The sequence below is a fragment of the Hemitrygon akajei genome, chromosome 21 (assembly GCF_048418815.1).
Source record: "Hemitrygon akajei chromosome 21, sHemAka1.3, whole genome shotgun sequence".
NCBI lineage: Eukaryota > Metazoa > Chordata > Chondrichthyes > Myliobatiformes > Dasyatidae > Hemitrygon > Hemitrygon akajei.
In genome coordinates this window covers 15,348,824-15,420,912 of record NC_133144.1, presented here as the reverse complement: position 1 = coordinate 15,420,912, position 72,089 = coordinate 15,348,824, and the positions used below count along the sequence as shown (strand labels likewise).

Here is a 72,089-nt window from a genome sequence, read left to right as displayed (position 1 = left end):
AGAGAAAAGTTCCAGCTCTGCTAACCTTGCTTCATATGACTTGTTCTCCAAACCAGGCAACATCCTGGTAAATCTCCTCTGCACCCTCTCCATAGCTTCCACATCCTTCCTATAATGAGGTGACCAGAATTGAATACTCTAAGTGCGGTCTCATCAGAGATTTGTAGAGTTCCGTGCTCCTCTGCCATGATAATCATTTGGACCAATTATTACCTGTCCCTGGTGTTGCAAAAGATAGGTCTGGCCCTGTTGACATGCAATGTCTCAATCAGATAGATGTTGCTGCACTACTTGGTCTTTGTGGAAGAGTAGTTCCAAGGAAAGACCTTTGACCACAATTTCATCAGGCAATGGTCTCCAAAGAACATCCTACAGATACCAGATACTGTGGGTCAAGGAACTGATGAATACTGTTGGGTGGTTCCCTGAGCAAATTGCCCAAATCATCTGGCAGAATTCCTCATAGCCAGAATACACCAACAAGCACCAAGACCTCACTTGGCAGGTAGTGAGAGGTGCCTCCCAGTCAGAGCTGTCCTGTATTGATGACATATCACACACAACACATGCCTCCTTCAGGAAGACTGTGGTGGCGAAGAGATGGTCACCCCACGTCTTTGTAGACCATAGGTTTGCTGAGAAGGTGTGGAGAAGAACGTAAGAATTCTTGTCTCATTTCATCCCACTCGGCTATGTAAAAGAGGATTCTCTAGTCTACCAGTTGTTGCCAGGGTCACACAGTTGGACAGACATCAAGTGCTGCTGTTAGATCATGAACTTTTGTGAAAGATTCCCTTTGGTCTGCCCAAAATGCATCGGTCTTCCAGCACAGCTAGGTTTTTCTAAGGGAATGCTGTCGACCAGCATATTCCAGGCTTCAGGAGTACTTGCTAAAGGATGCACTGAAGCGTGATGCAGCCAAAGTCAAGTCTTTTTGGGGAAAGACCACAGTCTACAATCCTTTCACTACCACATATGGAGGGTCTGAGTTGGGTAGGGAAACTCCTCAAACATTGAAAGGTGTATCACTCCAGGGGCCAAAGTGAATATCAATAATGTTTTGACTTTTATGAAGTTTACACTATAGAACGTATTGACTGTGAATGTAAAAGTTTTGCTCTGCTTATTCTTCTGTATTATTTTTGAATAAATTTTATTTTAAAATTGCATAATGTCATAAATGGTCTTGATTTTGCTTCTTCATACAACTGTCCTGCAAATGTACCACAAACTTAACTGCACCTAATCATTAGTCATCTTCCCGATAATCCATCCTCTTGTGAGACAGTGCAGAATGATCAATTTCAAAGTAGTGATAAGGTCTTCAGGTGTCAACTTCCTTCTTTTGATTTGCTTGCTTGGGACACACAGAAGTGCCAAGCTCTGGTACCTCAAATTCAAGTGCATTCTGATATGTCTGGCCAGTAGTCCTATGTGTCCTGTAGCACATTTCCAGTAGAGGAATAAGGAACATGCAACTTTGGTCATGGTTTCACCTCTTGACATCTTCTTCAGTTCATCTCCCACAGGGTGAACTGCTCTAACACCAACCCAGATACGCTGGTCAGAAGGACAGGTAAATGGCAAATGGAATTTAATTCAGAAAAGGTGAGATTCTGCAGTGAGGTGATGAAAAGGAAAGGGAATGTATATTGTGATCAACATGGAAGAGGTGAGCTGAAAGGGTCAGCTCAGCTTCTGTGCTCTATGTTTCTATCATAATTGGGAGTGTGATGAGTGGTATAGAAGGATAGGGTGACCTTGGAGTGTACATCAAAATCTTTAAAGGTGAGATTGGTAGATAAATTGGATGAAAATTTACATGGGATGCTTACGTTCTTGTGACATTAGAGATAAAGTATAACTAAACTGGAAAGATTGCAAAGAATTAACAGACTGTACTGGAATGGAAGACTGCAGCTTAGAGGACCAATGAGATATGCTTTGTATAGAACCAGAGTATAAATTGTGGAGCCTAGTCTAGAACCCAAGAAAGGTTACAACACAAGAGGCCATTCACACATACACACGTCTCGTACTATGCTGTTTTTTTATGGTGACATCAGGCAGGAGATACAGGAACCTGGAGGTGCACACTTCTAAGTTCAACAACAGCTTCTTCCCCACTGGGTTCTTCAACCAACCAGAAACATCCAGCGTTACCCACGGTTATATTTATTTTTCTCTTCCCTCTACTTGGACCAATATTATTATGTTTGTTTCATCCATGTAGACTGTGTATAATTTACATTGTTTATTTTGACTTAAGTTTAAGATACCGTAGTGCACAGGTTGCTGTAAGGCAAGGGTTACTGTAATATCCAGGCAAGCATAGAGTGCAGACCGCCCAGCCAAGAAAGGTTTTTGAAGAGCATAGCTTTCTTTTGCACACCAGGGGTCTGGAAGAGATGTTGCTTTACTAACTTCAAAGTGTCATCAGTTGTCAGCTTGTAGTTTCTATTGACTTTTAACACCTGTATGGTCAAAGGTGATTGCTTTGGCAAGTAAGGAATTAAACATACAGTTTCCCAAGTACCCAATATCTGTAACTGATAAGCCAATTCCATATTAAAAAATAGCATTTCCTGTCCTGGCTTTATAGTGGTGTGGTGACAGGGGCCATGCTGCTCTCCCTGTGCACGAGTAAAATGAAGTGTGATTGAGTTGTAAGTGTGTGTGATTGGGTTATTCTATTTTATTATCAGCGACAACAGTTCCTTGGAGGTCTACTGAGATGGCTAAATCTTGACTTTGTTATACAGGAGAAAGGAATTCAGCTCTAGTAGCTGATCAGTCCTAAATCCTAATGCTGCTCATATTTGAGCAAGGACCTGAGTCTGCTGCTGGAACACAGATTTCCTCCTGTGTGGAATAGTCAAGGAATGCAAACACCTTAGTTGCTGACATAGGAAAACTACAGTTTAAAAAAAAAGGGGGTGCCCTGGTCCAGGTCAGGTCCGGCAGAAAGCAGAATAAAAAGTTGCCCTGGTCTGGGTTGGGTCCTGCAGGAAAGGAAGAAACTGCCACGGTCTAGGTCGGATACCATGCAAAGTTGCCCTGGTCTGGGTCAGGTCCCACAGGAAAGGAAGAAACTGCCATGGTCCAGGTCGGATACCATGCAAAGTTGCCCTGGTCTGGGTCAGGTCCGGCAGAAAGCAGAATAAAAAGTTGCCCTGGTCTGGGTCAGGTCCCACAGGAAAATGTTGCTCTGGTCCAAGTTGATCCTGCAGGAAGTACAGGAAAAGTTCAGCAATGTGTGGTAAAAAAAAAGAGAATCCTGAAATGTATGTGTTGGTGTGCATGTGTGTGAATGTCTCTTGTCCTGGACCTCTAAAGGACTCCGGTAATGTGCATGTTTGTACCCAAAAGTTTAGGTATGTTGAGAAGTATATTGTATGATAGAATGACCTGATTGTCTGTAGATGTGTTGTTAGAGAATGGAAAATGTGAGCACTGTAGAGTGGCCTACGATTGTTTAATGTAGATGTGAAATGCAAAATCAGTTCGATGAATCCTGTAAAAAAAAGCTGAGAATGTGAACAAAAGTTAGAGGAGAAGACCCAGAAAGAACAGGCAAAGAATAATAGTGTTTAAAAAAAGAAATAACTGGCACCAGAGTCTGAGGATGCTCCGCCCCTGCCTTCCCCAGGTACAGTTTCAACAAGGCCCACACCAAGTGGCGCCTATTGAGTACACAACGAGGCCAGTGTTAGCTGGTGGCCTGCCACAGGTGGTAGTTCCCAATAGCACCATGGGAGGCCGAGGGTGCACTGTGAATAAATGAAACGTTGATTTAAATGTACCTTGAATCTTCAAGTTTCTTTTTACAGTAAGATGGCAATGTGCTCAGACACAGCAGCCTCTCTGGGTCCAAAACAAAGATGCAATTTTTCATCCTTTATGTGTTTTTTATCATCACAATACATTGCTGAATATTAAGAACATCAAGTACAACAGGTGAACCCCTCGAGTGAGTCACTGGATAGTGTTGGATCTGGATTGTTGTGCAGTGTTGCCGCCTGTTTCAGTGTGTGACCCAACAAACAGTGCAAATGATTGGCTTGGATTTTGTTCTTGTGATCGCAAGACCCTGTTGTACATTGGTAATGTAGAATACTGAGAGTCTGATTTATTGGTTCATTGGCGAGACTGACGGCAGGAGAACTGCATTGCATGGATGAGGCCCTCATGCCTCAGAGCCCGCTGTAGTCTCTGGCAAAGGAGATGCTGGAGCTGGCTATGCGGCCACTGGATTCCATACTTCATTGGGAGCAGCCCCTCCAGTTGGTGCTGCCCTCCAGTGTTCGCTCCAGGGAAGATGAGCTGGATTGTGTTTGGCTGCAGCTACAATTATGCACAATAAGGAACTGCTGCGGCTTGTCCTGCAGACATTTAGGGACTTGGGCTGTATTATTATTACATTTAGATAGATATTTTTGAAACTGTTATATTTTTCTACTATCATATGCTGTGTGTGACTGTTGGTACTGCGTTTCGTTTGGTGTATTGCTGTTGGATAGTTAAATAACAATAACTTGAACTCTCGTTGGAGCTCTAAGAAAATGTTCCCTTCCACTGTAGATCTGCATTAAAAAAGTGTCGGACAGAAGACAATGATATTAAAGAATACATACACTGCGTGCCTAAATACTTTGAAAAGTATTCTGGATTACCTCTAGAAGCGGAGGTGCCCATTTTAATAAATAATATTGTAAATAAGTTGCAACCTAGGTTCATGTAAAACATAATTCTGTTACATGTGTGAGATGAGAAGAATTAAGTAAAATGACAAGTGTTTCACAATATTGCCCAAAGCAATTTCAACATCAAAGGATGAAGGCTGTTTTGGGGAATGGGGACAATATTTGTATGAGACTTCCCGGCTGATCCATTATAGCCTTTGGGCAATATTGTACAGTACGTTGTTTACAAAGTATTGCCATAACTGACCTATACAATTTGAATGTTATTTTAACTTCTCATTTTGTTTTATATTTAACCAAATTGACAATGAACAAATTTTGGCTAAACATTATCTTCTGCTTAAAATGTCACTGTAATCTTTGGTTTTAACATTATCTGTTTTATACACATATGGCTTGTGACCAGTAACTTTTGTTTTGAAGAGTGTATACATATTTTAGATAATGCTATCCTATATGTATGATTTTGTAGTTCTATGATTCACATCAATTAACATGGAAAGGGACAGTGGACATGCTCGGGATAAAACAAGGGAATGTCCATGAGGAATGTCTTTGTGTTTGCAGACAGTCTGCACTGGGCTTGAAGATGCTTTCAGGGCAAGGCAACTTTGGTAACAGTTTTCACCTCCACCGCCACCAGCACGATAGAATATGCATTTTACTTTAAATAATCCATTCCTTAAGAACTTGTACAATTTTAATTCTGCCCATTGTAAAATGCCACCTGAGGCAAGCTCGTGTCATTTTCTTTGGCTTTATATCTCATAGAGCAGCAGAAGCAGTGCGGCTACCATCCCTCCTGTTCTGCCCATGAACCTTTTTACCTGAACAAAAGCCGGCATCCTCGCAGCTGGTGCTGCTGTGAACATCTACAATGAATTCGTTATGCTTTAGGAGTAGCATATGACAATGGTCAATTGTGGAAAACGTGTGGGTTTCTCACCTCTTTGGAACTCCAATAAAACACACTGGATTAACTATTAACCTTTTCCTGCTTTACAACTATAAATAACAAGCTGACTCCTTTGCTAAGGCAGTAACAGCAGATCTTTATGGTCGCGTAGCACTCTAGTGTGATCAGGCTGCCAATACTTTTCAAATTCTTTGATGAACTGGTACAATTACAGTGTGATGTGTCATTGGCTAAACATACTTTCCGGAGTAAAGCACACTATGTGCAAGACCATAAGGGTGATGGGCTGAATCACAATGACAGATTCTCGACCATTGCAAGAAAAGAAGCAGCAACTGTAAAATATGCCAGAGGCATAATCCTGAAGTGCACTGCTGGTATTTGCTACTGCTGGGCCCTCCCTCTGGTGGTTATTTGTGCATCTCCAAATTGACTTTATTATGCAGTTACCTAAATGTTGTGATTATGCACTTGTAAATGTGTTAGTTATCTCCAAGGGTAAATACTTAGTCAACTCAGAGAAATGATGCCTTAACTTTTGGATACAGTGGAGAAAGAACTAAAAATGATAAAGAAATAGTTTGATACTAACAAATTATCACTGAATCTAAGTAAAACTAAATTCATAATATTTGGAAAACATGTACCGAACTCATATAGTAAACTCAGAATAAATGATGTTGAAATTGATAAGGTTTCTGAAACAAAATTTTTTAGGAGTGGTAATAGTAAATTAAGCTGGAAACCACAAATAAATTATATCAAAGCAAAAATGTCAAAATCTATCGTAATACTGTACAAAGCGCAAGATTTCTTAAATCAGGAATCTTTGTATACATTATCCTGTTCACTTATAATCCCATACATGACTTACTGTGTAGGGGTATGGGGAAATACATACAAAACAAATACAAATTCAATTTTTCTACTCCAAAAGAAAGTTATACGAAAGTTACACCGACTCAGGTGTTCAACCGGAGCGCAAAAGACAAACTGTGCAAATACAAAAAAAATGTTAATAAAGGTATAATCTAAATATCAAGAACATGAGATGAAGACTCCTTGAAAGTGAGTCCATAGGTTGTGGGAGCATTTCAGTGCTGGGCAAGTGAAGTTGAGCAAAGTTATCCCCTTTGGTTCAAGAGCCCGATGGCTGAGGGGTAATATCTGTTCCTGAAGCTGGTGCAGTGAGTCCTGAGGCTCCTGTACCTTACTTAAGACTATAAAATATAGGAGCAGAATTAGGTCATTTGGCCCATCGAGTATGCTCCACCATTTCATCATGGCTGATCCAATTTTTCTCTCAGCCCCAATTTCCAGCCTTCTCCTCATATCCCTTCATACCCTGAGCAATCAAGAATCTATCAAACTCTACTTTAAATGTACAGTGCCTATAAAAAGAATTCATCCCCCTTGGAAGTTTTCATGTATTATTGTGTTACAACACTGAATCACAGTGGCAACACCCAGGCAAAACGCTGGAGGAACTCAGCAGGCTAGGCAGTAGAAAAGGAGTCCTGCTGAATGGTCTTGGCCTGTCAACTGTAATCTTTTCCACAGATGCTGCCTGGCCGACTGAATTCCTTCAGCATTTTCTGTGTGTTGCTTAGATTTGCAGCATCTGCAGATTTTCTCTTATCTGTGATTGAATGACACTAGATTTAGTTTCTCTTTTTTGACACTGATCAACAGAAAAAGACTCTTTTGTGTCAAAGTGAAAACAGATCTCTACAAAGTGATCTAAATTAATTACAAGTATAAAACACAAAATAATTGATTGCAGAAGTATTCACCCCTTTTAATATGACACACCTGTGTCATATTAATATATCACTGGTGCAGCCAATTGGTTTTAGAGATCACATAATTAGTTAAATGGAGATCTGTTTTTGGAGACCTGTGTGCAGTTTGATTGTAGTGAAAATACACCTGTATCTGGAAGGTCCAACTGCTGGTGAGACAGTATCCTGGCAAAAAGTACACCATGAAGACAAAAGAACATTTCAAACAACTCTGCCAAAAGATTATTGAAAAGAACAAGTCAGGAGATGGATACAAGAAAATTTCTAAGTCACTGAATATCCCTTGGAGTACAGCTAGTCAATCATCAAGACGTGGAAAGAATATGGCACAGCTCTAAATCTGCCTAGCACAGGACATCCTCAAAAACTGAGTGACCATGCAAGAAAACGACAAGTCAGGGAGGCCACCAAGAGACGTATGACAACTCTGGAGGAGTTACAAGCTTCAGTGGCTGAGATGGAAGAGATTGTGCATACAATAACTGTTGTACAGGTGCTTTATGGGAGGGTAGCAAAGAAAAAGCCACTGTTGAAAAAAAATCACATGAAATCTCAGCTAGAGTTTGCCAAAAGGCATGTAGTCAGCTGGAAGAAGGCTCTATGACCTGATGAAACCAAAACTGAGATTTTGGCCATCAGACTAAACACATCATCATCATCAAAAACACACATCCCAACCGTGAAGCACGGTGGTGGCTACATCATGCTGTGGAGATGTTTCACTGCAGCAGGCCCTGGACAGCTTGTGAAGGTACAGGGGTAAAATGAAAGTATCAAAATACAGGGAAGTCCTGGAGGAAAATGAGATGCAGTCTACCAGAGAACTACGACTTGGGAGAAGATTTGTTTTCCAGCATGGCAATGGCCCCGAGTATAAAGCCAAAGCTACACAGGAATGGCTTAAAAACTACAAAGTTAATGTCCTGGAGTCACAGTCCAGAACTCAATCCAATTGAGAATTAGTGGCTGGACTTGAAAAGGGTTGTCCACTCATGATCCCCATACAATCTGACAGAACTTGAACTGTTTTGCAAAGAATGGGGGAAAATTGCAGTGTCCAGATGTGCGAAGTTGATAGAGACCTACCCACACAGACTCAAGGCCAAAGGTGCATCTACTAAATTCTGCTTGAAGGGGGTGAATACCTATGCAATCTTTTATTTTGTGCTTTATATTTGTAATTAATTTAGATCACTTTGTAGAGATCTGCTTTCATTTTGACATGAAAGAGTCTTTTACTGTTGATCAGCATCAAAAAAGTCAAATTAAATACGTGATTCAATGTTGTAAAACAATAAAACATGAAAAATCCCGGGGTGGGGGAGTGAATACATTTTACAGGCACTGTAATAAAGTCTTGGCCTCCACAGCTGCCTGTGGGAAAGAATTCCACAGAGTCACCACTCTCTGGCTAAAGAAATTCCTCCTCATCTCCATTGTAAGAGAACACCCCTTTATTCTGAGGCTGTGTCCTCTGGTCTTAGACTCTCCCACCTTGGGAAATATCCTCTCCACATCCACTCTATCAAGGCCTTGCACCAATCGATAGGCTTCAATGAGGTCACCTCTCATTCTTCTGAATTCTAGTGAATACAGGTCCAGAGCCATCAAACACTCTTCGTATGACAAGCCATATGTACTTACTGTAGTTACTCTACCTGTACTTTGATAACAAAACTAGAAATGTAAAGGGAGCATGGGAATGCGCTGCCCAGAGGAATGACTTACCAATGTACCGGTAATTGTTTTGAGGGATGCTACTGTATGTTACATCAAGCGACGGGACTGGACTTTTATGCAATACCTATACCACCGGTGATCTTCCAAATCCTGTTAATGGTACTTACTGGATGTGTAGCTGCCAGGAATACACCTTAAAAATGGGATCTTTGGCCTGAAGCAAATCCAGGAGGAGTTGTTGTTACCTGGTCTACGTAGTACCATACTGTACTGAACCACCTACCTTTTCTCTCTCTCTCTCAACATCATATTGTGTGGGACTGCCATTGAAGGACTACGGAAACTGATCATTTCTGGATTGTAGTGTTCCTGTTCTGGGGACCTGCCAGACTAAGCATCAAATACCTCAGTGCTGGAGAAAATTGCTACACGATATGAACGAGGACATCAGTGACATGACTGCCGAAATGCTGGCAATCTGCACTAATCGACCAGCACTAGACTTTCTGTTGTCTAAGAAAGATAGTACTTGTGCTATTATTAACTAGGAGTGTTGCACATATGTTCCTGATTCACCCGAGAACATCACTGATTTAGCTGTGTATTCCCAGCTAGAAGTTGATAAGGTTAGAAAATCTGGGCTGGAGTTATGCGGTACTCCTTCTTCATCATGTGGACCCTTAAGCTGGTTTCACACTTTAATTGTAGTTGTAATATTCCCTGCTATTGTAATATTTATTTTAATCTCTTGCCCGAGATTACTCTGTAGAGCGATGGCCCAGAGCAGCTGCCTCCATCATGATCAAATAGCTAACTGTCCCTGATGAAACTGTCTCAGAGTTTCAGAGACTCTATGGTATTGAAATTCAAAAGGTTTGTGCTGTTCTCTACAGGATAAAAAGGAGGCGGTGAGGATGTTGTGGTAAGGAAAGGGTTAATGTAATATCAGGCAAGGATAGACTGCAGATAGAATACAGACAGCCCAGCAAGAAAGGCCTTTGAAGCGCATAGACGAGGAAATCTGCAGATGCTGGAAATTCAAGCAACACATACAAAATGCTGGTGGAACATAGCAGGCCAGGCAGCATCTATAGGGAGAAGCACTGTCGACGTTTCGGGCTGAGACCCTTCATCAGGACTAACTGAAAGGAAAGATAGTAAGAGATTTGAAAGTAGGAGGGGGAGGGGGAAATGTAAAATGATAGGAGAAGACTGGAGGGGGTGGGGTGAAGCTGAGAGCTGGAAAGGTGATTGGCAAAAGGGATACAGAGTTAGAGAAGGGAAAGGATCATGGGATGGGAGGCCTAGGGAGAAAGAAAGGGGGAGGGGAGCACCAGGGAGAGATGGAGAACAGGCAGAGTGATGGGCAGAGAGAGAAAAAAAGGGGAAGGGGAAAAACTAAATATATCAGGGATGGGGTAAGAAGGGGAGGGGGGGCATTAACGGAAGTTAGAGAAGTCAATGTTCATGCCATCAGGTTGGAGGTTACCCAGACAGTATATAAGGTGTTGTTCCCCCAACCAGAGTGTGGCTTCATCTTGATAGTAGAGGAGGCCATGGATAGACATATCAGAATGGGAATGGGACATGGAATTAAAATGTGTGGCCACTGGGAGATCCTGCTTTCTCTGGCGGACAGAGCGTAGGTGTTCAGCGAAACGATTTCCCAGCCTGTGTCGGGTCTCACCAATATATAAAAGGCCACACCAGGAGCACCGGACGCAGTATACCACACCAGCTGACTCACAGGTGAAGTGTCGCCTCACCTGGAAGGACTGTCTGGGGCCCTGATTGGTGGTGAGGGAGAAAGTGTAAGGTAGTTGATCCCACTACCAAGCAGATCTTTCCCTCCCCCCACTTTCTGCTCTCCGCAGGGATCGCTCCCTACACGACTCCCTTGTCCATTCGTCCCCCCCAATCCCTTCCCACCAATCTCCCTCCTGACACTTATCCTTGTAAGCAGAACAAGTGCTACCCTTACACTTCCTCCCTCACCACCATTCAGGGCCCCAGACAGTCCTTCCAGGTGAGGTGACACTTCACCTGTGACTTGGCTGGTGTGGTATACTGTGTCCGGTGCTCCCAGTGTGGCCTTTTATATATTGCTGAGACCCGACGCAGACTGGGAGAGTGTTTCACTGAACACCTACGCTCTGTCCGCCACAGAAAGCAGGATCTCCCAGTGGCCATACATTTTAATTCCACGTCCCATTCTGATATGTCTATCCATGGCCTCCTCTACTGTCAAGATGAAGCCACACTCAGGTTGGAGGAATAACACCTTATATACCGTCAGGGTAGCCTCCCACCTGATGGCATGGACATTGACTTCTCTAACTTACGTTAATGCCCTCCCTCCCCTTCTTACCCCATCCCTGATATATTTAGTTTTCTCCCCCTCCCCTTTTTTCTCTCTCTCTCTGCCCATCACTCTGCCTGTTCTACATCTCCCTTTGGTGCTCCTCCCCTCCCCCTTTCTTTCTCCCTAGGCCTCCCATCCCATGATCCTTTCCCTTCTCTAGCTCTGTATCACTTTTGCCAATCACCTTTCCAGCACTTAGCTTCATCCCACCCCCTCCGGTCTTCTCCTATCATTTTACATTTCCCCCTCCCCCTTTCAAATCTCTTACTATCTTTCCTTTCAGTTAGTCCTGATGAAGGGTCTCGGCCCGAAACGTCGACAGTGCTTCTCCCTGTAGATGCTGCCTGGCCTGCTGTGTTCCACCAGCATTTTGTGTGTGTTGCTTGAAGTGCATAGCTTCCCTTTACATAGTTGGGGGGGGGGGGGTGGTCTGGAGATGAGCTAATCGATCCAAGGTACACACACTAAGAGACAAATGCTTTACTGACTTCAAAGTAACATTGGTTATCAGCTTGTAGTTTCTAATCACTTTTCACACCTCTAATGTGATTAGTGATTATTTATGGAGATACAGCACAGAATAGGCTCTTCCCAATCTGTGTAACCCAGCAATCCCCTGATTTAATCCTAGCCTAAACATGGGACAATTTACAATGACCAATTAACCTACCAGCCGGTACGTCTTTGGACTGGGGTTGAAAAACGGAGCACTCGGAGAAAAAACCACAGCATCACGGGGTGAACATACAATCTCCTTACAGGCAACAATGGGAATTGAACCCAGGTCACCAGCACTATAAAGCATTGTGCTAACCACTATGCTACCATGCCTTGCAAGGAAGGAATTCAAACATAGAGTTTACCAAGTGATCAATATCTGTAACTGATAAGCCAATACTGTATAAAAATAGTATTTTTCTGTCCTGCTTCAGAGCAATATGGTGACAGGGAGCATGCTGCTTTCCTTGTGCGCAAGTAAAATAACGTTTGATTGAGTTGTGTGATGAATTTCTCTCCTTGGTTGTTTGGTAATCTTGTTTTCTAGACACATCAGTTGCCACTTGTAAGATCACAAACAGGTGTAAGTACACTTCCAACTACTATTGCCTTGTTTAGTTTCTAGTTGTAAATCAGAGTCAGTCTTCAAATGTAAATGGAAAGCAGTAATCAGCTTGAAGTTAAAACACAGCTTTGCAAAGAAGCTCTACATGTAGATGTCTGTAGTAAGTCAGTGCACCTATTTATTGCTGCTCAGAGTTTCAGTATAAGACACTGGGCTGTTTCAGAACAGACAAGCTGACTCTAAGTTGCTTTGTTCAAGGATGTTTGCAGACCAGATGGATAATATCACTTAGCATAATCACATAACTGATGTGTTGGAACGGTCATGTACTCAGGAATTTAGCTTTACAGCATTGATTGTGAACTGTGAACATTAAGCTATCTACAATAAGAGGGGAATCATGGTTGAGAAAAGAGGGAGAGGGGAGAGAGTGGGAAACACCGGACATTCTATAATGATCAATAAACCAGTCTGGTATCAAATGACCTTGCTTGGTGTCTCAGGGCTGGTGTGACCCACACTGCCCCCCAGCCCTGGCACCCCTTCTCTGCCACCAGTCCCACATCCCTCCTGTGACGCTCCACCATCACCATTCGCAACATCCTTTGCTCCTGCCAAATTCGCAAACTTGCTCTCCACTCCACATTGACAAATACAGTATTATGCAAAAGCGTTAGACACATATATTTAGCTAGGGTGACCAAGACTTTTGCACACTTCTATGTGACTCTGAGATGCTGTGAGACCATTTGTGTTAAAAGGGCATCTGAGGAAATATATTCATGAGAAGTTATCCCAGTGTTAGAGAAAGTTTATAAATGTACAGAGCAGCTCAGGCTTATTAGAAATGGGGTAAAAACATCAAGAAACATAGGGTGAATTACAAATCCATTACTCTGGTTTCCATTTCTGTGATGGATGGTTTGTTCATCTACTCCTCTGGTATATTTCAGTTTACAGGAATTGTACCTATGTTTTGGAAAAACTTGGTGCTTTGTGACCTGGGAATATTGTTTAAGATAGATATCCTCCATGAGTTTCAAGTGTGTCTTAAAAAGTGTTGTTTGGTTGTAAATGTGTATCACTGAAAACGAATTGCATTTTAAACTATTTTGTTAGCTGGAAGTATCTTCTCCTTGGTAGGGAGAAGGGGCCCACTGCTCAGATAGTGGGTATTGGCAGCTAAACAGGGAAGTGAACTGATCTTTGAATATTGGGTAGTTAGAATATAATCTCCCTTTAATGAGAGTACTGGTAGCTACTTATATCTGATAGGCCTTAAGGTCTTAATTTGAGTTAGAACTTTGTGGTCAGCAAACCCAATATAATCACAGTTGTATGTGTGCATTCTAATCTTACTTTATTTTATCACTAGCGATAACAGTAGGTGTTGGAAAACTAGAAAGTGGAGTGAATCCAGATGAGGGGTCGATCCATTTCCTTCCTATAGATACTGCCTGACCTGCTGCGATCCTCCAGCATCTTGTGTGTTGCTCATTGATTTATGTTTGTAAGATGCTGCGCTGCTGATGCAAAAAGCTACAGTAATTTCCACGGCACTTGGCCCTGGTATGTATACCTGTGATAATAAACACAGGAGGAGTAACTCACTCATATCATCTATACATCACACACACACACACCCCACCACCCCCCCTTCGTCCCTGCATGTCAGTGCCTATATGTCCATCTCTATCAGGAAAGGAAGACCCCCTGCGGCTTCCACACTGACCTTGCTCGTAACCTCACCTCGGGATGCAAATGGAACCAGATCACAACCATCTCGCAAAACCACCTCAAGCAAACCGGGTAAAAGCACCTGCACAGTGCCGGGGCGGAGTTAGTCAGCGCACAACTCCGCCGCTGCTGTTGCCGGTGGAGACCGAGATGATCTGCGTGCGACTGCGCGGCGTTGCCGGGCGATTCTCTTCAGCGCGCGCATGCGCAGTGTCGAGGAGGAGCGAGTGCCGGCGTGACGCCGTGCGAGGGGCGGAGCGAGTGGGTACGCGCCTGCGCAGCGTTGCAGGGCGGGGCTGATCAGTACGCGCCTGCGCAGTGTTGCTGGGCAGCGGTGATGGCGTATCAGCTGTACCGGAACACGACGCTGGGAAATAGCCTGCAGGAGAGCCTGGACGAGCTGATTCAGGTACCGGCGGCGGCGTCGTCGTCCCCTTCCAGTGTGGGCCGTCAGCCTTCCGGGGATGCGGGGTCCCGAACCGCAGCAGCCTCGCGTCGCCGAGTCATCAGCCAGCAGACCGGCCCTGTGCCATCCCCGCAGCTCCCCAGCGCCAGATCCCCCTTCATCCTCCCACCCTCGCGTCCCCTACTCCCTCAGCATCGACCCCCTTCACCTCCTCTCGACCCCGTCTCCTGCCTCTCCCTTCTCTATCTCCCCTGCACCCTTTGCTTTCTCTTGTCAGTCTTTCCCCTCTGGAGACCCACCGAGGCTGCTATCATTCCTAGCACACCTGTTTTGCCTTCCGATTACTGTGGTGTTGGTTGAAAATGTTACTCGCTTCTGTCTCTTCAGTCCCAGCAGATTACCCCTCAACTGGCTCTCCAGGTCCTGTTACAGTTTGACAAAGCAATCAACAACGCCTTGGCGCAGAGAGTGCGCAATCGAGTCAACTTCAGGGTGAGCTCATTTGAAGGTTTAACAGTGCTTTGAAATCGTACCATACCTTTTGTTTTCCCAGTACCTGTAATACAGATTTAAGCTGGTCATGCGAAGTTTATGCTCAACATAAGCGCCCCAACAAATGGACGTCAAAGTCTTCTCTGAACTACCTGGGCTTCTAGTCTTTTCTTCTTTACTCTCGCCTAGCTTCCATATTGCTCAAAACTCTGGATAAGTAAGTCTGACCATTTGTGTCAGATCCTATTACTGACCCTTTATGACCTGATTCTAGCTGTACCTTGAACAATTTAATCCTGTTCATGATCTTCTGTAATTTTTTTTAACCTGTTCTCATAATTATTCTCTTTTACAACTTTTGTTTTCCAGTTGAGAATTATCACATACAAAAGCTAAAAACATGATTTAATCTGCTTCCATGATGCTTTTCGGCAGTGAGTTCCAGAGCTCTACTGCTTTGAAAACTGTTTCTCTTCGCCATTCATTCATTTGCCAGTTGTTGAGAATATAGGTGCAGCAGGGCTTGTGGCCCAGTGGGTCTTACTGAGTTGAAACCCCAGCCTAATCCCACCTTGCAAAAGTGGATCCTTTCATCTGCAGGACAGTTGTTAAAGTAGAAATCCAAGTACCGTTTTCACGTAACGGGTGTATCTGCTTTCACTGACCTTTCAGACCTTGCTACACTCTGGGCAAAAAAAATCTTTGACTTACAATAAGTTTAAACCATCGCTCATTTTTATTTTAGCTCTCAAGGGAAATGAGTCCTTGCTCTTTACTCCATCCAGACCTCACAGTTCCACTGTATTCTCCATTCTGCCACATCTGCTTCACTTCTCTACCTTCCCTCAAGCTAAAACTTTCCTATCCTCATCAATCAGCCTCTCTAGTGCAGTAGTCTTTCCTGAGAGATGGTGAGTGAAAATACTTAAACCGTAGCCAATTAGCATTGTGTACATTTCAAACACTTGCCAATGAGAAGAACATCTAGTAGGTATTCAACTATTCTTGGGGCCAAATGAATATGTAGCCCCAGCCTTCTCCAGTCCTCTACACCTCTCAGATTGCATTTTCTGCCTCATCCAATGTCATATTGCACTCCAATTGCCTTAGCTCATACTACTTTGAATTAAATTCCATTTGCCGAGCAAACCATCCTTCCGTAGTGTCAACCACTTTGCCGGTTTTCATGTGAACTGCCCCATGGGTCATGCACCCTACTTTATTTTCAATTACTAATCTATTCCAAAACCATACGGCTGACTACCATGCTCTGTGAATCTCTACTGGTGATAACCTGATCTCAAAATGACCCACCAACCATAACTCTCTGCTTTTTTTTTGATGAGTCAATTTTGGATCCAATTTGCCACTTTCCCCTGCATCTCATTTGCTTTATTGACCGACTTGCCTAGTCAAGATCCTTGCTAAAGTACGTAGGGACTAACTCAGCCACTCGGGCCTCGTCAGAATTGGGCTTTTACTGAATTACTTCTGTCGAGTAAAATTAGATTTTCTCCTTTGACCTTTTACTCTAATTTCAACTTTTGCCCTTGCTATGCAAAATTTAAATAAATTACCCTCAACACTGCACGTATTCTGCCACAGATGTTCCTTCCTCAGCACCTAAAATTAAATTAGGGATTGGTATCGTTGAGTTCTCCTGAGCACACTGAGGAATTCCGTGCCTTTTACATGGTAGTGGGTTATTATGAAATAGAAAGTGAAAGTCATTGAAATCCCCTTTCTATTTCTCCCCCATTGCTTTTGCAGAGTGTAAGTTTGCCCCTCTGACTCCCTGAACCAGCTGGGTACTTTGTGACTCTCTTCACTAAACTCCCAACAGTGAGGATGCCCTCTTGTGCCAACAGTATGCTAGCTAAGTATTCTCCCACTCTACTTGAATAATTTCTATCCTCAGAATCAGATCCAACAACGCCACCTATATTGATCTATAATTTTGTGTCTTTCGAGCGGAGCTCTATTAACACTGGGAGTGGAAGAGTGAATGTGTCCGAGGGAAACGCGGGAGAGGGGAGGTGTGGGGAGTGTTCAGACATGGCATGCACAATGGTTACATGCCTGCTGAGAAGGTGACTGGAAGGTGTGTCTGAGCTGTGCAATGGGAGGTGTGGGAAGACAGGGGAAATACAAGGGGTAGAATATCACCTGTGTCGGAAACAGAAAGAAGGTGATGGTGGAAGCTGAGTGCAGAGTGGGGAAGACCCTCTACACTGCACACTTTTTGGAGGATGGGGTTCTGGAGGGCTGGGGAGAAAAAGCATTGGTTAAGGTTTTGTACATTTTAAAGAAATGTGGCTATGTCCAAAGTTTCAGGGCATTGACTTGCAATGTACAAACCCTTGTGACCATGTTTGTTTTGTTTCTGACACTTCTGATCACTCAAATTGAAATAGATTTTGGCCCAATAGTTTAACTTTCTATACAATTTTAATATATGAACTGCTTCCTGGTTTTGTTTATTTTAAAGGGCTCTTTGAATACGTACAGATTCTGTGATAATGTATGGACATTTGTTCTGAACGATGTGGAATTCCGAGAGGTTACTGAACTGGTCAAAGTGGATAAAGTGAAGATTGTAGCTTGCGATGGCAAAAGTGAGTTGGTGTTGAATGACAAAGCTTTCCATGTTTTGTTTACTTCAAATTTAGCTTATATCTGTCATCTTGCGTAAGCCTAGTAGTTTATTTGTGATTTAAATTCCATTAATTCCTTTTTTGCTTAACAGCTCCAGAAAGCAGGTTTTTAAAATGTACATGGATCAACAACTTGCCTTTTAATTACTAGCCCTGTAGCCATTGCACTATAGGCTTTTGAGCAGGGTTAATCGAGTGCAATGTGGTTTAGTTGGAAGAGGGTTGTATATTACTAGATTCATTGAGTTTTTAACTGAACTATGGTCCTTAAGGAATTTCCACTGCAGCAAGTCATCCAGGTCATTGTGCATCATCTCTTTTCCATGTTTTCCGTTCCCTTTATCCAGACTATGCCATAGAATCCTTATCCTCTTTTCATCCTGGATTCATGGAGTTGTAGAACACACAAACTGGTTTTTGGGTCCAGCTCACCATGCTGACCAAGTGCCTACTTGAGCTAGTTGTGTTTGCCTATGTTTGGCCCAGATCCCTCTAAACATTTCCTTTTAGCTCCAGAGTCAATCAAGTTTCCTAAGTGGACTGGCAGTATAGAAACAAGGAATTCTGTTTTACTGAATCATGCTATTGTGTAAAAAAAACTAAGGATGCAGTAATTGACCTCAGTGTACATGCCAGTTTCTTTCTCCTGTGGTCTGCTGTTACATCCTTTCTTGATCTGGTAGTAAACGTTCTTAATGTTCTTTCCACAAGACGTAGGAGCAGAACCAGGCCATTCAGCTCATCAGGTCTTCACCATTTCATCGTGGCTGATTTTTTATTTCCTTGTGCTTCCTGTAACCTTACTAATCAAGAACCTATCAATCTTTGCTTTAAATATACCCCATGAATTGGCCTTCTATGGCGATGAATTCCATAGGTTCGCCACCCTCTGGCTAAAGACATTTCTCCTCACCTCTGTTCTAAAGGGATGTCCTTCTATTCTGAGGATGTGCCCTTTGGTCATAGACTCTCTCCATTGAAAGCATCCCCTCCACATCCACTCTAGGCATTTCAATGTTCAATGTTTCAATGAGATATCCCACCCCATTCTTCTAAACTCCCAAGTTCAGGCCCAGAATCAAATGCTCCTCGAATGTTAACCCTTTCATTCCCGGGATCATTCTCGTAAACCTCCTCTGGACCCTCTCCAATGCCGGTTTGTCCTTTTTTAGATATAGGGTTGACACAGTACCCCGTGTGCAGACTGACCAATGCCTTGTGAAGCCTCAACACTACATCCTTGGTTTTTATGTTCCGGTCTCTGGGAATGAATGCTAAAGTTGCATTTACCTTCCTTGCTACTGACTCAACCTGCAAGTTAACCTTTAAGACTTCCAAGTCCCTTTGCACCTGCAATTTCAAAGTACATTTATTGTCAAGGTCTGTACTCACAAACCTGAAATTCATCCTCCTGCCGATAGCCATAACATACTTTGGGAACTAGGCTACCCCACTAACTGAGTTCCCAATGGCATATGCTTGAGGTAGAATTGGTACATTATAGAATGAGGCCTGAAGTAACTGGATCCAAATATTTAAGACTTGTGAGCATCTAGAAATTTTGGAGTATTGTAATCAGTGCATCCGTTTTCTTTGCCACTGCACCTTCTAACAGGCATGTGTTTTAGTGAACGTATCAAGTTTTAGTCCTGTTAGCTGTTCCTTGTACCTGTCTGGTCACAGGATTGGAGGACTACAAGTGTAAAGAAAGGGATGATCTAAGTCATTGCAAACTGCTGAATAAACTTCGGTTGTCAAAATTGTGGGAATCAGTGTAAGAGACAATCGAAACCTTAATTTAAAATAGCCTGGAATTGTCAGCTTGCATTGCCTAACTTGACTAATCGTACTGGAGGGTTAAAAAGGTGGGTGTGTAAGAGCAGTGGGAGCTTTTCTTTCACCACAAGATTGGGGCACAATGCATTGCCCTCGTCGGCCATACTTCCTCTTTCAAATTTAACAAAGTCCCAAATTTGTTAAAGTAAGTCCTTGGGATCTAAAGAAAAGTGGAAAATTAGATGTTGATTCATTAGAGGTTGGTTGGTTTTCTTTCCATTGTGCTAAATGGCAATATCAGCTGTAAATTATAAACTGGTGCCACTGCTTTTATTTTTAAAAGCCTTTGCTCCTCTTTGCCCCCGGAATCTATTATTAGGAGGCTTTTCGTACTTTCTTTTCGAAGACAGATACAAAGCATTTCATGAAAATCTCTGCCAGTTCCACATTTCAATATTAATTTAAGTTTCACCCACTAAGTGACAAGCTCTCCTTGTACGTTTTAGAAGCACTTACATTGTTTTTATTTATCACACAGTTTTCAACAGTTTTGCCCCTTTTTAATTATCTTTTGCTGATTTAGTTTTACCAGAGTCCTGACCCTTTACAAATCATTGCAACGTTGTATTTGTTTTATTTTAATTTGATGCCATCTTTAACTTCCATGGCCACAATTGTCATTGTTAGTCTTTTTCTCAAAGGATCTATTTTGGCAGTCCACTTTAACACGGGCATGGGGAGGACAGGGTGGGTGTGTTGTGGTAGGCTCTGAGAGAGTGAAATGTTACACATTTGAAAGGGGACAGTGAAGATATAGAAAATAGTACAGGGAATTGAGGTAATGCGTCAAGAAAAAGTGGTGGAAAAAGTCAAAGGCAGGGTTATCACCACACATCAAGTATTCATACTGAAATGAACTGATGGCACCTACAGGTTTGAGCACAGCAGCTGCTGAGACTAACTTTAGCTTTATTTGTCATGTACATTGAAATATCAAAACTTGCAGTGAAATGTGTCGTTTTGCGTCAATCCAGTCAGGGGCGATTGTGCTGGGCAGCCCTCAAGTGTCGCCGTGTATCTGGTGTCAGCAGGGGATGCCCACAACTCTAGCCCGAACCACGCAGTATGTGTTAATGTTTTGTAATGTCAAAACAATAAACAAATTCAAAAGAAGACATGGGAGCCTGAAATGTGGGACTAACTTCAAGTTTATTTTAAACAAGGCACACTAATATCATGTGGTGCCATGATGATGTATGCAATTCACGTATTTATGCATATAACCTGTAATTATTTAAACAAGGTGCTTCATCGATTTAAATAAATAAACAAAAACACACGCACACACACCAACACTTAAATACTAATTACACAACACTCCATCCTGCTTAGGTATAAACTCCAACTCAATATAGTATGCATCTCAGCTATACTATATAGACTCAGTATACTATATAATACAGTCACCCACAGCTATTGTCAATTATTAAACTGTCCCATTCAGGCTTAAAAGTTTAATTGCTGTGGAGGATCTCTTACTCTTGTGACCCCTTTCCTGACAAAGGGGCCATTCTGTTTGGCAGGTGAGATTTGTGGCTGTGAAACAATCTCAGATTTTAGGGCCTCTTCCCTGGTGGTTGTAAGAGTTGATTCTGAAACTTCAAGAAGTAAACCTGACAGCTCTGGACACCTCATTTTGTGGAATGACTGAAACACACCCCCTTCACCATTCCCCATTCCTATTTCCCTTTTTCACCTCATCTCTTTACCTGCCTAGCACCTCCCTCTGGTGCTTCTCCCCCTTTTCTTTCTTCCATGGCCTTCTGTCTCTCCTATTAGATTCCCCCTTCTCCAGCCCTGTATCTCTTTCACTGATCAACTTCCCAGCTCTATACTTCACCCCTTCCTCCCCTCCCCCAGTTTCACCTCTCACCTTGTGTTTCTTCCTCGCCTCCCCCCAACTTCATGCTCTGACTCAACTTTTTTTCTCCAGTCCTGATGAAGGGACTCGGTCCAAAACGTTGACTCTTCTCTGTCAATCTCATCATTATCTGATTTTTCAACAGCATGCAGATTAGTTTGGCCAGGCTGGTTTCTGTTTAGACACTGCAATTTTATTTACGCTCACTTTCGTTCCTGATTGCAATTCAATTGCATCTCTGTCTGCAGTTTCCATGAAAACAGTGATTTCAACTGCTCTTTTGAAAGCAAGTTGTGCTTCATTTAGGAGCCATTTTTTGAATACTTTCTTTTAAGATTCCACAAACTAAACAATCTCTCAGTGCATCATTTCAACACATTACCAAAGTCACAATGCTCTGACAATCTCTTCAATTCAGCCACATATGCCAAAATGGACTCTTCCTTTTTGATTTTGCTTATGAAACCTGAAGCATTCTGCAGTCAGTAATGGTTTTAAATGTTCCTGCATTACTTTGACAATATCAGCAAAGCTCATTTCTATGGGTTTGGTTGGAGCAGTTAAACTTCGAAGCAAACTGTATGCCTTTAAACCCAACGAACTCAGCAAAATTGAAACTCCTTTCTCATCAGCTATTTCATTTGCTTCAAAGTATCACTGAGTTTTCTCAGTATACATATTCCAGCTATGTTTTGTGTAATGAAACGTGTCAATTTATCCAACGTAGCCAGCCATTTCTGCTTTTTGATGATTATTATCACCCAGTGCTCACTCTTTATGAACCTGTGATTTCTTTTATTTTCTGCCTTTTATTTGTAATTAAAATTCGATCTTGTCTTACCTTCCAAAGAACATATGCTGATCTGTTTTTTTAACTTAACTGCCACTGTGTGTGCTGGGGTGCTTTTTTAAGATTAGCTGCGTTTTTTTTAGTTTGAATGTCTCGCTGTGCTTCAACAGTTTGGTAGCCATCTTGGGTTAATTTTTTTAAAAATACCTCATTGCTGATGTTAAGGTTTGTAACTTCAAAATATCCTTTTTCAATATTTTTATTAATTTTCACATATAAGAATACACAGTACATGAGCATATATATTATAAATCATTATATATATAAACATATATAATTATGATTTTTAATATATATATGTATAAATTACAGGAAAGATATTAATAAGGTTGAAAGAGTGCAGAGAAGGTTTACAAGGATGTTGCTGGGACTTGAGAAACTGAGTTACAGAGAAAGATTGAATAGGTTAGGACTTTATTCCCTGGAGCATAGAAGAATGAGGGGAGATTTGATAGAGGTATATAAAATTATGATGGGTATAGATAGAGTGAATGCAAGCAGTCTTTTTCCACTGAGGCTAGGGGAGAAAAAAACCAGAAGGCATGGGTTAAGAGTGAAGGGGGAAAAGTTTAAAGGGAACTTTGTGGGGGGGGGGGCTTCTTCACACACAGAGTGGTGGGAGTGTGGAATGAGCTGCCAGATGAAGTGGTAAATGTGGGCTCACTTTTAACATTTAAGAAAAACTTGGACAGGTACATGGATGAGAGGTGTATGGAGGGATATGGTCCAGGTGCAGGTTAGTGGGACTAGGCAGAAAAATGGTTTGGCACAGCCAAGAAGGGCCAAAAGGCCTGTTTCTGTGCAGTAATGTTCTATGGTAAAAAGAAGCTGGAGTAGTACCGAATACATTAAATGTAAATCACACTTGCAATCGCAGTACCCTATATTCATAATCTAAAACACATACATTAAATTGTAATTTGAATTGTAATAATTTTATTATTTAAAAAGAAGAATCTAAACCCACTACCAAGATCAAAGCTGTTTGGCAAAGAAAGAAAGACAGAAAAAAATCCTTATCACATCGTGATTTATGTTATTAGCCAACATCTGTAATTTAACACCAAATCAAAGGTTTTGAAAGTACCGTAGATGTCGGATTATAAGCCGCTACTTTTTTCCCATGCTTTGAACAGCATTGAACATAGCGGCTTATAATAAGGTGCGGCTAATATAAGGTTTTTTCCCATGCCGCCAAAACATTTTGCCTCGTAACAGTAGACCAATAAAATTGATGAGTAGTTCACAGAGGTCCAATGAAATTGTACGATAAATCAAGCGCACTTCACAAATTATTGTAAATCAGCCATTTGTACTCACCCTCATCAACATGGAAAACACTCGAAGAAAAGCGTATGATGCAGCTTTTAAGTTAAAGGCAATCAATCTGGCGGTTGAACAAGGAAATCGAGCTGCTGCGCGTAATCTTGGCATACATGAATCGATGGTGAGACGGTGGAGATTTAATTTGGGACTGCCGCTTCAGGTCAGGAATGGCTCACGTGATATTAGACAGCAGTACAAGGGAGGGAGGGAGCGAAACTGAGGATTCCGCTGCACCGAAACTGCTAGCGATTCAGTAAACAAAAAAACAGTAAAACTCGTGTGTGAATGGTATCGGGCCAATAAGGACACAAGTGTCCGATGTTACCAAATACCGGTAGGTATAACAAAGTTTAGCCTTACCAAATATGTGTAGCGAGGGTTTGGTTTGGGGGAAAAAGGAGTATAAATAAGAGCAGAATGTAAGGGGAAGGCAAAACGCGTTCTGCAATAAAGCCACGCTGCACTGTAATCCGGTGTTGGTTGTCTCTCTTCCAAAACGAACACAGGGCAGAATTTGAAGCCCAACACGTGTAATATCTTTCTCTGTAAATATCTCATATTACAAGCGGCCGAAAATCCGGTCCGCCGAAAATCCGGTCCGCCGGAAATCCAGTGCGCCGAAAATCCGGTCCGCCGGAAATCCAGTGCGCCGAAAATCCGTTCCGCCAGAAATTCGGTGCGGCCTAAAATCCGGTGCGGCCTGTACATTTATAAAATAGATTTTATTTCTAAAATTAGAGCCAGCGGCTTTTAATCAGGTGCGCTTTGTAGTCCGGAATCTACGGTAGTTCAAAAATGGTCCCCACAATGTTTGAAAGTGTTGGTTAGAATCAGAAATTGAACAACGGATCTTGTCTAAGTTTAAGCAGGACATAACATCACATAACCATTGAGTGTGAGTAGGCAGAGCAACATCTTTCTATTTAAGCAACACTGCCCTCCTAGCTATAAGAGAAACAAAAGCCAATATATGCAAATCAGATGTCTCCAAAGTTATGCCTTTTTCTCCAACAGCACCAAACAAGGCAGTCAAAGGGTTAGGTTTAAGATTTACTTTAATAAGTACAGAAAAAGTTTGGAATACTTCCTTCGAGTAGTTTTCAAGACTCGAGCATGTCCAAAACATATGGATTAGTGAAGCCTCTCCATTGTTCCATCTATCACAGTAGGGAGATATATCTGGATAAAAACGAGATAGCTTGTCTTTAGACATGTGGGCCCTGTGGACCACTTTAAATTGTAGGAGGGAGTGGCAAGCACATAGTGATGAAGTGTTAACCAATTTAAAAATTTCATTCCAAGTCTCCTCAGAAACTGAAATCTGTAAATCTTGTTCCCAGGCATTTTTAATTTTGTCTAAAGGAGCCTCTCTTATTCCCAACAACATACCATAAATATTGGATATTGAGCCATTATGAAAAGGTTTCAAATTAGAAATTACATCTAATAAGTTCTTATCAAGACGCATAGGAAATGTATGTAATTGAGATTGCAGAAAGTCTGTAATTTGTAGATATCGAAAAATGTGGGGTTTTGGTAAGCTATATTTAGCTGACAGTTGCTCAAATGAACAGAGACTTCCTCCAACAAAGAGATCCTGGAAGCATTTAATACCCAATCTATCCCATTTTTTAAAAAACTGCATCGGTCATAAAAGGTTTAAAAAAACAATTAGAAAAAATGGGACTAGAAAGAGAAGGTGTCAATAAACCAAAGTGTTTTCTAAATTGTATCCAGATCCTTAAAGTATGTTTAACTACCAAATTGTCAGTTAGTTTATTTAAAGATAAAGGAAGTGAGGATCCAAGAAGAGAAATAATATAATTTTTTTAAGTTAGCTTCTAAAGAGACCCATACTGAACAGCCCTCACAGTTAATGTAATATGACCAAAATGTAAGAGTTTGTATATTGACTGCCCAGTAATAAAACCTAAAATTTAGTAAAGCTAAGCCTCCATTCTTTTTAACTTTTTGAAAGTGTACTTTATTTAATCAAGAATGTTTGTTTTTCCATATATATGAAGGTAGAATTGAATCAAGAGAATCAAAAAAGGATTTAGGAATAAAAACAGTCTTATATGGGATGCTTTCAAGACCTATATTAGAGGACAAATTATTTCTTATACTGCAAGTGTTAAGAAAAAAGCTAATAAAGAGAGAGTTGATTTAGCTAATCAGTTGAAACAAATAGACCAAAAATATGCTTTGGCTTCAGATCCTGCTTTATATAAAAGACGTGTTGAAATTAAAACTAAATATGATCTTCTTTTAACATATCCAATTGAAAATCAACTCCTAAAAGATAAAAGTCAATTCTATATTCATGAAGGCAAAGCAGGTAAATTATTGGTTAACCAATTAAAAGTCTTTATAGCTAAATGGCAAATTAAAGAAATTTGTAAAGCTAATGGTGACCATTTAGAAATAAATGATATCTTTAGAGAATTTTATTCTAAACTTTATAGTTCTGACTATCCTAAAGATAATACTGTAATGAATAATTTTTAGACCAATTAAACATCCCTGTACTTTCTGTTGATAATCAAAAGCAGTTGGATCAACCTATTTCTTATGAGGAAATTGCCGAGAATGTACATTCATTGCATCCCGGGAAGACTCTGCGTCCTGATGGATTTTCTGGAGAATTTTACAAGGCTTTTTTCTCATTGGTTATACCTCATTTATGTTCTGTCTTTTCAGATACCTTTAAGTTGGGTGGGCTGCCACAATCTTTTTATGAAGCTTCCATTTTGCTTATTCTTAAAAAAAAATAAGAACCTAACTGAATGCTCTTCATACAGACTAATTTCTTTACTTAATGTTGATACTAAAATTCTATCCAAAGTTTTGGCTCGTAGGCTTGAAAATATTATACCATCTATCATATCTGATGATCAGACTGGATTTATTAAAAATCGCTTTTCCCATTTTAATATTCGTCATTTACTGAATGTTATGTATTCTCTTTCTAAGGAGATATCGGAATGCATGATATCTCTAGACACTGAGAAGGCTTTTGATCGGATTGAATGGAATTATTTATTTAAAACCTTACAAAAATTTAACTGGGCCCGATTTCATTCAATGGATTAAATTACCATAAGACAAAGGAGCAGAAGTCGGCCATTTGGCCCATCGAGTCTGCTCTGCCATTTCATCATGAGTTGATCCAATCTCCCCTTTAGTCCCACTCCCCCGCCTTCTCACCATAACTTTTGATGCCCTGACTACTCAGATACCTATCAATCTCTGCCTTAAATACATCCAATGACTTGGCCTCCACTGCCGCCCATGGCAACAAATTCCATAGATTCACCACCCTCTGGCTAAAAAAAATTTTTTTGTATCTCTGTTCTGAATGGGCGCCCTGCAATCCTCAAGTCATGTCCTCTCGTACTAGACTCCCCCACCATGGGAAACAACTTTGCCACATCCACTCTGTCCAACACTCGAAATGTTTCTATGAGGTCCCCCCTCATTCTTCTAAACTCAAAGGAGTACAGTCCAAGAGCAGTCAAACGTTCCTCATATGTTAACCCTCTCATTCCCAGAATCATTCTAGTGAATCTTCTCTGAACCCTCTCCAATGTCAGCACATCCTTTCTTAAATAAGGAGCCCAAAACTGCACACAGTACTCCAAGTGAGGGCTTACCAGTGCCTTATAGAGCCTCAACATCACATCCCTATTCCTATACTCTATTCCTCTAGAAATGAATGCCAACATTGCATTCGCCTTCTTCACCACCGACTCAACCTGGAGGTTAACTTTAAGGGTATCTTGCATGAGGACTCCCAAGTCCTGTTGCATCTCAGAACCTTGAATTCTGTCCCCATTTAAATAATAGTCTGCCTGTTTATTTCTTCTTACTAAAGTGCATGACCGTACACTTTCTGACATTGTAATTCATTTGCCACTTCTTTACTCGTTCCCCTAATCTATCCAAGTCTCTGCAGACTCTCTGTTTCCTCAGCACTATCAGCCCCTACACCTATCTTTGTATCATCAGCAAACTTAGCCACAAAGCCATCTATTCCATAATCCAAATTGTTGATATACAATGTAAAAAGAAGCGGCCCCAACACGCACCCCTGTGGAACACCACTGGTAACCGGCAGCCAACCAGAATGGGATCCCTTTATTCCCACTCTCTGTTTCTTGCCAATCAACCAACGCTCTATCCCCATATGTAACTTTCCTGTAATTCCATGGGCTCTTATCTTGTTTAGCAGCCTCATGTGCAGCACTTTGTCAAAGGCCTTCTGAAAATCCAAATACACAACATCCACTGCATCTCCCTTGTCTAGCCTACTTGTAATTTCCTCAAAAAATTGCACTAGGTTTGTCGGGCAGGATTTTCCTTTAAGGAAACCATGCTGAGTTCTGCCTATCTTGTCATATGCCTCCTGGTACTCTGTAACCTCATCCTTGACAATCGACTCCCAACAACTTCCCAACCACCGATGTCAAGCTAACAGGTCTATAATTTCCTTTTTGCTTCCTTGTCCCCTTCTTAAATAGCAGAGTGACATTTGCAATCTTCCAGTCCTCCGGAACCAGGCCAGAATCTATCGGCTTTTGAAAGATCATTGCTAATGCCTCCGCAATCTCCACAGCTACTTCCTTCAGAACACGAGGGTGCATTCCACTTGGTCCAGGAGGTTTATCTACCCTGGACCAGATTATTTAAAAAAAATTACTTTATTTATCTCCCTCTGCTCAGGTTCTTACTAATTTTCAGAATTCTAAACCTTTTAAACTCCAACATGGAGCCAGACAAAGATGTCCTTTGAGCTCTTTGATCTGGCTTTAGAACCCTTAGCTATTGCTTTTTGAGGATCTAATGATATCACTGGTATTCTAAGGAGAGGTACTACCCACAAAGTTTAGCTCTATGCTGATGATCTATTGCTTTTTATTTCTAATGTTGAGACCTTGTTAACTACGCTTTCTTTACTCTCCTGTTTCAGCCAGTTTTCAGGATATAAATTGAATTTACATAAGAGTGAACTTTTCCCCTTGAATAATCTGGTATCAATTAATACTAACCTTTCTTTTAAAATTGTAAGAAATCAATTTACCTATTTGGGTGTAACAATTATAAGAATTATAAACACCTAAAAGAAATTTCTTATCCTATTGAATTATGTGAAAAGGGCACTATCAAACTGGTTGCCCAACTCTCTATCGTTGTTGATTGGATGAATTAACTCTATTAAAATGAATATCCTGCCTAAATTTATATACCTTTTTCAGGCCTTACCTGTTTTTATTGGTAACTTCAAAATATTAAACTAATTTAAAGGAAGACACGGGAGTCTGAATTGTGGGTCTAAATTCATTTAAGCAAGGTATGTGCATATCACATGGTGATGTATGCATTTCACAGAAACCTACACAGTCACAGAAAGAATGTACAACCCCTTACAGGCAGCAATGGGAATTGAACCCCAAATGGTGATCACTAACACTGTAAAGCAATGTGTAAACCAGTATACTACCATCTCACTTAAGTTGTGGTTGCTTGGGAAAGGTTGGGAATTAGTTAGGGTGGGTGGGGTGTAGCTCAGATGATATAAACTTCTATGTGGGCAGCAGTGAGGCAGCCATTACATTAGTCTAGGCGTCGATAGATGAAAGGACAAAATAACATTAGAATGAATAGTTAACAGGCTCTCTAATTGTAATAATACAGTCTGAGAGAAAATTAATCAAGAAATATGCGCTTATGGTGAAGGTAACCATAACCTTCTTGTAGACTGGGCAAATCCTGTTAGTGAATGTAATTTGGAAGATGTTTGGGGCAATGGTTTTTGGAACAATATTACACAGCTAGAGAACCAGGCCTTCCTGTTTCCTTTGTGATGGAGCAGTGTTAATAATTATTCTTGTGATGGGTGACCCTCTGGGGTGAAACATTTGAAGTTTCTGTGCAGTTCAAGAGAAACTTCAATTGGAAATTGCAGTTTTGTGAAGATAGTTACTGTATGTAGATATTAAAGATACATTGACAGGGTAGATGGGGAAATTAAAGAGTGTACTTCCACTGCTACCTCCGGCAGTGCATGCCAGACCTAACCACTTGCTACATTAAAAGGATTTCCCTTTATGTAACCTTCTGTTCTTAGGCTTAGAATGGATGGTATTTAAAGAAGTTTCAGAATTCTCAAACAAGTGTATATTCTTTTGAGAGAGAAATTGATTCATTTGTGACTAATTAAGGTTAAAGACCCTATTATATCAAAGGAAGCATATAATGTTGCTTTAGAAGATTAGCAAGTTTGTGAATTGGGAGAGTTTTTTGGAATCAATTACCAGGAAATTACTAACAGGGATAAGTGAGAGTGAATTAATAGAAAAAAATATTTTAAAAAAGTTTCTGCAAAAATATAATTAAGGAAAGTGGACAAAATTTAATATGGATTTTAAAGAATAAATGTCATGAGGAATTTTAATGGAGAATAAAGGAATGGCTGATGTAATAACAAAATATTTTGTTTTGCCTTTGTCAAATACAGTCTCATCAGCTGTTAAGCTATGTCCACCTTGAACAGATTCCCTGGTGAGAACTTGAGGAAGGTGGATAAATCTGATCAAAGAGGCAGTGCCTTGTGCAGGAGCTTTTAATTGCACATCCCATGGAAGGCACTTGACAGCTGCTGAAGTGCACCCCCAGACCAAACCTGCTGCCAAGTGACTCAAAACCCTTAAGAATTAAATATCTTAAATGTTTAAAATTGGCACTAGAAATACATTTAAACAAAATATAAATTGCCTAAAATTTCTATCCCTTGCAGCCATTCTTCCTCTTTGAAATGGAGACAATTGAACCTGTGCTGGAATCACTAAACTGTTCTAATTCCTGAGGTAATCTCTGGGAAAGAGCAGTTGTTTGCACAGCACCGGACTCCATAGTCCTAACAGCACCGGTTGGTTGTGTGGCACTTCAGAAATCTGAACTTTTCCCGCTGTCCCTTTGCAACAGGTGGCTTGTTTTGCAGCTGGTTGGGTTGTACATTTTAGCAAATATAGAGACAGTACGTAGTTGTACTTATCACTAAAAAGAAAGGACTGGATAAATTAAAAGGTGTAAGACTCAGCAAGTACTGAATTTTGCCACCAACAGCAAAAATACTAGGGATGATCTTAAATTCTGGAAAAGTGGTAGAAAATGGGAAAGTAACAAATGTAACACTTCCGTATAAGAAAGGAGGAAATAAATGGAGGAATTAAGACCAGTTGGCACAACAACTTTATAGAGCCTGAGTTGTGATGAGATCCCTCAAATTCTAGAAAATGCAGTCACAGTCCACTTGGTTTTTACTAGTTCTACAAACCTACTATCCTGGAACCATTGTACCATATTGTAAAGTATAACTTTTATCGGAATTATGTTTTTGGGTGAGAAAGCCAAAACTGCAACCTCCAATAATTTAGGTGAGGTATCAGCAAGACTCTACACATTACAACAAGACTTCATTACTCCACTGTTCATATCATCTTGTACTAAAGGCCTATAGAACACAACTTTCTGCACATGTGTTTTGGTCTTCAGTGACATGTTTACAAGCACATCTCAGTCCTTTGGAACATCGTCACTATCAGCATTTAACCTGCTTTCCTATTCTGTTCTTGTTCTACATTTTTCCACAATGAATTTCATTTGTCAGTCTCACACACTTGTATAGCTTGCCCATAGCTCCCTGAAGTCTCTGGACATCCTTCATCACGCTAAACCCATCATTAGCAAACTTGCAGTCAGAATCAGATTTATAATCAATGACATTTTGTGAAAAGGTTTTTTTCGTGGCAGCGGTAGGGTGCAAGACAAAATTACGAAAAGTTACAGAATTACACAAAGTTACAAAAAAATACATGTAGTGCATAAGAGGAGTATTTCTGAATAGGAATGGTTGATGAGACTTGCACAGAAAAAATTGTTACTCTGGTGCCAATTGGTGCCTTTGGTCCCCTTGGCCAAAGCATTGATAGATCCCAGTTTGCAGCACCCCAAGCTATGATCCCTGTGGTATCCATTAGTCATAGCTTATCAAACTGAGAATGGTGTATGTGTGGGACATTATTGAGAACTTTCTGAAAGCTCAATACGCCATCTCACTTTTTTTTCCTCTCAGTCACATGCATGGACTCCAGTTGAATTAATCAACGTCAGCCCTGTGAAACCCAAATAGCAATACCTTCCCTGTAAAAAGACATGCACAAGCCATTATTCTTTGCTTGCTATTGAGCAATGGATCCAATTTACTCCCTTGGATCACATGAGCTTTTACTTTTTTGGAAAGCTGGTCATTTGGGATCTTGCAAATATCTTTGCTTAAAACCCATATAGATAACATCTGGTGGTCTGCCCTCATCAACCCAGATAAGTTCCTCAAAAAATCAGGCTGTTGGCCACGGTTCCCTGAACATATCCTTGCTGACTGACCCTAAGTTCTTTCTCTTTCTTCAAATGTAACCACTTTACCAAGTACTACAGGCTGGTAATTTCAACATCAAATCTCTTACCTCATGATTTGGCAGGAGGCCATTTGACTATTCTGACTCTTGGGAGCAATTTTATCAGTCCTGTTCCATGTACCCTTGCAATCTATTTTCACTTACTCCTACCATTTTATCCTCTTTTATTCTTGTTGCCATTAATTTGCACCGAGGGGGCAATGTGGACAATTAACCCAGGAAGTTTTGGGGAAATCTGCATGATTACGGAGTTGAACGTGCAAACTAAAAACAGATGCTCGAGTTTAGGATCGAACTGCATCGCTGGAGCTGAGGCAACAACATTAACTACTGCATTGTTGTGGACTTACCACTAAATTTTTTGATGCAGCTGAATCAATTTAGAGCAGAGAGGGGCCAGTTAATCATGAGCAGCTTACTACACTGATTTTTATGAAAGTAGTTATGAAAATATTTGAATGTCTTCCTGAAGTCCTTAACTGATCATCTTCTTGACCCACTACAGTTTGTTTATAGAGCAAATTGCACAGTTGAGGATGCAGTTAACTTGTGTCTTTATTACATTTTTCAACTTCTGGACTCCCCCAGCACCTATATGAGGATTTTGTTTTTGGATATCAGCTTCACCTTCATCACTGCTGTTCCAGAGTTGCTCCACAGCAAGTTAAGCTATCGTATCTTGTCAGTGGATTACGAACTTCTGACAAGAAGGAAGCAGTATGTAACGTTGGGCTCCTACTTCTCTGATTCAATGTCTGTAAGCACAGGCTCTCCCCAGGGCTGTGTTCTTCCACCCCCTCCTCTACTCACTGTATACAAATGACTGTACCTCCACAGACATATCCATTAAAATTCTGAAGTTCGAGGATGACATGACTGTAGTTGGTCTCGTCTCTAATAATGAAGTGACCTGTTATCAAAGAGAGGTAGACAGTCTCTTGCAGCATGGTGTGCTCGTAACAACTTGGAGCTTAATGTTACCAAGACATTAGAAATAAGGATTGACTTCAGCTGACAACCGGTTACCTGTTTCCCCTGACCCCTTTGCCCCCCCCCACCCAACCACCACTCCGAAAATTAATGGTCAGCTTGTGTGTGTGATCAAGTCATTCAGATTCCTGGGGATTACTGTTACCAGTAAATTGAAGAGGACAGACACATTAGAGTTGGCCCTCCTTATCTGTGAGGGATTGGTTCCGGGACCCCTCGCGGATACCAAAATTCGCGGATGCTTAAGTCCCTTATTCAACATGTCTCAGTGCGGTGGACCTTAGGACCCAGCGGAACCCAAGACCTTATTTAACCTGTCTCAGTGCTGTGGCCATTAGGACCCAGTGGCAGGGATCTGAATCCGCAGCGTTTCTGTTCACGAAAATAATCATGATAACGATTGAAAACAAAGTGGAAATAATAAAGCAATCGGAAAGAGGTGAAACGCCATCAGTCATTGGAAAAGCGTTAGGCTACGTCGGTCAATGACCAGAACAATTTTAAAGGATAAAGTGAGAAAGGCTGTGCCCCAATGAAAGTTACAATTATTACTAAGCAGCGCAGTGGTTTAATTATTGGGTTTTGGGTTTTTGATCCTCCACATCAACCCTGCACGGTGGAGAGCACCCTCGATAGCGATCTATCACTGGATCGAACTCGGAAACTTCCCGAGCCCGGCGCTGAAACATATGTTCTTAAGTGTTTTATATGCATAGAAAGGTAAAATATATACTATATATGAATGCAAATGTTTGACTAACTGACGCTAAATAATACCAGATGTACCTGTTCTGACTTACTTAGTAAGATAACTTCCGATTTTTTTTTGATCCCGATCCACGATGCCCCACGCACATCCTCCCGTATACTTTAAATAATCTCTAGATTACTTATAATACCTAATACAATGTAAATGCTATGTAAAATAGTTGTTATACTGCATTGTTTAGGGAATAATGACAAGAAAAAAGTCTGTACATGCTCGAACAACAAGTGCTGGAAGAGCACTTCCGGGTTTTCGCAATTCGCGGTTGGTTGAATTAGCGGATGCAGAATTCACGGATAAGGAGGGCTGACTGTACATTCATCACTAGGAAAGCCCAGCAGAGATGGTTCTTCCTGCACCAGCTTAGGAAGCAATATGTCAGGGTGTATCTTGATGAATTTTCATCAGAGAGTGTTGTGACATCCTCCATTACCATTTGGTTTCCCACCACTGCCTCCAAGCCCAGGTTGCAGCGATTGGTTCATTCAACAGAGAAGATCATTGCTGTCAGCTACTGATGTTAGAAGACCTGTTCAATGAAAAGAAAAGAGCTGGAAAAAAAATCGCTGCTGACTCCACCTACCCCAGCATTCACCTATTTACCAAATTGTCATCAGGGAGATACTAGAAGTCCATTACCATCAGGACTGTACGTCATCTCCGAAACTTCTTACCTGTAGCTATCCAATTTCTCAATAAAATTCAGGTGTAATACCCCAACTGTCCCTGTACAAATCTTAAATGGTCTTTCCTGCCATTGATAATTAATCTGTTCATATGTTCACGTTTATTTAAGTTTGATTACTGAGATTTCTGTATATGACGGTTCAGCTAGTTGTGGATTGCTCATGGCTGTTTGCACTATTGCCTTGTAAATTGTGGGTTGCTGTGCTGTTGCCTGTTGTGGTATTGTCTTGTGAACCACAATCAATGCTGGTATGTTTCACTTGTTGGCAATGAAATGATCTGATCCTTTTTGCTTTTATTTACAGATACTGGTTCGAATGCTGCAGAATGATTTGTCACCAATGAAGGCTTTTTGCTGAAGCAGCATCCAGACCAGATGTATTGTGATTGATTCAGATGTTTTGAACAGCAGTTGGCTGATCTCAAACTGCTCCATGGAACAAATAATGGGGTATAAGTGTATCCCCAGGATGTACAATATCAGTGAGAATGTTACTTTTTATAGACAGTGTAACTTTTTTATGTTTGAAAGATGAATCTGTAATAAAGTTTTATGTAACTTTTCTTTGCTCATCCTGCCTGACTTGTCGTTTTTTTTGTTTTGGAATGAGAACACCTCTCACGGTCAGTGAATTTGTGATTGGGGTTCCCAAACCAGGGAAGAATGGAAATCTCCCTCCTTGAAAGAGTTGGGCTTTAGTCCAAAGGGCATAGAGATCTTCAGTGACAGTCCATTGTCCCTGTGACCCACTGAGATTCATTAAGACCATAAGACATAGGAGCAGAATTAGACCATCTGGCCCATCAAGTCTGCTCCACCATTCAATCATGGCTGATTTTTTTTTAAGAGATCATGGTCGATTATGGTCTTTATCTTGTTTCTACTTTCTTGTATGTTCCTCTCATCTTCAAAACAACCAGCCCCTCTGATTGTCTCAGTCTATCTTAGCTGTGAAAATTTTCAGCAATTCTGCCTCCACAATACTGTGATAGAGAATATTAGTTTCCTGATCCATAATCTCTGTACTAAATAGGCATCTCCTTATTCTAAAACTAAGACACGTTAAGGTTCTCCCCCCCCCCCCCCCCCCAAGCGTTGACACTTATCGGCATTTACTCTCAATGATAATAGCTATGGACTCAACCTGTTCAATTGTTCATAATAAGCCAGCGCCATCACCCCAAGAATCAGTGTATGAATGATATACCAACGGATGAATTTTGCTCATTCATGAGAGCCAAGTGTGTGCAGTGCCCTAAGTGCAGCCTTGCCAAATCTCCTTTCAGTATGGCTTGACTTGTATCCATCCCTCTTGCAATAAAGACAACCTTCATTCGTGTTCTTAGCTGCATGGTTCATGAACTTGTTCAGATCTTTCTCCTCCACAACATTCTATGTCTGTTCAGGGAATCTTGGTTTTTCAAGAAATATTGAGGCCCTGGTTAAGAAGGAGGAGGCAGCAAGGAACAAATAAGGTACTTGACCTTAAATGGAAGAGAATACTTAAAGAAACAAATCAGGAGGACTAAAAGAGGGAATGAGGTTGCTCTAGTAGATGAGGTGAAGGATAATCCCAAGATACATTAAGAGCAGTAGGATAGTAAGGGACAAAATTGGTCTTCAGGAAGATCAGAGGGGTCATCTATGCATGCATGGTGCTGAGAGAGATGGGAGAGATCATAAATGGATTTTTTTAAATGTCTGTACTCAGGAGATGGACACAGTCTATAGAAGTGAAGCAAAACGTCAGTGAGGTCAGGGACTGTATGCAGTTATGGAGGAGGAGGCGCTTGCTGTCTTGAGGCCAATTAGCTGGCTAACCATCAGAACTTAAGAGAGGTTAGTTAAGAAATTGAAGGGGCCCTAGCAGAGTTATTTAACACGTTCTTAGCCATGGGTAAGGTGCTGGAGGATTAGTGAATGGCTAATGTTTTTCCGTTGTTTAAGAATAAACAAGAACAAGGCTCCAACAATAAACTAGGAAATTAAAGTCTGTTAAGCCTGATGTCAGTAGTAGTTAAGTTATTGGAAGGTATTCTGAGAGACTGGATATATAGGTATTTGGATAGATGGACTCATTTGGGATAGTCAACATGACTTTGTACATGGTAGGTCATGCCTAACCAATCATTGGAGGAGTTACTAGGAAAGATGAATGACAGGCAGTGGATATTTGGCAAGGCCCTGCAATTGGAGGTTGGTCAAGAAGGTTAAGTTGCTTGCTATTCAGGATGAGATATCAAATTGGATTAGACAGCTGTATTTTGGAAAAAGCCAGAGAGTGGTAGCAGATGGTTGCCTTGCTGACTGGAGGCCTGTGATTAGTGTTGTGCCACATGGATTGGGGCTGGGTCTCTTTCTTTTTGCCATTTGTATCAATGATCTAGATGGTAATATAGTAAACTGGATCAGCAAACTTGCGGATGACACCAACATTGGGGATGTAGTGGACAGCATGAAGGCTATTGTGGCTTGCAGCGGGATCTGAACCAGCTGGAAAAATGGAAGATGGAATTTAATGCAGACAAGTGTGAGGTTTCGCACTTCGAACTACAGTGGGATTTAAGTGGTGAGTGGTAGGGCACTGTGGAGTGTGGTAGAACAGAGAGATCTGGGAAAACAGACCCATAATTCCTTGAAAGTTGTGTTACAGACAGATAGGGTCATAAAGAAGGCTTTTGGCACATTGAGTACAGGAGATGGGATGTTACACAATCAAGAGAAGATCTGCAGATGGTGGATATCAGAGTCACCACACAAAATGCTGGAGGAATTCAGCAAGTCAGGCAGCATCTATGGAAAAGAGTTAGCAGCTGATGTTTTGGGCTGAAAGCCTTCATCAGGCCATGTTGACATTGTATAAGATGTTGGAGAGGCCTAATGTGGAGGATTGTGTGTAGTTCTGATCACCTACCTACAGGACACACATCAATAACATTGAAAGAGTGCAGAGAAGATCTACAAGAATGTGAGGACCTAAGTTACAGGGAAAGGCTGAATAGGTTGGGACTTCACAATTGTGAGAAAATCTTCAGATGCTGGAAATCCAAAGCAACACACACAAAATACTGGAGGAACTCAGCAGGCCAGGCAGTACCTGTGGCCCTGATGAATTGTTGACTCTTTTATTTTTTCTCCATAGATGCTGCTGGCCTGCTGAGTTCCTCCAGCATTTTGTTTGTGTTGCCATAGGGTGGAACTTTATTCCCGGAGCATAGGAGAATGAGGGTAGATTTGACAGAGGTGTTCAAAGTAGAGGGGTATAGATGGAGCAAATGCAAGCAGACTTTTTCCAATGAGGTTGGGTGAGAGTAGAACTCGAGGTCAGAGGTTGAGAGTGAAAGGTGAAGTGTTTAAGAGAACCATGATGGGATCTCCTGCACTCAGGTTGGTGAGAGTGTGTGATCAACTTCCAGTGGATGGATACATGGATGGGAGGCTATGGTCATAGGACTAAGCAGCATAATAGTTTGGCACGTAATGGATGGTCTAACAGGCTTGTTTCTGTGCTGTAGTACTCCATGACTCCACTTATACTATATTTTTTTCTGTTCTAATTCAATAGCCTTGCATTTCCTTAACTTGTACTGCATATGCCAAATCTTTGTCCACTTACTGAATCTATTCCCTTGCAGGCTCTCATTGCATGCAGATCCTTGTTCACTAATTTAGCTGCAGAACACTTGTTTATCCAACTCATTAGTAGACTATTAGCATTGAGACCACTGCATTAATCCCCAAGAAAACCCACTTTGTGCTGAGTGCCATTTTGGCTCTGTTTACTAGCATCCTGTGTGCTCATACATTGATAGATAGATAGATACTTTATTGATCCCAGAGGAAATTACAGTGCCATAGTAGTATTACAAGTGCACAGACATAAATGTTAGAAGAATAAGAAAATAAGTTACCCTCAGCACAAAATGTACAAGATTTACAAGTCAAAGATGACAAGATTTACAAGATTGCCAAGTTCACACTGATAAGATGATGGTGCAAGAATTACCGTAATATTATACAGTAATGGGTGCGCATTCACACCATCCATATAAAAAGTGACGGTAGTATTGCACAGGGTGTCTGCGATAGCAGAGTGTGCTAAAGAGAGCTATAGAGAGCTTAAAAGGAGCTCTGGTAAACCGAGGTTAATAACTGTCTAACAGGAGGGGGTCGTCACTTCCCCGGCTATAGGTTGACTCATTATAGAGCCTAATGGCCAAGGGTAAGAATGACCTCATACAGTGCTCTTTGGAGCAGAGCAGTTGTCTTAGTTTATTACTAAAAGTGCTCCTCTGTTCAGCCAAGGTGGCATGCAGAGGGTGAGAAACATTGTCTAGAGTTGCCAGGATCTTTCATAGGGTCCTTTGTTCTATCACAGCCTCCAGTATGTCCAGTTTGACTCCTATGACAGAGCCAAGCTTACTTATCAGATTATTGAGCCTGTTAGCAACACCCGTGTTGACGCCATTGCCCCAGCACACCATCGCATAGAAGATTGTACTGGTGACAACGGGCTGGTAGAACATGTGAAGGAGAGGCTTGCATACTCTAAAGGACCTCAGTCCCCTCAGGAAGTAGAGGCAACTCTGGCCCTTCTTGTACACTGCCTCTGTGTTAATGCTCCACTCAAGTCTGTCATCCAGGTGCACCCCCAGGTACTTGTAGGTCCTCACCATATCCATGTCCTCACTATCAAAAGAGGGAGTAGTGCAGGCTTAGTCTTCCTAAGGTCTATCACCATCTCCTTTGTCTTACTGATGTTGAGCTGCAGGTGATTCAGCTTGCACCATTTGACAAAGTCCTCCACCAGGGCCCTGAATTCATCCTCCTGTCCTCCCTTTATACACCCAACTATGCTGAGTCATCAGAGAATTTCTGCAGAGGACATGACTCAGTGTTGTATCTAAAATCCGAGATACACAGAGTAAACAGGAAGTCACCGATACAGTCCCCTGGGGGCCCCAGTGCTGCTTATAGCCATGTCTGACACACAGCTCTGAAGCTGCACAAACTGTGGTCTGCCAGTCAGGCAGTCCATTATCCAGGATGCAATGGAAGTGCCAAGCTGCATTGAACAGAGCTTTCCCAGAGCAGTGAGGGCTGTATGGTATTGAAGGGACTTGAGAAGTTAAAAAAACATGATCCTCACAGTGCTGCCCCACTTATCCAAATGAGAGTAGGTTCTGCTCAGCAGGTAGATGACAGCATCATCGACTCCAATGTGCTCCTGGTAGGCAAACTGCAGGGGATCGGGGGTTGATCTGACCAGGGGTCGGAGGTGAGCCAGATCCAGCCTCTCTAGGGTCTTCATGATGTGAGGTCAGGGCCTCAGGACGGTAGTCATTCAAGACTTTCGGTTGGAACTTCTTGGGTACTGGGACCACACATGATGTTTTCCACACAGTCGGGACCCTTTCCAGGCTGAGACTTTGATTGCAAGTGTGCTTCAGTGTGGCATCCTTTTCGAATTTAACTTGGAAATCTGCTTACTGGTTCCTTCATCCCTCCTGCCACTTATTTCATCAGAACTTTTCATATTTTTTATCTGGGTCTTACTCACAAGTGATTGCCCATCTTTGAGAAGGTGGTGAGCTTCTGGTGCAGGTGTTGTTGGGGAAGGAATTTCAGCGTTTTGTCCCAGCGGCAATGATTTCATTTGTTTCCACTCAGGAATGTGGAGGAGAACCTACAAGTAGTGTTGTTCTTCTGAAGCTGAAGCCCTTGTCCTTGGTGGTAGAGGATGTGGATTTGGGTGGTGCTGTTGGAGAATTCTGGGCAAATAACTGCAAGGTATTCCCTCACTGCTGGTGTAATTCTACTAGATGCTCTGATCATTCCAGCTTAAGTCAAAACCAGAGATCAGTAGCACTGAAGTTCATACTCCCTTGTTTTTATATTAATTTACAACTATAAATATTCAATAATATTGATTGTCTTCTCACCTGCTGCCTTCAAGAATTTGTGAAAATGATTTTGTCTTGTGCTTCTCTGTCCCATCCCATTCAGTTTCTCTTTCACTGAAGTCACTGAAGTGTGTCACTTCACACCTGCCTGATCAAACCAGCAGCAGCTGCAAATGCCTTTGACCTTCTAAAGTTCAATCATTATTTGCCAAGTTTTATCTGCATAATCTGAAGAGTTATAGGATGGCATAGGAGAAGAACTTGGACAGTTTGCCTCAGATTTCAGCTGCATTGGAAGTCACAATTACATCATAATGAGTGTACGGAGGCCAACGTGAGGTGGATGAAGTGAACCTATTAAAAGGGATGCTCAGTATGCATTGTCTGTTGGGATAGGGCTGTTCTGACCTTGGCGCCAGAAGGAGGAGATCAGGGGAAGGGATCCAAGCATAACGTGTTGGCTTTAGAAGGTTTGGTAATTTGCTGGATGAATGATATCCTTTATAAAGAGGATTGTGAGATCTATGTGTTGTCTATGAGAATCAGGTTTGATTTCACTGGCATATGTTGTGAAATATGCTGCTTTGAGGCAGCAATGCATTGCAATCAACATACTAAAACTATAAATTACAATAATATTTACACATATTAATCAAATTAAATAATTAGTGCAAAAAGAGAGCAGAAAAAAATAGTGATACCTTACTCCATTGTTCATTCAGAACTCTGATGGCGGAGGGGAAGAAGCTGTTCATAAGATGTTGAGTGTGTGTCTTCAGGCTCCTGTACTTCGTCCCCAATGGGAGCAATGAGAAGAGGGCTTGCCCTGGGTGCCGGAGGTCCTTAATGACGGATGCCATGTTTTTGGAAGATGTTGTTGATGCAGGGGAGGCTAATATTGATGATGAAGTTGGCTGAGTTTGTAACTTTCTGCAGCATTTTCCAATCCTGTGCAGTGGCCCCTCCATAGCACACGGTGATGCAACCAGTTAGAATGTTCTCCATGGTACATCTGTAGAAATTTGCAAGAGTCTTTGGTGACGTATCAAATCTCCTCAAACTCCTAATGAAGTATAGTCATTGTTGTGCCTTCTTTGTAATAGCATCAATATGTTGAGCCCAGGATAGGTTGTCAGAGATGTTGACACCCAGAAACTTGAAACTGCCCTCCCTTTCCATGGCTGATCCCTCGACTTCCCCTTCCTGACATCCACGATCAATCCCTTGGCTTTCCTGATGTTGAGTGCAAGGTTGCTGTTTTGACACCACTCAACCAGCTGATCTATCTCACTTCCATATGCCACCTTGTCAATATTAGAAGTTGTGTGATTGGAAAATTTATAGATGGCATTTAGCTGTGCCTAGCCACACAGGCATGGGTGTAAAGAGAGTAGAGCAGTGGGCAAAGCATGCACCCTTGAGGTGCACCAGTGTTGATCGTCAACAAGAAGGAGATGTTATTTCCGATCTGCACTGACAGTGGTCTTCCAATGATGAAGTCAAGGATCCATTTGCAGAGGGAGGTACTGAGGCCCAGGTTTTAGAGCTTGTTAATTAGTAACGAGGGTAGGATTGTGTTGAATGTTGAAACTGTAATCAATAAACAGCCATCTGACGTAGGTATTGCTGTTGTCCAGGTGATCCAAAGCTGAGTGGAGAGCAAGTGAGATTGCATCTGCTGTAGGCCTATTGTGGCGATAGGCAAGTTGCAGGAGATCCAGGTCCTTGCTTAGGAAAGAGTAGATTCTGGCCGTGACTGACCTGTCAAAACACTTCACCACAGTAGGTGCGAGTACCACTGGGCGATAGTCAATGATGCAGCTCACCCTGCTCTTCTTGGGCTCGGTATGATTGTCACCCTTTTGAAGCAGGTGGGAACCTTTGACTGCAGCAATGAGAGATTGAAGATGGTACCTAGAAATAACAATGGCAGAACTATTACATGGAGAAGACTTTTAGTGTTGTGTTTAATTCCCCTGGTAGCAGTGTTGAAGTTCTTGATTTGATGCATAGATTAGATGAAGAAAGGCAATAGTTTCACTGGGCAATTAAAACTTTCAACTGGGTTGCATTAGCAGAGCCAAGTGAGCTGAATTAGGAGCTAGAATTTGGCAATGAGCCAGCTGAAGTTTGCAATCTAACTGTAAAAAATTGCCGAACAGTGTTAATGAAGCTCAAGGTTCAGGAAGTGAGAAATGTAGAACGGCCGAGGTTTAGGTAGAGAAGTCAGGAGACAATGTGCAAAATGGATGAATCTGTTCCTTGGTAAAATGCCATCTGTTAAAGGTGCTCAACCAAACAAGACATTGCTGTAACAGAACTCCACTTACCGATGGAGGAATGCCATGGACATTTGAAGGTCTGCAAGACACCATAAAGCTGACAGACAAAGCATGTGATGTGTCAAAACCTGGTACTGACCTTGGGGGTCTGAGAGGAGGCACAATGTGCAAAAGGTGGCAAAATGATTCAGGGCCACAAATAAGAACATTCTCAAGGAATATTCAGATTTGTATAGATTGTGGGAAAGAACAAAAACAAGTGATGTGGGTCCCTTCATTTACTTATTGGAAAATACAGTGCGGAACCATCTATTTAACTCTAGATTAATCACAGGACAATTTACAATGAGCAATTAATCTACTAACCATACATCATTGGACTGTGGGAGGAAACCCATGCACACACAGGAAGAATGTACAAACTTTCTTACAGAGGACGCCGGAACTGAACTCTGAACTCCAAAGTCCCAAGCTGCAATAGCATCATCTAATTGCTGTGCTATTGATTAAATGGGAATATTATTTTAGTCGAAAATAAGAAAATCAAAATTATGTTGAATGTGTAGATGAAGGTAGGCAAGCATACGAGATGCAACATTTGCCCTTTCACCTGTCCAATGTGGAGAACAGAAGGCACATGGTGGAGATGCTCTCTCACGGTTCCATTGACCTGCTTTCAATCCCAACCTTTTTCACATTGTCCCTGTAATTATTTGGGTTTCCCCTCCCAACCCCAAAGATGTGTGGGTCGGTAGGTTAATTAGCCATTGTCAACTGCTGAATATTAAGAAGACCAAGATTATCTCGACCAGCCGTATTAACTCCGTGGTAATGAATGGAAAGGAAATGGAAGCAGTGATGATTTTGTCTTCCTCGGTTCAAACATTTCTATAGATGGTGACTCCAGCCAGGAAATTAAATGGTGTTTACTTCTGGGGAGGGCAGCAATAGCAAATTTAGATAAGATACTGAAGAGCAGAGAGACAACATTGTCTACGAAGATCTGTATAGTCAAGTCTCTGGTGTTTCCAGCTGTGAGAGCTGGACTATTCGTAAGGCTGAATACAAAAGAATTGATGCCTTTGAACTTGGACGCTGGATGGAAGTGTTAAGAGTTCGTTGGACAGCAAGAAGGTCCAACAAGTCAATCTACTGTCCTCTACTGTGCCTATTGTCTTGTTTATTAATTATTGTACTGCCCTGCACTGTTTTGTGCACTTTATGTCGTCCTGAGCAGGTCTGTAGTCTAGTGCAGTTTTTATGTTGTTTTACGTAGTCTAGTGTAGCCTTGTGCTGTCTCACACAGTCTAGTGTAGCTTTGTGTTGTTTCATGTAGCACCAGGGTCCTGGAGGAACATTGTTTCAGTTTCACTATGTACTGTACCAGCAGTTTATGGTCGAAATGACAATAAACTTGACTTGACATGACATGACTTGATTACTTGAAGAACTACACCCAGACTGCTTGCTAGGAGGCTTGATTATGAGACAATATTTTGTCCACATCATGAGAAGACAGGATTGCTTGGAGAAGACGCTCATGTTTGGTAAAACAGAAGGTAAAAGAAGGAGAGGACGATGGATAGATAATATTATTCAGACAACGCGTATGATCTTGGGGGATGTTAGAGAGGCAGCTTCCATAAGAAGGCTTGGTGTGCAGGAGTCCATGAGGTCACAAAGAGTCAGAGTCAACAACAGCTGAACAAGAACAAACTGCCTCAAATGACTTAGTGAGTGGTAGAAACTAGGGGGAGCGCAGAGTGAATTAGGATTGGTGAACATGGCTACTTGGGATTGCTCGATGTTCGGAGGGAACTTGGTGAGCTGCAGGGCCTGGTGACGTATGTGGTGCCCAGCTGTACAACTCCAGTTACACTTCCCATGTGAGCAGTGATTTACTTCCAAACTTTAAATGAATTTGCTGTTTCTACTTTGGAGAAAGCTGACGGAATCTGGGGCGTGGCCATGCAAAGCACCAGTGTTCAGACAGTAGCCTCTCACACAGTTCCAGCAGAACAGTATTACATAGGAACAGACTCAGAGTGATCGTACAAAAGCCAAAGATGGGTTTAGAGTGTGTATGTCTAAACACACCAAGAGTGGCTGGGAAATATGTTGGAGAGCTGCAGGTGAACATGGCTTTGTGCATAAATGAAGTGGTGGAGGAAACCCAGATATTGGTTTAAAAATGGAATTGTTGTAAATATTCTCAGACATAAAGAGGGGAAATGAACTGGCAGAACTGATTAAAGGAGATATTATCATGCTAGAGAGAGAGAGATTGTCCTTGTGTGGTCAAGGACAGAATCCATCAGTTTAATGTTAAGTTAATTAAACAACAGGCTACCAAGTAGAGAGAAGGAAACAGAGCAGCAAATCTACAGGGAAATTACAAAGATAGGTGATAACAGGGGACCTTCAGCTCTCCCCATTCTGACTGGGATATTACCAGGGGAAAGGACAGAGGGAGGAATGAATTTCTCTGAGGAGAGTTTGCATTCAGGTTGTTCCTGATCCACTGGGGCTTGTATGAGGAGTGAAATGGGCCATGTTGGCAAGGGTCAGTGGGAGGAGAATAGCACCCCTCAAGTCGAGAGTTTCGGTGATGGAAGAGAAACAGAGAATAGTGAGAAGACTGAGCAGATCAGGCAGCATCTGGAGAGGAAGAAGTAGAGTCAACTTCGACCGGAAACATTAAGCTGCTGATGTTTTTCCTGCATAGTTTCAGACTTGCTGCATCTGCTGTTCTATTTCTTTTTAGTCAGGCAGTGAACAGGTGGCTGAAGTGAAGAGTGGGAAGGGGAGGAGTCTTGAGGTTTGTGCTACTCTCGATTCAGTCCCCAGCAGTGGAGGCTGATGGGAGTGAGCATGCTCTGAAGACAGCCTGGATCCGATGCTGATCAGTAGCTGGGAACGCAGAAAGGCTTTGCTGCAACCGTTATCATACTTTCCATCTGCAGCATTTCCTCCGATACTTTAGGACATCATGGAGAAGGTGCACAATGATCCAACGGGGAGAGGATGCCAGAAGCTCACGTTGACAGGAGAGGTGTTAACTTTCCATGTTGCTGGCTTTCAGGAGGGGGGGAAGAAGTTAACTAGTACAAACCTGGAAGGCAGTAGCCCATAGGTTGTTCTAGTGTGTAGAAAGTGAACAAACAGGGTGGATCCATATCTTGGGTTGCAGAGTAGAAAGGTGGCTTCAAGCTCCTGGGTCAACGGGACCATTTCCAGGACAGGAGGCATCTATTCAAAGGGAACAAGCTACAAGATGGGCCAAACCAATGGGACCCATGTCTTTGCGGTGGGTTCACTTGTCTGGTCGGTTCAGAGTGTACCATAGGGGATTGATTACGAGAACGTGGTGAGTGTGCATGCGGCTGACTGATCGTACGATGATTTGATCGAGCCTCCTACACACAGAAGGCTCTCTCTTTTGGCACGGACTTCTGTCATACGTGTTTTTTGCCCAGGCATGCTCGGTCCGTCGCTTCCGCACTGTAACATGTCGAGCTAACGTGACTCAGTAAAAATACTTAATCCCACTACTCCATCGCCATTCAATACAGAGAAGTGGAAAGGAGGCATGAGGTGGGCAGGTGAGGGCACGTGTTGGATGGCATGAGGGAAGGCAGTGGCAACAGCTTAGGCTGGAGGAGGTGAGGGAGGCATTGGGAAAAGAAAGACATAACTTCACAAAAGCACAGACTGGTGGATAGGATGGTTGATGCACAGGCAATGTGTGTCTGTAGTGGCCTTAGAAATGGTGAGCACCTGGTGTATGGATGTGTCATGTCCATAAGAGACAAGGAAAGGAAACGAGGAACCAGAAGCAGGTTCTTTGCACGGTTGATTCACCTCAGAGCCTTTTGCCTTCACCAATCCCAAATCCATGGATTTCCTTCGTACCCAGAAGTATGCCGGTGAGGAAAGGATTAGAAAGAACAATCAGGAGGAAGATTAATAACACAAATTGCTGGAGGAATTCAGCAAATCAGGCAGCATCTATGGAGGGGAACAGTCTATATTTGGGCCCGGACTCTTCATCAGGACTGGAAAGGGAGAGGGGGTTTGAACTAAGAAGCTGGGAGGAGAGCAATGGAAGAGGTAAAGGGCTGAAGAAGAAGGGATCTAAGAGGAGAGGATAGTGGACCTTGGGAGAAAGGAAAGGAGGAGGGGAGGTAGCTTGAGGGGGGTGATGGGCAGGTGAGGAGAAGAAAAGGGGTGGGAGGGTAACCAGAACAGAGAATGGAAAAGAATGAAAGGGAGGGAGGGAGAAGAATTTATTGGAAGTTAGAAAAATCAATGTTCATACCATCGTTGGAGGCTACCCAGAAGGAATAAGAGGTGTTGCTCCTCCAACCTGAGTTTGGCCTCAACACCAGAAATCTCATCTGTTGGAATAGAAATGGGAGGTTGAAATCAAGAGTAACACACACTTATAAAGGCTTGAGTTAACTAAGGCAACCAGCATAGATTTGTAAAAGGCAACGTTGGTCTGAATAATCTGACTGCTTTTTAGGTGATTTAATAAATGATGTTGATGGAGAGAAGTTTCTCAGTGTCACTGAACAGAACAGAAGGAACTACAGTGAATGAAGTCATTGCACATGTAACTGAAGGGAGCGTGGTACTGTATTTCCTTTACTGTCTCCACCTCATCTCCCACCTCACTGTCTTCTCCTTCCTCCTGCAATGTCTGTTGCTCTCTCACTTTCTGTTCCTCTGCTCACCACCTACTCCCTCATTCACTGTTCCTCCCCTCTCTCACTCTCTCTGCTCGTCTCTGTCACTGTCTGCCCTCCCCTCTCTCACTGTCTGCTCTCTCCTCTCTCACTGTCTGCCCTCCCCTCTCTCACTGTCTGCCCTCCCCTCTCTCACTACCTGCTCCTTCCCTCTCTCACTCTCTCTGCTCATCTATCACTGTCTGCTCTCTCCTCTCTCACTGTCTGCCCTCCCCTCCCTCACTGTCTGCCCTCCCCTCTCTCACTGTCTGCTCTCTCCTCTCTCACTGTCTGCCCTTCCCCTCACTGTCTGCCCTCCCCTCTCTCACTACCTGCTCCTTCCCTCTCTCACTCTCTCTGCTCATCTCTGTCACTGTCTGCTCTCTCCTCTCTCACTGTCTGCCCTCCCCTCTCTCACTGTCTGCCCTCCCCTCTCTCACTACCTGCTCCTTCCCTCTCTCACTCTCTCTGCTCATCTCTGTCACTGTCTGCCCTCCCCTCTCTCACTGTCTGCCCTCCCCTCTCTCACTGTCTGCTCTCTCCTCTCTCACTGTCTGCCCTTCCCTCTCTCACTGTCTGCTCTCTCCTCTCTCACTGTCTGCCCTCCCCTCTCTCACTGTCTGCCCTCCCCTCTCTCACTACCTGCTCCTTCCCTCTCTCACTGCTCCCTCCTGTGACATTTGCTGTTAGTTTGCCCTCCTTGGCTTGTAGGGCACATTCTGTAAATTTTTATACGTACTAGTTTAAAAATCAACTTGTTGTTTGTGTCTTATCTGGGATTTTATTAAATCCATTTTGAATCTTTTGCCAAATGAGATCTGCTCTCCTAGAATGCCTGAAGCACATCTTTGAAATCTTCACATGGAACTGACTATTTCTGATGATAATGCCAGGACTTTGCCGAGAAGCCTCGTCTCAGGACTGGAGACAATGTAGATTTACAGCTTGACCACAGCTCAAGTAGAAATACTTTCTCAAACTCGTCTCACTAATTGCCCTGTCATTTTCTGTCAAGCAGGCTCAGATGTGTGGAGGCAGTCAAGGGCTCTTGTGAACATGGCTGTCGTTTCTGCGAAACTGCTGCTAAAGCCCTAGTTTATTACACTGCAGACCCAAGGACAAACCGCTCAGGCTTTAGGGAAAAGCAGAGTATCAGTGTACAGTATTAGATTTTAATATCTCTGAGGGAGAGGAAATCCTCAGGTGGCCGAAGTGTTCTCATCGGTTCCAGTCATCTGCTGATTTTGGAATCTCCACCTCGCTCTGAAATCCTAGCCCAGAGCTTGTTCTTTAAAAACCATTTGTTATTGCCCTAACACATTCACATTGCTGAAGTAGCAAAAAGATACAACTGAAGGGAGAATTCATTAAATCTAAAGAGAAACGTAGTATGCAGCAGAAAATAAAATGGTGATGGAACAAGCAGTTGCCTGCTGAAACAGCTCGATGTGCAAAACAACTGAAAAGGGGATCACAGTGTTTATTCTGGATTCCTGGTGTCTGGGGGTTGGGGGCGAGGTAACAGCTATCGAGGATGTACAAAGAAAGGTTAGTAATTGGATACTAAACGCACTTAATACCCGTGTGATTCTGGGGCTGTGGTTCCCACCCATCACTAACCAGGCGGCGATTTGGTTCGATGCTGACAGCAGGAGGGGCCAAGGTGCCCGAATGCTTGGCATCAGGTAACACCAGCTAAAGCTGCTTTAAGCCAACATCTGTAAAAAGGGGAGGTGCAGCAGGCACTGGTAGCTCTGGACTTTGGAATCTGACCCAGGAGGCATTCTGATGATGGCTCTGTGGCTGGAAGAGAGGCAGAGACAGAGGGAAAGTTTGCTTTCCTTAGAAGCTCTAAAGCATTAGAGCATTATAAAAGGTGACCTTTCAGTTCTCAAGTCTGTATTGGCTCCAGTGAGGTCCATGTCCCAACTTCCTCCCCATATCTCTGCAAATTCTGTCCTTTTCAATGCTTTTTGTTATAGAGTGCCATCGAGTTGTCATAGAAACATAGAAAACATACAGCTCCATACAGGCCCTTAGGCCCACAAAGCTGTGCCGAATATATCCCTACCTTAGAACTGCCTAGGCTTTACCCATAGCTCTCTATTTTTCTAAGCTCCATGTACCCATCCAGGAGTCTCTTAAAAGACCCTATCATTTCCACCTCCACCACTGCCACCGGCAGCCAATTCCATGCACTCACCACTCTCTGTGTAAAAAAACTTACCCCTGACATCTCCTCTGTACCTACTTCCAAGCACCTTAAAACTATGCCCTCTCGTGTAAGCCATTTTAGGACTGGGGAAAAGCCTCTGACTATCCACACGATCAATGACTCTCATTATCTTGTACACCTCCATCAGGTCACCTTTCGTCCCCTGTCGCTCCAAGGAGAAAAGGCCGAGTTCACTCAACCTATTCTCATAAGGCATGCTTCCCAATCCAGGCAACATCCTTGTAAATCTCCTCTGCACCCTTTCTATGGTTTCCACATCCTTCCTGTATTGAGGTGACTAGAACTGAGCTCAGTACTCCAAGTGGGGTCTGACCAGGGTCCTATATAGCTGCAACATTATCTCTTGGCTCTTAAACTCAATCTCACGATTGATGAAGGCCAATGCACTGTATGTCTTCTTAACCACAGAGTCAACCTGCATAGTGGCTTTGAGTGTCCTATGGACTCGGACCCCAAGATCCCTCTGATCCTCCACATTACCAAGAGTCTTACCATTAATGCTATATTCTGCCATCACATTTGACCTACCAAGATGAACCACCTCACACTTATCTGGGTTGAACTCCATCTGCCACTTCTCAGCCCAGTTTTGCATCCTGTCAATGTCCCGTTGTAACTTCTGACAGCCCTCCACACTATCCACAACACCTCCAGCCTTTGTGTCATCAGCAAATTTCCTAACCCATCCCTCCACTTCCTCATCCAGGTCATTTGTAAAAATCACAAAGAGTAGGGGTCCCAGAACAGATCCCTGAGGCACACCACTGGTCACCGACCTCCATGCAGAATATGACCCATCTACAACCACTCTTTGCCTTCTGTAGACAAGCCAGTTCTGGATCCACAAAGCAATGTCTCCTTAGGTCCCATGCCTCCTTACTTTGCCTTGCAGGAGGTACCTGGTCAAATGCCTTGCTGAAATCCATATACACTACATCTATGGCTCTACCTTCATCAATGTGCTTAGTCACATCCCCAAAAAATTCAATCAGGTTCATAAAGCATGACCTGCCTTTGACAAAGCCATGCTGACTATTCCTAATCATATTATGCCTCTCCAAATTTTCATAAATCCTGCCTCTTAGGATCTTCTCCATCAAGTTACCAGCCACTGAAGTAAGACTCACTGGTCTATAATTTCCTGGGCTATCCTTAATCCCTTTCTTGAATAAGGGAACAAAATCCACAACCCTCCAATCCTCTGGAACCTCTCCTGTCCTCATTGATGACGCAAAGATCATCACCAGAGGATCAGCAATCTCCTCCCTCACCTCCCACATTAGCCTGGGGTACATCCCATCCGGTCCCGGTGACTTATCCAATTTGAGGCTTTCCAAAAGCTCCAGCACATCCTCTTTCTTAATATTTACATTCTCAAGCTTTTCTGTCCACTGCAAGTCATCCCTACAATCGCCAAGATCCTTTTCCGTAGTGAATACTGAAGCAAAGTATTCATTAAGTACCTCTGCTATTTCCTCTGGTTCCATACACACTTGATTGATCCTATTCTAACCATATAACCATATAACAATCACAGCACGGAAACAGGCCATTCCGGCCCTCCTAGTCCGTGCCAAACTCTTAATCTCACCTAGTCCCACCTACCCGCACTCAGCCCATAACCCTCCACTCCTTTCCTATCCATATACCTATCCAATTTTACCTTAAATGACACAACTGAACTGGCCTCTACTACTTCTACAGGAAGCTCATTCCACACAGCTATCACTCTCTGAGTAAAGAAATACCCCCTCGTGTTTCCCTTAAACTTTTGCCCCCTAACTCTCAAATCATGTCCTCTCGTTTGAATCTCCCCTACTCTCAATGGAAACAGCCTATTCACGTCAACTCTATCTATCCCTCTCAACATTTTAAATACCTCGATCAAATCCCCCCTCAACCTTCTACGTTCCAATGAATAGAGACCTAACTTGTTCAACCTAGTTCAACCTAGTTCAACTTGTTCTCTCACATCTTATCCTCTTGTTCTTCACATACTTGTAGAATGCCTTGGGGTTTTCCTTAATCCTGTCCACCAAGGCCTTCTCATGGTCCCTTATGGCTCTCCTAATTTCATTGTTAAGCTCCTTCCTGCTAGCTTTATAATCTTCTAGATTCCTATCATTGCCTAGTTTTTTGAACCTTTCGTAAGCTCTTCTTTTCTCTTGTCAAGATTTACAACAGCCTTTGTGCACCACAGATCTTGTACCCTACCATCCTTTCCCTGTCTCATTGGAACATATCTATGCAGAACCCCACGCAAATATCCCCTGAACATTTGCCACATTTCTTCCATACCTTTTCCTGAGAACATCTGTTTCCAATTTATGCATCAAAGTTCTTGCCTGATAGCCTCGTAGTTCCCCTCACTCCAATTAAACATTTCCCTAACTTGTCTGTTCCTATCTCTCTCCAATGCTATAGTAAAGGAGATAGAATTATGATCACTCTCTCCAAAATGCTCTCCCACTGACAGACCTGACACCTGAGCAGGTACATTTTCCAATATCAAATCAAGTACAGCACACCAATATCCCCATCCCGTTTACTAGATTGCTGCACCTTCCTATGCATTGTCACCACTTCTCTGGATTGAATCCCATTGGCCACCCGTCTACCCATCTGACTACCCCAGGGTCAACTCTTTCATCATCTGCAGATTTCTTTATGTGTTAAATCTAAATCTTGTCTTAGTCCAAACAGGTGAACTGAGAGGACAAATAAGAGTGAGTGATGATGGAGATGCAAGATTCGGGCCTGAATATTGAAGGGTTCACAACCCAGAGGAAGGACAGGTCATGTGGGAAAGGTGGCGGAGGGACGTTAATTAGTGATGGCCTTAATACCTCAGATAGGGAGGACTTAAGTTCAGGAAACAAGGATACATTGAGCAGCACACACAAAATGCTGGAGGAACTCAGCAGGCCAGGCAGCATCTATGGGAAAAAGCACAGTTGACGCTTCAGGCCAAAACCCTTGGGCAGGACAAGGGTATATAGAAGTGGTTTGTGTTGGAAATAAATAATAGATTCAAAGAAGCCATGTGTGGGAATGAAGTGCAGATCCCTGAACACAGGAGAAGTCATGGGAACTTCTCAGGAATATACGGTAATAGTATCACACAGTCAGTGAAACGTTCATACAGCGTTCTTGGGAAAGTTTCTTAGAAATGCTCACCTGGTGCCTGAAAGATGGTAGGTTCTGCCAGACAATATTGTGCAAAGAGGTGGGGAAAGCTCAGTCATTGTGTGACTGAAGTTTGGATTTAGTTCAAGGGAGAGAAGAAAGGGTCCGTATCTAATATTTTAAACTTAACTGAGGCCAATTACACGAAAGCAGAGGGAGCTTAGGTGAAATGGAAAAATTAGGTAAAGGGATCAGAATATTGGTCTACAAGAGGGTCTTTCAGAGTTCATGGGATGTATACATTTCAAAATGGGCAGATGGGTTTTTGGATCCTGATGGATTTCACCCCAGGGGTTAAAAGGTGTAGCAAGTGAAACTGATGATTGAAGTTTTAACTTTCCAAAGTTCCCCATGTTCGGGGAAGGATCCACAGCAGACGTAAATGCTTTCCTCAAAAGGAGACAGAAAGCACAAAATCTCGACAAGTTAGTGCAACATCTGCCAGAGGAAAAATGTTAACAGCTACAAGTAAAGAAGTTGTAGCAGGGTACTTAGAAACATTCAAAGTCAAAAAAGAGAATGGTGGTGGTCCCATATAATAATTAAGTTTCTGGAAGACTTTGGAGGAGGTGTGGAAATGGTCAAGGAGGTCACATATAGGGCAGGCGGCCACTTGGCTGGCGAACAGGAAAACAAAGGTGGGCATGTGGTCTATTCCTGTGAATAAACTTAATGTTCACATACTGCATTTAGGAAATAGGAAGAGTAGGCCACTCGGCCTCTCATGTCTGTCCTACCCATCTGATCTGCCCAGGCCTCTTCTGTATCAGATCCCTAATCTGCTTCTGCTTTCCCTTTCCCAGCCAGCAGGGAAAGGAATTCCAGATTCGATGCACCACAGTTTTAAGTCAGCGCTTCATAATCGTATAATTATGTCCCTTTGAGATTCTCCTATTAATGGAAAAATCTACCTTGTCAGGTCCCCTCAGGATCTTATAAATTTCAGTAAAATCACCCCCATTCTTCTAAAGTACAAAGAATAGAAATGTAGTTTCTTAAGCCACTTGTGATAGGACAACCCGCTCACCCCAGGAATAAGCCTAGCCAATCTCTTTAGCATTGCCTGCTGTGTTAGTAAACATATCTAAAATATGAGGACAAAAGCTACAGACTACTCCAGGTGTGGCTTCACCAACACCTGTACAATTGTAACAGTGCTTCTCTATTTCTACAGGTCTACACCCTTGCAACCAAGACCGATATACTGTTTGCTTCCCGATCACTTGCCCTACTTGCATCATTTTGTTTTGTTTTGTAACGCATGCACAAGAACGGCAAGATCCCTCTGTGACTTCACTTACCTCTCCCTGCAATTCCACTCCACATGGATAACAATCCACCTTCCGATTCCTTTTACGAAGTGCATGAACCTCACCCTTTCCCATATTACACACTTGACAAAAGGGGTTTTCTGTCTACATTCGGCTGCAGAGTCGAAATAACTTCATCACAACATGCCTTCGCACCTCTGCCCTCTCCTGCAGGTTATTACTTAACCGTATTTTGCCTCACAGCTCAGAGTTGGCCCTTCACGCTCCATCGCCCAGCAACCCCCGACAAACCCAATTAACCCTAGCGTAATGGCGGGACAATTTACAATGACCAATTAAACTAGCCAGTACGTCTACGGACGGTGAGTGGAATCCCGAGGACCCGGAGAAATCCCACACATTCCATGGGGAGGGCCTACAGAGACTCCTTACAGACCAGCGCCGGAATTGAGCTCTGGTTTATGGAATTGCGTGAGCTGTAATAGCGTTGTGCTAACCACTACAGTACAGTAGTTAATGTGAATCACAAATAACTGAGGGTCAGGAACTGATCCTCAGGGCACTCCACCAGTTACATCTTTCAGTGAAGAAGACCCACTTGTTCTGACTCAGTTTTCCACTTTGTAAACCGTTTTCAGTCCATGTCAACACGTTTCGGTAGAGCCTTGACTTGTGCACCAGCCTTTTATGCGGCATCTTGTCAAATGCCTTTTGGAAATCTAAACGCCCTGCATCTATAAGTTCCTCTCTATCGACTCTGCTAGTTACAGACAGCAAGGAAACAGACAATATCCCACAGGTCAGTGCTCTTTTCTCCCCATCACCAGCCTCCAATTTGTCTTGCTACTCCCCTTTGGATCCCATGGACTCCTACATTTTCGAACAGCCTGCCTGGAGGACCTTGCCAAAGCTTTGTAGAAATGCACATAGTCCACACTGAATACACCACCCTTATCGGCCCTCCTTTTACCTCAAAAGTTTCATTTTTTGGTTACTGACTTTATCAGCCCCTCTGAAATACACAACAGAACATGGGCAGCTCTCCAATCCTCTTGCACTTCTCCTCCAGCTACTTAGGAAGGTTGAAATCTTGTGCTCAGACCTACTCCATTGTTTTCATTAGCATCCTTGGATATCATCTTGGTTGGATGATTTTCCATCCTTCTTTCCTCTGCTTTCCAAGCTCCAGCCAACCTTCTGCCACCAGTTCCTCAACATACCCTATCTCCATGCCCTGCCAGGATGGTTGAAACCCGCCCAACAGCACCAGCAAACCTGCTGATGTGGAGCAGGAGCATAATCCTGCCTCCATATGGGGCACCCATTCAGGTTGCTCATTTTGCAGAAGTGGTGGCAACACCCAGGGACAAAATCTACCCTCTTGTCACCCATACTTTGATATCCACTGGCATCCTATTTTCATTCTCACTGAGGGAGGGAGGGAGGGAGGGAGGGAGGGAGAGAGAGAGAGAGAGAGAGAGAGAGAGAGAGAGAGAGAGAGAGAGAGAGAGAGAGAGAGAGAGAGAGAGAGAGAGAGAGAGAGAGAGAGAGAGAGAGTGAGAGAGAGAGAGAGAGAGAACACGAACCAGCTGTCAGAATTTCGGTTAGGAACTCTTTTAAACCCAAAAGATTGCGTTAAGCATCGGCACGTGGTGCACAACGAATATGTGACAGTCACTTTGTATAATCCATAGGACTGGATTTTGGGGATATCGTGTGGGACCACTTGTGTAGCCCTTGCCTGGTTATGTTGTGTGGTAACCTCTGGAAGATGATATTCCTGTGACAGGTCACTTTTGGTGATAATTCGTATGTGGATTTGGAACGACATGACAGACAAGATCTACAGCGACTGTTATGTCGTTTTACCAGTGTGGAACCTATGGAATACTTTGTACTTACCTTCTCTCTCTATTGCAATGTGGATTACAAATATCTCTCTCTGTCAGGGTCCGGTCCGGTCTGGAATCCGCGTTCCGGGTCTTGATCTGGTCCGAGGGCTCCGGACTCCGGGTCCTGCAGTTGTCCCTCCCGTCACCCGTGATCTAGTTAAGACCCTCCTGGCTCAAGGAGGCACACCTGTGACTCATTGAACTGCAGGTGTTTATAAGGGGCTTTGGGACTGGAACCAGGCGGGTGGTTGTTTTGTTCTGTTTCTTGTTTCTCCGCCGGCTCCGAACTCTTCTCTGCATTCTGTTATCCTGCCCGGGTTCAGATCCACTCCTCATCGTGCTTCTCTGCCCCGTGCCAGTACTGCCAGGTTGGTCCTCTCCCCCACCTTTCTTCCCACACGCTGGTCCCGCTTCTCCGCTCGTTTGTTTTGTTCAGGCGGTCGCGCTGTTTGCCGGCCTTTCCCGATTTTCCTGCTATCATGGCTGTTGTGTTGGTCACCCTGGACCTGTGCCCGTTCCTACCCCTTGCCTCCGTCGGGCAGGCCCGGCCGGTCTGCCGCTGCCTGGCGGAGGATCTGCCCCGTCCTCCTCTTCCGCCCAAACCCTGGGATTGTGCCCCGCACCCGCCTAGGGGTCCGCGTCGTGCCCAGGCCTCCGGTGTTTCCGCCTGGGAAGTGGCCCTACCCGGGACATATGCAGCCCGCCCAGGGAGGGCTCTCCGCCAGCTTATCTAGCTACCTAGACCTGTCTGCCTGCCTGCCCGAAACCCGGGACCTGTCTGCCTGCCTGAACCCCGGGACCTGTCTGCCTTCCTGCCCGAACCCCGGGACCTGTCTGCCTGCCTGCCTGAACCCCGGGGACCTGTCTACCTGCCTGCCCGAACCCCGGGGACCTGTCTACCTGCCTGCCCGAACCCCGGGGACCTGTCTGCCTGCCTGCCTGAACCCCGGGGACCTGTCTGCCTGCCTGCCCGAACCCCGGGGACCTGTCTACCTGCCTGCCTGCCTGAACCCCGGGGACCTGTCTGCCTGCCTGCCTGAACCCTGGGGACCTGTCTACCTACCTGCCCGAACCCCGGGGACCTGTCTGCCTGCCTGCCCGAACCCCGGGGACCTGTCTACCTACCTGCCCGAACCCCGGGGACCTGTCTGCCTGCCTGCCTGAACCCCGGGGACCTGTCTACCTACCTGCCCGAACCCCGGGGACCTGTCTGCCTGCCTGCCCGAACCCCGGGGACCTGTCTGCCTGCCTGCCTGAACCCCGGGGACCTGTCTGCCTGCCCGCCTGAACCCCGGGGACCTGTCTACCTGCCTGCCTGCCTGAACCCTGGGGACCTGTCTGCCTGCCTGCCTGAACCCCGGGGACCTGTCTACCTACCTGCCCGAACCCTGGGGACCTGTCTGCCTGCCTGCCCGAACCCCGGGGACCTGTCTGCCTGCCTGCCTGAACCCCAGGACCTGTCTGCCTGCCTGCCCGAACCCCGGGGACCTGTCTGCCTGCCTGCCTGAACCCCGGGACCTGTCTGCCTGCCTGCCTGAACTCCGGGAGCCCGCTCCGCTCTGCCTGCCTGAACTCCGGGAGCCCGCTCCGCTCTGTCTGCCTGAACTCCAGGAGCCCGCTCTGCTCTGCCTGCCTGAACTCCGGGAGCCCGCTCTGCTCTGCCTGCCTGAACCCCGGGAGCCCGCTCCGCTCTGCCTGCCTGGACTTCGGGAGCCCGCTCCGCTCTGCCTGCCTGGACTTCGGGAGCCCGCTCCGCTCTGCCTGCCTGAACTCCGGGAGCCCGCTCCGCTCTGTCTGCCTGAACTCCAGGAGCCCGCTCCGCTCTGCCTGCCTGAACTCCGGGAGCCCGCTCCGCTCTGCCTGCCTGAACCCCGGGAGCCCGCTCCGCTCTGCCTGCCTGAACTTCGGGAGCCCGCTCCGCTCTGCCTGCCTGAACTTCGGGAGCCCGCTCCGCTCTGCCTGCCTGAACTCCGGGAGCCCGCTCTGCTCTGCCTGCCTGAACCCCGGGAGCCCGCTCCGCTCTGCCTGCCTGGACTTCGGGAGCCCGCTCCGCTCTGCCTGCCTGAACTCCGGGAGCCCACTCCGCTCTGCCTGCCTGAACTCCGGGAGCCCGCTCCGCTCTGTCTGCCTGAACTCCAGGAGCCCGCTCCGCTCTGCCTGCCTGAACTCCGGGAGCCCGCTCTGCTCTGCCTGCCTGAACCCCGGGAGCCCGCTCCGCTCTGCCTGCCTGAACTTCGGGAGCCCGCTCCGCTCTGCCTGCCTGAACTCCGGGAGCCCGCTCCGCTCTGCCTGCCTGACACTCTATCTACCTGAACCCCAGCTGTACCCTTAAATGCCATGACATCCCCATCCTGCCCTCCCCCTAGTACTTCAGTGTCTGCGTCCTGTGTTTGGGTCCATCCAGCCGCGTTCCTGACACTCTCCTATTATTTATTATGTGGATGATTGAACTTTCCTACTTTACCATCTCAAGACTCTAAGCCTTGTTCCCTCAAGCTCAATAGTTTGGGTGCTATATTTACACACATATACACATAACACGGTTAACTTTTGTTTATCTTGGTTAAGTCACTATATTATAAGTAGATACTAATAAAGATAGTGGTTTTAACATTTAAACCGGACTCAGTGTGAAATCTCTTGCTGCTGATTTGTTTTTAAAACGTTACAGTTCGTAACACTACCACCTCCAGAGGCAGCCCTTGTTTCATCCCGTTCCCTACTCCTCAAAGTCTTGTGGTCAGACTTCAGCTTCTCTTCATCCATGATATTCAGATTGGTACAGACAATTCACACACAACTTCTGGAATGTTCTGCAGACACTCAGTAAGATCTTTGATACTGGCACAATGGAGGCAGTATATCATCCCACAATCACCTGTAAGTACAGAAGCACCAATCCACTCCTCTGACCACAGACCCCTTTATCTCTCTGCTCCCTCCCCATTGGGCAGAGACCCTCTCAGTGCTTTGGGCATGGTTCATGTGGCAGTCTCCATAGGAACCTTCTTCGTCATCAAATCTTAGACACTGAATCCTAGTTGGGGAGCAGGATGCTCTTGTGCATCTTTGGATGTAATTGGTTGTTGCTCTGTTCTCACCGGTGGTTGCCCTGTCCCTGTCTGCCCACTGTCTCCTGATCATATCCTGAAATTTTCTAGACAAGCTGGGATGACTTTCCAAGGACTAAAGGAGGCTGAGGGGTGACCTTATACAGGTTTATCAAACTATGAGGGAAATTTGTGAGCTCTTTGGGCTCCATATGTAAGAAAGAATGTGCTGGCATTGGAGTGTCCAGGGGAGGTTTACGAGAATGATCACAGAAATGAAAGGATTAACATATGAGGCGCAATTGATGACTCTGGGCCTGTACTCCCTGGAGTTTAGAAGAATGGAGGGAAGGGAATCTCATTGAAATCTATGGAATTTTGAAAAGCTTAGATAGAGTGGATGTGGAGAGGATATTCCCAGTAGTGGGAGAGTCTAGGACCCGAGGACACAGATAGAGTGGATGTGGAGAGTATATTCCCAGTAGTGGGAGAGTCTAGAACCAGAAGGCGCAGCCTCAGAATAGAAAGATGTCCCTTTAGGACAAGAGACGGGAGAGTAATTTCTTTAATAAGAAGGTAGTGAAACTGTGGAATTCATTGCCACAGATAGCTGTGGAGGCCAAGTCATTGTGTAAATTGAAAGCAAAGATTGATAGATTCTTGATTAGTAAGGGCGTCAAAGGTTACAGGGCAAAGGCAGGAGAATAGCGTTGAGAGGGAAAATGGAGCACTCAGTGGGCAACTGGCCTAATTCTGCTCCTATGCCTGATGGTCTTATGGAATGGTCATGTTACTCCCTCAGGGATGGAGCATGGGCTTGTGGTGAGAGTGAAAGATTTAGAAGAGCCCTGCGGAGCAGGCTTTTCTACAGAGGGTGGTGGGTAAATGGAAGGATGTGGTAGAATTGGGTTTGATGATGAAGTCTACAAGACAGATACATGGATAGGAAGGGTTGGGAAGGATACGGGGCTTGGACTGATATCTTGGTCAACATGGACGAATTGGGCCAGAGGACCGGTTTCTGTGTTGTATGACCAATGACTGAGAAACACTTAGCCTCACGGGTGAAGTGCAGTGACATCAAGCTCCCAGTCCCATCGGCAGCACTTGCTGTGTTCACAGTCTCCCAGAACATGGGAAGTATCCTGGAGTTCCACACGGCTCACAAAGTGCATCCCATAACAGCCATGATAGGCTTCTATTAACTCCTTCAATAGAAGCAGCAAATTCAGTCTAAGTCCTTCACTCACCCAAACTGTCACCTCACACTTTGGGACCATACATGGAGTCAGACCCCACATTCCTGACCACATGTATTTTTCAACCTATCCTGCATTTATATAATGTAAAATTCATAAATCTGATTCAGCTCTTCCTGACAGCAATCACCCAGGAGCTAGTTCCAGGCTGCCAACTCACTGTGTATCAGCTGCCGACAAGAAACTTCTCTTTACTTCTGACTGTTAGCTGCAAGTTAATTTAAAGTTGTTAAATATGAACAATAAAGCCTAACTAAATGAATGGCTGGAGGTGGGGAAGTGTGGATTTAGGATTGGGGTGTGGAAAGAGCTGTACCAAAGGTATTAATGAGGGGTAGACTGGGCATATGGGACATGGGGCAGATAGGGTGGGGGGTATGTGGCTGGTATGGTGGGGGAGGGGTTGGAAGAATGGAGAGGAAGGGGCTGTAGGAGGGTGGAGGTATAGGTGTTGCAGAGTTGAGGTGGGGTTTAGTATGGGGTCTGTGCAATGGGAGGGAACGTTGGGAGTGTGGTGGCTCCTGGGGTACTGTAGGTGGGAGCCGGGAGCTTGTGGAGTGGGGGGCAGGTCTGTTGGAGGGTAGAGAGGAGGAGCACGTGAGCAGAGAGGAGGCTGTAGGATGTGTGGAGTGAGCTGTGGGTCTTGGAGAGGTAGGGATTTGTGATGTCTGGGTGTGGACGCTACAAAGATTAGTGGGGCGTGTTGATATTTGGGTGCGAGTTAGAGAGTAGGAGGGGTGTGTGGTTGGCAGGATTGACCTGAGAGCTAGCACAGACTTGATGGACCAAATAACCTCCTTCTGTGTCATAAAGAACATGGAAGTTAGGGTTGGTATAGCACGGGTTGGGGTATGGGAGGCTGGGTGTGTGGGTTAGGTGGGTTTCTAGCTGAGCCCAAGGGAATATTGGGTTGTGTGAAGGATGAAATGGGGTGGGATGTGGAGCCTGAGAGTAGACCAGGGTAGTTCCGTCAGGGGTATATACGTGTTTGTGGCTGGGGTAGATGTAGGGGTTGTGGGGAGTGATGTGGGACGTTAGTGTGAGGACGTGGGGGGTGTAGGAGCCAGAATGTGGGTGGTGAGAAGGTGTAGTGGGGTGTAAGTGCTGTGTTAGGCTGTTGGAGGAATGGGGAGTGTGGGGATGGAGCGAGTGTGGGCATTGTGGGAAAGTTGGGGCAGGAGGGAGGGTAAGGGGTTGGAGTGGTGGAGATGAGGGTGTGTAGGAATTGTGGAAGGTGTTGGAGGGGTGTGGGTGTGAGCATGGAGGGGTGTGGGGTGTTGGAAGGGTGAAGATGGTGAGGAGATATGAGGGTTATTGGAGGGGTATTAACAAAGGATGGACTGCATTGCAGGTGTGGGTGCTATGGGATGGAGGGGCTGTGTAGGAATGAAGTTTGGGAGATGTGAAGTTTGGGAAACTGAGGGAAACAACTACAGAGGGTTCTTGGGGAAAGGATTTTCAGGCATTTGGAAAACCATGGCTTGTTTAGAGCCAGTCAGCTTGGCTTTGGGCAGGTAATGACTGACAAAGTTGATTGAGATTTTTCAGATGACAAAGGTGGTTAATGAATGTGTGCAGAAGATGTCATGTGGGGGACAAGTGGTAGGGGTCATGGTGTAGGGGGCAGAGTGAAGGGTGCAAGGTGTAAGGGATAGAGTGAAGGTGGGAGGCGTTGGTGAGGAGGAAGATGATGGGTTGGGCTGGGAGTGTGCAGAGACCAGTCATGTAACAGAGGAGGGTGTGGGATGGTGGCGGGGAGTGGAATGGTGGGATGTAGCATGCTAGATATGTGGGATATTGTGAGCAATAAGACAGTGGAGAGTCTGTGGGGTGGTGATAGAACGTGGGGTGGGAGTGTGGCATGGGAGTGCTGGATGTTGGGAGTGTGGGATGGGAATGGGATGGTGGGAGTGTGGGATAGGAATGTGGGATGGGAGTGTGGGATGGGAATGGGGATGATGGGACTGTGGGATGGGAGTGTGTGATGGAAATGGGGATGATGGGAGTGTGGGATGGGAGTGGGGATGGTGGGACTGTGGGATGGGAATGGGGATGGTGGAAGTGTGGGATTGGTCGGTGATGAATCTTATCAGCTCCTGTCTTTGTAGATACAGTCCAATTTGCCTACCAGAGCAACAGGCCCACAGCAGATGCCATCTCATTGGCTCTTCAGACAACTCTAGAGCATCTGGACAGCAAAAATACATACAGTACATCAGGATGCTCTTTATTGATTACAGCTCAGCATTTAATAACATCATCTAATCAATCCTAATCAGTAAACTCCAAGACCTGGGTCTCAATACTGCCTTGTGCAATTGGATCCTGGATTTCCTCACTTGTAGACCCCAGTCAGTCTGGATTAGCAAAAACATCTCCTCCACAATCCTTATCAACATAGGAGCACCACAGGGATGAGTACCGTACTTAGCCCCCTGTTCTACTTGCTTCACATCTATGACTATGTGGCTAAGTACAGCTCCAACACCAAATACAAGTTTGCTGATGACACCACTGTTGTGGGCTGTATCAAAGGTGGTGATGAATCAGCATACAGGAGGGAAACTGAAAATTCGGCTGAGTTGTGTAATAACAGCCTCTCACTCAATGTCAATAAAACCAAGGAACTGATTGTAGGCTTCGGGAGAGGGAAACCAGAGGTACATGGGCAGTAAAGATCTGAGGATCAGAGGTGGAGAGGGTCAGTACCATTAAATTCCTGCGTGTCACTGTCTCCGAGGGTCCTGGACCCATCATATAAATGTAATTGCACAGAAAGCATGGCAGTGCTTCTACTTCCTTGGGAGTCTGTGGAGATTCCTCACGCTATCAAGAACCTTGGCAAACATTTATGGATGTGTGGTGGAAAGTGTGCTGACTGGCTGCATTACAGCCTGGTTCGGGAACACCAATGTCTGTCATTGAGTGGAAAATCCTGCCAGAAGTAGTGGTTTCGCCAGTACATCACAGGTAAAGCCCTTCCATCCACTGAGCTCACCTGCATGAAATATTGCCATTGAAAAGCGGCATCCATCATCAGAGATCCTCACCACCCAGGCCATGCTCTTTTCTCGCTGCTGCCATCAGGTAGAAGGTACAAGTGCCTCAGGACTCACACCACCAGGTTCAAGATCAGTTACTACCCCTCAGCCATCAGGCTCTTGAACAAAAAGGGATAATTACACTCATCTATTGAGATGTTCCCAAAGCCAATGATTTGACTTTAAGGACACTTTATGTTGTTATTTCAGGCTCTCATTAATTATTTCTATTTATTTATATTTCCATTTGCACAGTTTGTTGTTGTCTCTTTCCTACCTTAACTTTAATTGATCTTGTTACAGTTTATATTCTATAGATTTGCTGAGTCTGCCATAGACAAAGAATCTCAGGGTTGTCTGTGATGAGATGATTGTACTCTGATAATAAATTTTACTTTGAACTTTTAGTGTGGGATGATGGGAGTGTGGGATGGGTGTGTGGGATTGGAATGTGGGATGGGAGTGTGGGTGATGGGAGTGTGGGACGATGGGAGTATACGAAAATGTGAGTGTGGCATGGGAGAGTGGGATGATTGGAGTGTGGAATGGGAGTGTGGGCTGGTAGTACAGGAATGATGTGGGATGTTGGGAGGATTGAATGATGGGGGTCTTTGATGGGAATGTGGAATGATGGAGGTGTGGGATGGGAATGTAGGATAATGGGAGTGTAGAATGATGTGAATATAAATGGCAGTGTGGGATGTTGGGAATGTTGGATGGGGGTGTGGGATGATGGGACTGTCGGATGATGGACCTGTGGGATGATGGGATGTTGGGAGTGTAGGATTTGTGTGTGGGATGATGATGGGAGTATTTGATGATAGGAGTGTGGGATGATGGGAATGTGGGATGATGGGAAAGTGGGATGATGGGAGTGTGGGATGTTGGAATGTGGGATGGGAGGTTGGGATAATGGGAGTATTGGATGAGGGTGTAAGATGGGAGTGTGGGATGAGAGTGTGGTATGCTGGGAGTGTGCAATGCAATTCTGAATAATGGGAATCTGGAATGGATGAGTGGGCTGATGTGAGTGATGGGAGTATGGGAAGATGGGTGTGTGTGATTATGGAAGTGTGGGTTGGGAGTGTTGAATGATGGGAATATGTGATGGGAGTGTGGCGAGATAGCATGGTCTGCTGGGAGTGTGTTATGATGGGAGTATGTGTTGCGATTCTGGGATAATGGGAATGTGGAATGGATGTGTTGGATGATGTGAGTGAGGGTAGGAGTGTGATATGATGGATGATGGGACTGTGGGATGGGATTGTGGAATGATGGGTGTGCGATGGGAGTGTCAGATGGGAGTGTGTAATGGTGGGAGTGTGGGATGGGAGTTTAGGTTGGGAGTGTGTGTTGGTAGTGTGGTATGGGAGTGTGGGACCATGATGGATTTTGTGATGGTGGAATGTTGGATTGTGAAGTGTGGGATGATGGTGCGTGTGTGGGATGGTGGGGGTGTGGAATTGTGGGTGTGTGGGATGGTGGGTATTTGGGATGGTGGGTGTGTGGGATGGTGGGTATTTGGTATGGTGGGGCTATGGGATGGTGGGTGTGTGAGATGGTGGGGGCGTGAGATGGTGGGGGTGTGGGATGGTGGGGGTTTGGGATGGTGGGTGTGTGGGATGGTGGGGGCTTGGGATGGTGGGTGTGTGAGATTGTGGGTGTGTGGGGTGGTGGGTGTGTGGGATGGTGGGTATTTGGGATGGTGGGGGTGTGGGATGGTGGGTATTTGGTATGGTGGGGCTATGGGATGGTGGGTGTGTGAGATGGTGGGGGTGTGAGATGGTGGGGGTGTGGGATGGTGGGTGTGTGGAATGGTGGGGTGTGGGATGGTGGGGTGTGTGAGATGGTGGGTGTGTGAGATGGTGGGGGTGTGAGATGGTGGGGGTGTGGGATGGTGGGGGTTTGGGATGGTGGGTGTGTGGGATGGTGGGGGCTTGGGATGGTGGGTGTGTGAGATTGTGGGTATTTGGGGTGGTGGGTGTGTGGGGTGGTGGGTGTGTGGGATGGTGGGTATTTGGGATGGTGGGGGTGTGGGATGGTGGGTATTTGGTATGGTGGGGCTATGGGATGGTGGGTGTGTGAGATGGTGGGAGTGTGAGATGGTGGGGGTGTGGGATGGTGGGTGTGTGGAATGGTGGGGTGTGGGATGGTGGGGGTTTGGGATGGTGGGGCTATGGGATGGTGGGGGTTTGGGATGGTGGGGGTGTGAGATGGTGGGGATGTGGGATGGTGGGTGTGTGGGATGGTGGGGGCTTGGGATGGTGGGTGTGTGGAATGGTGGGGGTTTGGGATGGTGGGTGTGTGGGATGGTGGGGGCTTGGGATGGTGGGTGTGTGGAATGGTGGGGGTTTGGGATGGTGGGTGTGTGGGATGGTGGGGGCTTGGGATGGTGGGTGTGTGAGATTGTGGGTATTTGGGATGGTGGGTGTGTGGGATGGTGGGGGCTTGGGATGGTGGGTGTGTGAGATTGTGGGTATTTGGGGTGGTGGGTGTGTGGGATGGTGGGTATTTGGGATGGTGGGGGTGTGGGATGGTGGGTGTGTGAGATGGTGGGGGTGTGAGATGGTGGGGGTGTGGGATGGTGGGTGTGTGGGATGGTGGGGGCTTGGGATGGTGGGTGTGTGAGATTGTGGGTATTTGGGATGGTGGGTGTGTGGAATGGTGGGGTGTGGGATGGTGGGGGTTTGGGATGGTGGGTGTGTGGGATGGTGGGTATTTGGGGTGGTGGGTGTGTGGCATGTTAGTGTGTGGGATGTTGGAGAAACTAGATGATGGGAGAGTTATGGGATGCTGGAGGTGTGGGGTTGTAGTGTGTGAGATTTGGGGATCTGGAATGAAGTGTGAGATGTAAGATTGCGATTGTGTGTGGGGTGGTGGGTTGTGGTTTGATTGTGGGTATTGGGATGGTGAGGGTTTTCAGAGACATGGGTGGCGTAGTTGATCGGATGCGGGAGTGTTGAGGGTGTGAGGCTGAGTTAGTTTTGAGTGTGTGTGGGTATGACTATGTTGTTTGAGTTGTGAGTGGGTATTTGGGGCTGTCTTTGGTTGGATGTGAGGTGTGGGGTGTGGGATGGGTTTGTAAGAGTTGGGAGTGCGGCTGAGTTGGTGTGGAGGAGCGTGGGGAAAGAGAGAAGTGGTGTGAGTGTGTGAGGGGTGTGGAAGTGGGACTTACTGGAGAGTTGTCAGTAGGAGGGAATGGATTTGGGAATGGTTGACTTGAGAAATTTCTGTTCTGTCCTTATTGGCATTAAGTCAATTCCTGTCCTCCTATCAGCCAAAGACAGTTCCCTAGAACCCTGACATAGTAGGAGACCTTTATTCACCTGGCATTGGGCCCTCCTACCTGGTATGGATTAAACCATACGGCCATAAACATAGGAGCAGATCTAGGTCATTTGGCCCATTGAGTCTGCTTCACCATTTGATTGTGGCTGATATATTTTCCCTCCCAAGCTCATTCTCCATTGATGTGACCATTGATGTGCTTACTGATCAAGAACCTATTTACTTCTACTGTCAGTGTACTTCCTGACTTGGCTGCCCATGGCAATGAATTCCTCAGATTCTCCAACCACCTTGTCATCACAACCTTGCAGGGACTGGGTCTTGGATTGCTGGTGCCTCCTCTGGCTCCCTATACCAGTGTGAGTGGTGCCATCTGCGACACATCCTTGGGGCAGAAGTTGGATCCCTGCTCACTGACACTCATTTACAGACAACCTTGTGATTGCTTCGGTTCCTAATTTAACAGGAGCGCTGGACAATTTAGCCCACCGAAGGAGTGCTGTCCAATATTTTTATTTTTTATTTTATTTATTTTGTGGTACAGCACAGTTACAGGCCTGTCTGGCCCAACAATCCCACACCGTCCAAATATCCCCACGTGACCAATTAACCTACCAACCAGTACGTCTTTGGATTGTGGGAGGAAACCAGAGCACCTGGAGGAAACCCACATGGTCACGAGGAGAACATGCAAACTCCTTACAACCAGTGATGGGAATTGAACCTGGTACTGTAATTGCATTGCGTTAACTGCTACATTACCATATCGCTCCAATATCTGGGCACGCCACCCTGTTGTGCAGGGAACGTCAGCAGTGCATTCCCAATGTTCTCATTCATCAGGAGATATCACCAGACTCATTCATTCGTATGCCAAGAAATGACCCCCATTCCATGTTGCTTAATTTTACTCGTAAGCCCAACAGCAGGATTTCTTGTATCCTGGATCTTACATCACCGACTACTGGTACAAGTTTTTGTCAAAGTGTTAGAATGCAACGGAATAATCAGTACCTTTTGTCTCTCTCCGAGGGCACATTCCAGCAGCCTGATCCTCCTCCTCTCATTTTGTCTCGTTCGGTAGCTCTCTGCACTCTGCCACCAGTTCAAGAACTTTGCACACCGGGAAGAGACTGCCTCACACTGAGGGCTGTGGAAGGCAAACAGTCAATGAATTTATATGGAGCCAAACTGCAGCAAATTCATTTAGTGCAAAGACCCTGTTTGAGACCTGCGTCTCAGTGTGTAACCCTTCCCATCTCTGCTGGCCCATTATATCCATTAGAGTGTGGACTCAGCAATGCTCAGCTCTTTACTTAATACAACCGAGACTTTTACTTTCCTTTTGGGAAACTGTTAGAGTAATTTTAGTGATTTCTTAGATCATTCCATAGGTAAATCAAACATCCTTTCAAGCACAGTTATAAAAATCTTGTCCTTTGATACCAGATTCTCGATCAAACCGCAGTAATCCAGATTTACACACTCTAAACCTCAACTAACTTCTTACAACATCCAAGGAGGTATAGTAATTAAATTTGCACTTGATGCAAGTCATACTCAATAAATCGGAATAAATTAACAAGGCATTAGTAAGGCTGCTACATTAAATTTGCATAGTGCATTTAATGAATATGCAACTGCAAGTGAAAAGGTCTACTACTGTGAACCTTCTAAATTAGCATAACTACTTCCAGCATGCATCTTAAATAATGCACTCATTTGCACATCACTGTGTTGGCTAATTCTAACTTCAGTCAGGGTAGCCTTGTAATTAAGACTTGAGCTTTAATTTTTAATGAAGTTTATGTTGCATCAATCCTGACAGTAATGAGGGGACATGGAAACAAAAAGACTGCTAATAATTAAATTCACAAACCAGTTCCAGGGATAATCACTCCTGAGGAGAAATTACATGACTAATTATTAATTAAATATTCATACCATTGCAAGGCCAATTCACACTCCTGTCCGGGACACACTTTACTGCCGATGATGCTCGGATATCAAATGTCTCTTTGCACCTATTCACAATTTAAGATTTCAGTATACTACAAGGGAGCCATTAATCAGATTGACGCATAGCCAAATGATTGTAATCAATTTATTGCATCTAGTTGTCCCAATATTGTAACCTTCTGAAGGATTAATCTTGTTACATCATAGACAATTTAAACTAAAGTAGAATTACATTTTCCCACAAACTAAGACTGATCTTTTTTTTTGTTGGAATCATGTTATACTTTAAGGAAAGCTAACGGGGCAACAGAACATGCATCACAATCGCACTCTAGTGTTCTAACCACTAGAACAACACCACCCAGCAGAGGGTGAGATGACCAAGGGCAGCAGCGTTGGGAACACAATGAACTCTCGGGTAGGGGCGAGGCTGCGGTGCAGCAGGTTGAAGTGCTGCCTCAGACCCAGTGAAGGGTTGATCCTGACCTGCCTGTGCGGAGATAACACATTCACCCAGATCCTACCCCTTCCCCCCTCCCCCCCCCCATGTGGCTCCCACTTCCCGCCACATTCCAAGGACCTGCAGGTTGTTTGGTCAACTGGCCGCTGCAAGCTGCCCCTGGTGTGGTAGAAGCTGGGGTAAGATAGACGTGATGGCTAGTGCGGGCTTGTTGGGTGTGTCCTGATGCAGTGTTTTGACCCGAAACGCTGACAATTCCTTTTCTCCCGCAGATGCTGCACGACCTGCCGAGTTTCTCCACTACATAGTTTGCTGCTTCAGGTTCCAGCATCTGTAGTCAGCCCGGTTTATTTTATTTTAGAGATACAACGAGGCAGCGGCCTTTCCAGCTCAATGATCCCAATTCCACCCTTGTGACCAATTAACCTGCTGACCAAAGCCTCTTGGAGCATAGGAGGAAACGGGGGCGTCTAAAGGAAACCTACGCAGTCACGGGAGAATGTACAAACTCCTTAAAGGCAGCGGTGGAATTGAACCTGGGTCGCCGGTGCTGTAATAGTGTCGCACTCACCACTACGCTACTGTGTTGCTCTAAGTGTACAAGACTTTATTGCAACCTTCCTTTTTAGCCAGAGCCTGTTCAAAGATGTCCATCCTCCTTGTTCTGTAGATCAGTGAGCAATTAGAAAGGACTTGGAGCTGGAGTAAGATGATTCTAGCTTCCGGGGGCCACAGTTTAGATAAAAACACAAAGCACTGTGGTGTTGGAAACTGAGAAAGCTGGTAATAGTCAGCAGGTCAAAGCACATCTGTGGAAGGCATCCCGACAAAAGGTCTTCGACCTGAGTCATTATCCCAGGTTTTCTTCCCACAGATGTGGCCTGACCTGCCAAGGGTTTCCAACTCTTTCTGTTTTTTTGCCTTAAGCTAGTTTAGGTATTAAAGTGATGTGAGTAACTGTGGCAAATGCGGTCAGTACTCCATCCAGCGGTGGTTCGGAGGGGCCACTCCGTCAGCCTGAGAGCAAAGAGAGCGTGCAAAGACCTGCCAGGGGATGCTGTGGTAGATATGGATGTCTTGAAGTGAAAGGTGACTCTGAAACTCTCTCGGTTGTCGTCTCCACCCACAGCTCAGGGTGGGATCCCATCCTACAGTGACGCAGAACTCAGCTACCACTGAGGCTGCAGGACAATCCTGAACATCTAGGAGGAAGAGAAGGTTGGGCAGGCAGGGTTAGGTGAAGTTGGGAGGAGGGAGGTCGGCATGGAGGTTAAACCAGTGGGAACCTGTTGAGCATAAAGGTCAAATTCTGTGCTGTACATTTTAGAAAATTCAGTCTGTGACTTTTTACAGCACTTATATGTGATATACCTAATGTCTTTGCCCACTAATATTTTAACACAGTGGGTTTTTATGTCCATTGGATTTCTAGTTTTAGCTCTCCTGTTTTCGACTCAGTGGGGATTACGAAGGTAGGTATGTAGATTGGAACAACAACCAGGCCTGTGGATCAGGAAACAGCTTTAAGCTTTACTACTACAGCCTCCTCGGGGAAAGATCTACTCAACACTGGCCCAGGGGAGCAGGAGAGGGAGAAGGCAGAGCATCGATGGTGCTGGTGCAGCAGGAGCTGCAGAGACCAACAACCCATGTAACAGGGACGAGGTAGAAATTGGAAGCCCCCCCCCCCCCCCAGTGCCAGGGTCCGGGGGCAGGGACAACAATTTCAGGGGGTCTGAGCCCTCATACTGAGACAGCGTGTGGTCTTCACAGGGAAGGCCCTCACCATCAGGGAGGCCCTCTTCTCATTACTACCATCAGGGAGGAGGTACAGGAGCCCTGAAGGCACTCTTAATGTTTTAGAAACAGCATCTTCTCATCCATTACACCTCACTTTACACCACACGCTGTCGGAGCAGTGCTGCCAGGATAATCAAGGATAAGTCCCACCCAGCCAACACACTTTTTGTCCCACTTCCCTCCGGGAGAAGGTTCAGGAGCATGAAGATACGTACGGCCAGATTTGGGAACAGCTTCTTTCCAACTGTGATAAGACTGCTGAACAGATCCTGACCCGGATCTGGGCCGTACCTTCCAAATATCTGGACCTGACTTGCACTACCGTACTTTCCCTTTTCTATTTTCTAATTATGATTTATAATTTAAATTTTTTATTATATTTACTTTAATTTGTACTTCAGGGAGCGCGAAGCGCAGATTGTATTGCATAATCAGATTTCTGAATGGTCCATGAATACTCCTCACTATTCATTATTTTAATTTTTATTGAACTTATAGTTATTTTTTATGTACTGCTGCTACAAAATAATAAATAGCATGACAAATGATTATGAACCAGATTCTAATTCTGAGTGCCAGAAATCAATGTAAAGTAACAACAGCAAATTCTGGAAATACTCAGCAGGTCAGGCAGCAGACATGGAGAGAGAAGCAGAATATGTTTCCAGTCGAGGATCATTCATCATAACTGTTAACTGTTTTTCTCTCCGCGGATGCTGCCTGTCCTGGTTGTTCTCCCATTCTCTATTTTTATTTCAGATTTGAAACATCTGCAAGTTTTATTTTTATTTTCACTCGAAGAAATCAAATACTAGGAGCACCATCGTAGGAACCCCCCCCATCGCGCTGTATGTAAACAGCACAGCAGCCACTCACCTTCAGCAACCTCTTCAGGGAACCACCAGAACGAAAGCAGTTACAGTGTGGATGAGATCTGACAAAGTGCCAAAGGAAGTCACACAATGTGTCCTTTTCAAAGCAGAGTGGTTTGATCAGAAAGCTGAGTACGGATTAAAGTAACTCTTGACAACACTTCTTAATGATTTCTCTGGCCCTGCACAGCTAAATACTGTTTGGAGAGGTTGTTAATTACAGTACCAGTTGGCAAAATGGTACACCATTTTTC

General features: G+C 44.3%; 1 protein-coding gene across 1 annotated transcript; it reads left to right on the top strand.

The window, feature by feature from the left end:
• Nucleotides 1-14,533: 14,533 nt before the first annotated feature.
• On the top strand, nucleotides 14,534-35,181 carry gtf2a2 (general transcription factor IIA, 2). Its single transcript, XM_073024849.1, has 4 exons — nucleotides 14,534-14,672; nucleotides 15,057-15,161; nucleotides 17,650-17,776; nucleotides 34,914-35,181. Exons 1-4 carry the CDS (start codon nucleotides 14,601-14,603, stop codon nucleotides 34,937-34,939), a joined length of 330 nt encoding a protein of 109 aa, XP_072880950.1. The 5' UTR covers nucleotides 14,534-14,600; the 3' UTR covers nucleotides 34,940-35,181.
• The last annotated feature ends 36,908 nt before the right edge of the window (nucleotides 35,182-72,089 follow it).

Bases quoted from the DNA above. Each gene is read 5' to 3' on its own strand.
- gtf2a2 (XM_073024849.1), top strand. From the start codon at position 14,601: ATGGCGTATCAGCTGTACCGGAACACGACGCTGGGAAATAGCCTGCAG. The intron at 15,162-17,649 runs GTGAGCTCATTT...TTTATTTTAAAG, and splicing joins GCAATCGAGTCAACTTCAGG to GGCTCTTTGAATACGTACAG. The intron at 17,777-34,913 runs GTGAGTTGGTGT...TTTTATTTACAG, and splicing joins TGTAGCTTGCGATGGCAAAA to ATACTGGTTCGAATGCTGCA.